Source organism: Abrus precatorius, unplaced genomic scaffold, assembly GCF_003935025.1.
Source record: "Abrus precatorius isolate BTA unplaced genomic scaffold, Abrus_2018 Scaffold5, whole genome shotgun sequence".
NCBI lineage: Eukaryota > Viridiplantae > Streptophyta > Magnoliopsida > Fabales > Fabaceae > Abrus > Abrus precatorius.
The window spans coordinates 10,839,596-10,911,684 of record NW_020874395.1 but is presented as its reverse complement, the minus strand read 5'-3'; the positions used below and the strand labels follow the sequence as shown (position 1 = coordinate 10,911,684).

General features: G+C 32.8%; 2 protein-coding genes and 2 pseudogenes across 2 annotated transcripts; all 4 read left to right on the top strand.

Moving 5' to 3' along the window:
* Nucleotides 1-5,463: 5,463 nt before the first annotated feature.
* Nucleotides 5,464-8,454, top strand: LOC113866655 (receptor-like protein EIX2). Its single transcript, XM_027501464.1, has 2 exons — nucleotides 5,464-6,555; nucleotides 6,712-8,454. The coding sequence occupies exons 1-2, from the start codon at nucleotides 5,464-5,466 to the stop codon at nucleotides 8,452-8,454; spliced, it is 2,835 nt and encodes a 944-aa protein (XP_027357265.1).
* Nucleotides 8,455-14,984: 6,530 nt separating this feature from the next.
* On the top strand, nucleotides 14,985-23,779 carry LOC113866654 (annotated as a pseudogene).
* A 23,279-nt stretch (nucleotides 23,780-47,058) lies between these two features.
* On the top strand, nucleotides 47,059-56,569 carry LOC113866653 (receptor-like protein EIX1). The gene is made up of 6 exons (XM_027501463.1): nucleotides 47,059-49,815; nucleotides 53,930-53,985; nucleotides 55,384-55,564; nucleotides 55,981-56,204; nucleotides 56,344-56,404; nucleotides 56,507-56,569. Exons 1-6 carry the CDS (start codon nucleotides 47,059-47,061, stop codon nucleotides 56,567-56,569), a joined length of 3,342 nt encoding a protein of 1,113 aa, XP_027357264.1.
* A 9,912-nt stretch (nucleotides 56,570-66,481) lies between these two features.
* Nucleotides 66,482-68,801, top strand: LOC113866652 (annotated as a pseudogene).
* The last annotated feature ends 3,288 nt before the right edge of the window (nucleotides 68,802-72,089 follow it).

The following is a 72,089-nucleotide window of genomic DNA, read 5'->3' as shown; positions in this document are numbered from 1 at the left end:
ACACTTGCCCCTCTTCAACTTCACATTATAAAATAGTTAGACTTTACGTAGTACATTTAATATCTATGTGACTTACAACCAGAACTTAAAACCTTTGTAGCAAATACTCTCTGACTCGTACAAAAAATAAGAATAGAAGTTGTTTCTTATTCAAAAGCTGTCAATTGTTTACAAAAGATCATATTATAGGCTAAATAAGTTCTAATATCAAGATGGACAAAAAAAAAAAACCAAATCCAAGAAATTTGTATTACATTGTAAGTGAATAAGACAATGGTGCAAAAATACAGGAATCAACTATTTCAGTAGCTCTAAGAACTAATTATAAAATTTTGTTTATATGCTTTATTTTAGTATTTGGTACAGAAATAATTCAAATAAAGTCAGCAGTTAATCTATTATAGTTATATCATGTTTTCTGGCAAATTGTTTACTTAAGTATTTTAATATGAAACAACTGTCCAAATTTTATACTTAAATTAATTTTGCGCTCATGCACGTGCCATTTCAAAATGTAGGGTTAGAACTTAGACCCTCTTCAATTTTACGTGATAAAAAGGTTATTGTTTTATATCGCATAATTTTGTACTTAATTAATCTATTACAAATATATCATGTTTTCTCTCAAATTCTTTACTTAAATATTAAAATATTAAACAATAGTTCAAATTTGTACTACGATTATGTTGCGCTCATGCACATGCCTATTTAAGTTAATAAGTTTAGTATAATAATTTTAAACAGTAAAAGAGATAAAAATATATATAAAAATTCACACGGTCTAAGAATTTTGGTCAAGAGAATGTTTAGATCAATAATAAAATCAGTTAAAGGAAGAGAGTAAGAAATTAAAAATAGAAAAGGCAAAGCTATTCTATTTAATCTTTTTCCAAAATCATTAGATGAATATTTAATCTTTTTCCAAAATAGTATTTTAATGATAATATTTTTTTGTTTATAAAAATATTGTAAATAATCTAATTGTTACTATATCCTTAAATGAATCATAAATGATAGTTGGAGTAATATTGATGCTTCTCTAATGGAAATTAGTGCTTACTGTATTTTGACTATTAGTGTTAATTTATGAAAACAAAAATTGTATGCACTGTATAGTTGTTACTTAGATATTGTATCTTTTACTATTATATATAATAGTATAACAACTAAATTTGATTTTATATTTTGAAATGCTTTTTTATTTGAATGTTATGATTGGCAATAAAAATTGTACAAACTAGCTATTATATAATAATTTATAAATAATTTCCTACAAAAGAGTGCATAGAAAAATCTATGTTTGTAAATAAACATAGTCCAGCCTATAGTTAGTAAATGTAACCTGTACTTTATTTAGAAATTTGTAACTAAGTCAATAAGCTTGTAGAAATGCATGTTACATACGAGATAAAATGTCGTAACTTTTGAAATTTAGTTTTTCAAAAACTATATAAAATTAGTTTTTAAAAGTTAACTATCAATATTTTTATTTTTTGTAAAATTAAAACTTAAAGTATTCATGTTAATTTTATTTTTTTCTCTTCACGTTCAAAACAATCTCATTTATTTTCTTCTTTTCTCTTTTTTTATATGCTTTTCTATAACTTCTATCCAAATGTATTTGATATTAAAAAAAATATGCCTATAAATATTTTATGTTTAAATATATGAAGAAAAACTTTATTTTTTATATAATTATTTAATTAATTGATTATAAATAAATAAACTAAGTAACAAATTTTAATATTATGTTAATATAATATACTATATATTCTTTTAAGTTATTTAACACTAATTAGCTAGTTACACATCTAGTTTGTTAAATTATTTTAATTTTAAATACACTAGTTTCACAGCTAGCTTGTTTTATCAAACATTAACTTAAATACTTCATTGTATTATTTTATTTTAATGGATAGTATAATTTTGAAAGATAAAAAAATATTAAATTTTAGATAATATATTAACAAATGTCTACATTATATAAAATTTTATATAAATAATTATAAAAGTAATGTAGATGATTCAACAGTTAGATCCGTGAATCTTACCTTACCTGTTTTGTTTAATATGCATTTTCCCCTTCCATCCACGATGCAGGTGCCTAAAATGAAACTAAAATGAAAAATAAAACACCCAATATTGTTTTTTAAAAAAATTAAGATATCTTATCATTTATGACGCAGCGTGTTAGACTCAATAATAAATATTTTACTGTGCGTTAGAACCATTATGCAACTTATCTTTTGTTTTCTCGGTCAGACAGAGAAAAGTTTTAAGAAAAAAAATTATTTTTTAAGAATAAAATATTTAAAAAAAAATAGAAGAGTCATAACCAAAATTTATTAAAATTTTGAAAAAAAAAATTAGAACATTATGATTTTGAAAAAAAAAAAAAAAAGAGTTTGAAAGTCTTTCATGTGTGCAAGAAAAATATTAGTACTACAACATCTGTTTAAACAAAAGTTACTTTAAATTAATTGTGTAAATTTATTAATTTTAAAAATATTTATTTAACCTTTCACCATTAATTTCTACTATTTTTATTTTTAAATAAAATTTATTTATTGAAATGTTAATTAATATTTTAGAAAAGAGAGAAGTTTTTTTTTTAGTAGTGTTTTGACTTGATAAGTTGGTTCTCATACTTCTTCTTTTTTTCATTAAGCAAATTAGAGGAAATTCAAGGGAAACTCAAAATTTATTTACACAAAAAAATAATTAATACTTACTCAGCAAAATAAAAATTAGAAACATACTTATGTAAAGCTAAGATGGATACAATTTGGTGGATTTAAATATTATTCTGCTAACAAAATAGTTTTTCCCTTACTAACAAGCTATAGTCATTTTAAGGACCTCAGAATAATAGAATCTTTGACTTTTTTTTTTATTCAAAACACCATTAAAAAATACTATTCTATTTTTATGTAACCACAAAGATCACAATATACTTACTCAAATAATTAATAAACATATCTCTTCTTTTTTACTGCAACCAACACCAACCTAAAAAAGCAAGTGAGTCAATAAATCTGAAGGAAAAATCAGTGAAAATCTAAGCCAACGCGTCGTAAAATACCAGATTTGATAAGAAACTGAGTACGTTAAAAACAAATGAGTTGGAAGTTTTTTCAAACTATGACAGAAGCAACAAATTATATCATCAATTTGAACACCACAATCAATTAGCAAACTTTTACAAGGAAGTGCATTCAACAACAATTTTCAAGAAAATACTAAACACTTAAGAGGGACCTTCCCTCTCTATAGCCTTTGCAAGGCATCTGCCGTATACTGATCTACACTATTAGGACCACAAAAAAGTTCAAATAATCATGAATACGCATATTACACTAAATAACAACCTAAAGAATCTATTTTCTATACTCATTTATCTTTTTGTTGCACCTGAAGTTGGTTCTCTTACTTCTACATATCTCAAAGTGTATGGAGAACTCAAAGTCATGTGATTTTATCATAAAAATTATGAATTTTGTTGATTAAAAATAAGTTTAGTAAAAGAAATTTAATTTAAAATTAAAATTATTTTGATAAAATTATAATGTTTATAATACAATATAACGCAGTTGTATACACATCATATATAAAAAAAGTATTTTGATAAAACAATATAGAAAGCGAAGGGAAATCATATAGCTATATTGCAAATTATTAAAAAAGTTATTTTTATTTATAAATAAAATATTTGAATTTAAAGATTTATATTGAAAAAAAATTTAAGATAGCATAAATTATACATAAATCTCTTAAAATTTATTTGATAACTAAAAGTAATGTAAATTACATGTCGATGTTAAAAAAATTATATAATAAAATGAACAAATAAAATAAAGTAATTAAGTATTTAGTTATTTAATATATTAAAGTTAGAAATGTGACTTAAAAAATTAAAATATAAAATTAATTATATTTAATGAAAGGAATAAATATATTTGAATTGATTAATAAAGATAATCATTCAATAAAAAGATTAAAATATTATTTGATAAGTTTATAAAAATAATGACGCTGTGTAATAATATTACAAATTGCTATATTAATATGCTAAAAATATTTTAATTTAAGTAGATAAATAAATTATTTATAATAAAGAATAGAAAAATATTTGAGAAGATATATTTTTAATTAATCATAAAAATAAAAATTATAAGAAATATATTTATATTAGTTATATGTATATAATTAATCGAAAATGAATATTAGTGAGTCTTAATAATTTATATTACATTATTATATTACTTAATAACGTAAATAGAAGAATATTTTAGATGATAAATTTTAATTAAATAAAAATAATTATGTAAGATTTATTTTAGAATCATTTAATTTTTTAAATATATTAATAGTGGGTAAAACTTTAAGTAACAGTAGTATATGAGTTTTGATAATTTATAATGCATAAAGATAGAGTTACTATACATTACCATTATAAACAATTGCGTTAACAAAACAAATGTAATTTAAATTAATTAATTATAATTAGTAAGTTAGCAATTAAAAAATAGCACACTTATTGATTCTTATTCCCCATGAATGTGGTTATTTAGGAATTATATATGTATATAGAGAAAAATGGATGAAGTATTTAGACGTGGGAAGATTTCTAGTCCAAAACTTACCAAGCTTCTTAGATTCTTCACTGACACCTCTAATTATGTGGATATTATTAAATGGATTGAACGAAATAGTTCCAAAATTAGACTCTAAATCGTGGTTAATGTGTCAGGCAAATTTTAGGCCTCTATAATTAGTTTTTTAAAAATAAAAATATTTTAATATTCAAATTCAATAAAAATTAAATTGAAAGGTTATAAAGTTATATATGATTATTATTTTGAATTAGAAATAATATATAAATTAAAAAGATAGGAACCAAATAATTTTTAAATTAGCTGATGTATATTAATATTTTTGTTTTCACTTGCTTGACTTGATCGACTCTCAACAATTGTTGTCTATGAAAGACAAAATTAAAGGTTGGTCCCTCTTTAACTTTACGTGATAAAAAAAAGGTTATACTTTTATATGGCATAATTTTGTACTTAATTAACCTATTACAAATATATCATGTTATCTTGTAAATTCTTTACTTAAGGATTAAATATTAAACAATAGTTCAAATTCTGTACTAAAATTATGTTGCGATCATGCACATTCCTATTTAAGTTGATAACTTGTTGCCGTGAGAAATTTTTTATAATTTAGTACAAGAATTTTAAACAGTAAGAGAGATAAATATATATATATAAAAATTCACAGGGTCTAAGAATTTTGTTCAAAAGTATGTTAAAGTCAATAGTAAAATCAGTTAAAGAAAAAGGAGGAAGAAATTAAAATAAAAAAGGCACGGCACCAGCACATATAAATATTAGAAAGAAGGTTTAATCCTCAGAAGCAAGAATCACTTAAATAACATTGTTTGGAATGCATTGTGTGATCATGAATTCCTCCATTGTTAGCCTTATGTGTCTTGCCTTGTTGACGTTTCTTGTAGTAATTTGCAAGGCATCGAGAGATGTAGTGTGCATACCAAACGAGAGTGAAACACTTGTGAAGTTGAAGGATCATCTCATTGATCCTTCAAATAGGCTCTCTTCTTGGAATGCAACTGCTAATACCAATTGCTGTGAGTGGTTAGGAGTTGTGTGCAGTAATATAACTGCCCATGTTGTTGAGCTTCACCTCGGTACTTCACCTCCTTCTGACGAGTACGACGATGTCGAATATGATGCTTTTCTGAAGTCGATGTTTGGTGGGGAGATAAATCCATGTTTGGTTGATTTGAAGCATTTGAATTACTTGGACTTAAGCGGCAATGACTTTGGCGGTATGCAAATTCCTGCTTTCCTTGGAGCAATCACCTCCCTAACTTACCTCAACCTCTCTCATGCCGGATTCAGTGGGAAGATTCCTCCTCAATTTGGGAACCTCACAAAATTGGTTCGTCTTGGCCTTGCAAACAGTGAAACTGTGTTTGCTGAAAATCTTGATTGGCTATCGGGTCTTTCCAATCTTCAGTATGTTGATTTGGGAGGTGCAAACCTATCCCAATCCTTTGATTGGCTACAAACTCTGAGTGCTCTTCCTTCTTTGACGGACCTACACTTGTCATATTGTATTGTCCATCCTTATAATCAACCATCCTCACTCAACTTTTCATCTCTTCTCACTCTCGACCTTTCCTTTACTCATTTTTCTTCTGTTGTCCCAAAGTGGATATTTGGACTGAGGAGACTTGTTTCTCTTCGATTAAGTGGTAATCACTTCGAAGGTCCAATTCCTGATGGCCTTCAAAACCTCACACTTCTTGAAAATCTTGACTTGTATTACAATTCATTCTCAACTTCTTTACCTGAATGGATATATAGTTTTCGTCATCTCAAGTTCTTAGACCTTTCGAACAACAACTTGTGTGGAAATATTTCTGATGCCCTGGGAAATTTGACTTCTCTGGTTGCACTTTATTTCTCTGCAAATCAGATTGAAGGAAGAATTCCAACTTCTTTGGGTAATCTCTGCAACATAAGGGAAGTTGGTTTCTCACGTCTCAAACTCAACCAACGAGTTAGTGAAATCTTGGAAATTCTGGCTCCTTGTATTTCCCATGGACTCACAAGTCTTCAAGTTGGGAGCTCTCATCTTTCAGGCAATCTCACAGATCAAATTGGGATGTTAAAAAATATTGAGATGTTAAACTTTTACAACAATTCAATTCATGGTGCACTCCCTCCATCAGTTAGAAAACTCTCGTCATTAAGGGTTCTTGATCTGTCCAACAATCTATTCAATGGAAATCCATTTGAAAGTCTTGGATCGATCTCTAAATTGTCATATCTTTCTATTGGCGACAATTGTTTTCAAGGAGTTGTGAAGGAAGATGATCTTGCAAATCTTACGAACTTAAAGAGATTTTCTGCGAGAGGGAACAACTTCTCTTTAGAAGTGACTCCTAATTGGAGTCCTAGATTTCAAGTTACTAGATTGACAATGAGCTCATGGAACTTAGGTCCCAAATTTCCGTCGTGGATTCAGTCACAAAAATATCTTAATGCTCTGAGAATCTCTAACACAGGGATTTCAGATTCTATTCCCACTTGGTTTTGGGAAACATTTTCTCAGGCGTCTGATATGGACCTCTCTCATAATAGCATCCATGGTGAGCTTCCAAATACATTGGATCTAAGCTCAAATCGCTCACGTGGCCAACTGCCTCAACTTTTTGATAAAATGATTCACTTAGACCTATCACACAACTTGTTCTCCGGATCCATGACTGAATTCCTTTGCAAAAATCATGACAAGCCAAAGAAATTAGAATTTCTCAACCTTGCATCAAATAATTTATCAAGGGAAATTCCTGATTGTTGGCTAATGTGGCCATATCTTGTGAATGTAAATTTACAAAGCAACCATTTTATTGGGAATTTACCCTCGTCTATGGGCTCTTTATCGTTGCTTCAGTCTTTGCAACTCCGCAACAACACACTTTCTGGAAATTTTCCCCTGATTTTAAGGAACACTACTAAGTTAATATTGTTGGACCTTGGGGAAAATAATTTTTCAGGAAACATTCCAGCATGGATAGGAGAAAGACTTATAGATTTGAAATTTCTTCGGCTTCGATCAAACAAATTTTTGAGTTACATTCCCAATCAAATATGTGCTTTGAAATCTCTTCAGGTTTTGGACCTTGCAAACAATAGTTTATCGGGCAATATCCCAAATTGTTTCAATCACTTGAATGCCATGATGCTGCCAAACAGAAGTACACATCCATTTATCTATTGTTTATCAGTAAACAGTTCTGGAATTAGTGTTGTGAGCATGCTTCTGTGGCTGAAAGGAAGGGGAGACGAGTATAGAAACATTCTTGGTTTGGTAACAAGCATTGATCTCTCAGATAACAAATTAATAGGAGAAATTCCTAGAGAAATCACAAATCTAGATGGATTGAATTTTTTGAACTTGTCTCACAATCAATTAACTGGTCATATTCCACAAAGCATTGGTTGCATGCGTTCATTGCAATCTATTGATTTTTCGAGGAATCAACTTTCTGGTGAAATCCCCACAACCATATCAAATTTGAGCTTTATTAGCTTGCTGAACTTGTCTTATAATCATTTGAAGGGCAAAATACCAACAGGCACTCAGTTGCAATCCCTTGAGGCATCCAACTTTGTTGGCAATAACCTATGTGGCGAGCCGTTGCCCATCAACTGCAGTTCAAATGGGAAAATTCCTAATATTGATCAAAATGGCAATGAGAGTGAAGGACATGAAGTGAATTGGTTTTTAGTGAGTATGACATTTGGATTTATGGTGGGATTCTGGGCTGTGGTTGCTCCTTCATTCATTTATAAATCATGGAGCTCTGTCTATTTTTGTATTATTAATTATGTGTGGTCTAAACTAAAATCTTTTCAGTAATATGGTAATTAGTATTTTATGTTCTGCAAGTTAAAATTATCAAATAATGAAGCTATGAACTCACAGTATTTCGTGGCTGATCAAATTTAATACGGACTTTCCTATCTTTGTCTTGGTAAAATAAGTTACATGGCTTTATATAGTACAATTAATATCTATGTGACTTATAACCAGAATTTAAAATCTCTATAGCAAATACTCTCTGACTCGTACAAAAAATAAGAACAGAAGTTGTTTCTTATTCAAAAGCTGTCAATTATTTACAAAATAGCATATTATAGGCTAAATAAATCCTAATATCAAAAATAATTCAAACAAAGTCAGCAGCTAATCTATTATAGTTATATCATGTTTTCTTGCAAAATTGTTTACTTAAGTATTTTAATATGAAACAATTGTTCAAATTTTGTACTAAAATTAATTTTGCGCTCATGCACATGCCTACTCAAAATGTAAGGTTAGACCCTCTTCAATTTTTAGTGATAAAAAGGTTATTATTTTATATCGCATAATTTTGTACTTAATTAATCTATTACAAATATATCGTGTTTTCTTTCAAATTCTTTACTTAAGTATTAAAATATTAAACAATAGTTCAAATTTGTACTACAATTATATTGCGCTCATGCACATGCCTATTTATGTTGATAACTTGTTCTCGTGACAAATTTTTAATAATTTAGTACAAGAATTTTAAACAGTAAGAGAAATAAAAATATATATAAAAATTCACACGGTCTAAGAATTTTGGTCAAGAGAATGTTTAGATCAATAATAAAATCAGTTAAAGGAAGAGAGTAACAAATTAAAAATAAAAAAAGGCAAAGCTATTCTATTTAATCTTTTCCCAAAATCATTATTGCAAGTCAAAAGTATTTTAATGATAATATTTTTTGTTTATAAAAATATTGTAAATAATCTAATTGTTACTATATTCTTAGATGAATCATAAATGATAGTTGGAGTAATATTGATGCTTCTCTAATAGAAATTAATGCTTACTGTATTTTGACTATTAGTGTTAATTCATGAAAACAAAAATTGTATGCACTGTATAGTTGTTACTTTTGATATTGTATCTTTTACTATTATATATAATAGAATAACAACTAAATTTGATTTTATATTTTGAAATGCTTTTTTATTTGAATGTTATGATTGGCAAAAAAATTCTACAGACTAGCTATTATATAATATGTAATTATTTAGTTTATTTATTTTATTATCGTTACTAAAAAACTTTAAAATTTAAACCAATACTTTTATTTAAATTAAATTGAAAATCAGATTTAAGAGTCACACTAACAAAAGTAAATGTTGAAGGACTATAAATGTACTATACCAAACTAATATATTAAATAAATTTTTTTTTTAAGTTACTATGAATTATTATGTTACGTAAAAGTACTTTTTATAGTTGAAGAAAGCTTTTTTTACTAAAAATGATAAGAAATTAAGAAATAATAATTTTTCAATGTAAGTATAGAACTTAATACTATTAATATATTGAATTCAATAAATTTTTGAATATATATATATATATATATATATATATATATATATGAATTTTTATTATGTATAATTTTGTATACATTAAAAAGTTGATATATTGAATTATTGGATTTCTTCAACTTATATTCTATAATAACATTGGTTCATTAACCTAATTAAAAAAATAAGTCTCCACTAACGTATGCCCGCACAAATCAGAGTTAATTTAATTAAGCTGATTGAATGGACAATTAATTACTTATTTTTTGAGATTATAAGAGAAATCATAAAAAATAAAATTGCATGAATGCAAAATAAACCGTCAATTAAAATTAATTTATTTGAAATAGATTTTGTTTAAAATAAGAAAAATGCCAAAACGTGTCACAGGGAATTAAGATCAGAAGATTTTTTCACTTAATTTCAGTCAATGAAACAACAACACACACACCATTTATGGATGTCAAATCAAGAGCCAAGCTCATAAATGAATTTTTCTACGATGCTACCTTCTTCCAATTGGAATTTGCAAACAAAATACCTGTGCCTACTTAAACTATACGTCGGGCACAAAATACATAATGTCTCGTGCAAAATACTCTTAAAATTATATTTTAAAATCAATTTTTCACGTTAAAGAGCTGTAACATCAGCTAACATGCGTGTAAAATGGTTAAGTTTGTAACCAGGTCATTGGTCAACCCTAGTGTTTACGTTGAAATTTCAGGTAATGGAAAAGTGAATTACCTATACATAACTTCCCAAAACAGTGTTCGACTTGGAAACGGCATTCATCACTATCCATGTAGAATACAATTTGATGTGCAATCACATCATTCTTTCGCACGTTTCATTTATTCAATCTCACAATAAATTTGCAATTTCTGTAGTAACCCAATTCAATTTAACACTTTTTAATGTTCGATCAACAGTTTAGATAATTTTCATGAATTTCAAAGAATTAAAGTTTTTTTTTATTCTTGATAACTGAGTCACGAAAATAAAATATACGAGGAATTTTATAATATTTTGTTTAATTTTAAAAGAAAATGAAATTCAATGATTTGGAACTACACATTAATTATTGCTTGTAAAGAAGAATGATACAATTATTATTTAGATTATAGGGCTGGATACTGCATGCATTTATGTATTAATTATTATTATCTATTGTCAAATTATCAATCTAATGTGCAAGATGGATAACCTTGGTGAATTACAAAATATCATCATATGCATATAGCATTGTTACTACAGTTATTGGTTCAAAATCATATGCAGCATTAAATCATAAACCAAATATAAATCTTCAAGCTAGATTTTTAAAACATTTATTTTACTGCGAACGATTATCTATTAGTTAGTCAACTTTGTTTTTTATCTTTTTAACCTAACAACACTTGACATTATTGTCTATAATTGACTCGAGACTCTTACGAAATAAAAGTTAACTTTTCTAAAGTTTATGTGGCAGATAATATTAGATTTTATATCCCATAATTAATGTTTGTATAATATTGTCCACATCTTTGCATTCTATTACGGAAGATTAACTCATCTTTGTATTGTTATTAGATATGCAACACCACTGTCTCCTTATTTATAAAGTGTTTTACTTACTGATAGCATTTTAAAATTTAAAAATAATTACAGAGATGTCTTATGACTCTTGTATAGTTTTAGGGAACACATATCCGAAGGATTTACGTATTCCACTTCATATGATCATTGGAGAATTCATTAATTGAAGACATTCTAATTTGGCATTTCAACTGCTTACTACTTCATGACTACTAGAATTTAAGTTTTTTCCTGCAAATTGCTTTTGTAAAAATTATTAAAAATTGCATAAAAACATCTTTTTCTTGTGAAGTTTCATACAGATTTATTTTCATAGAAGAAAATCTTCGTAGGTATTTGTTCATGCAAAAAGTAAAATTTGAAAGTTTTCTTTTTGCTAGATTTTGGAAGGGTGAATTCATAGGTAATTTATTGTGAAAAAAACAAGGCAAAAAATCCCAAAAACATTATGAAGATAAATCCAAAAGTAAAATTTTAGGAAAAGTTACAAGTAAATTTATAAATAGTTTCCTGCAAAAGAGTGCATAGAAAAATCTATGTTTGTAAATAAGCATAGTCCAGCTTATATTTAGTAAACGTAACTTGTAATTTATTTAGAAGTTTGTAATTATTAACTAAGTCAATAAGTTTGTAGAGATGCTTGGTACATACAAGATAAAACGAGCTCGTAAATTTTGAAATTTAGTTTTTTAAAAACTATATAAAATTATTTTTTAAAAGTTAACTACCAATATTTTTATTATATTTTTATTTTTTATAAAATCAAAACTTAATATACTCATGTTAATTTTTTTTTCTCCACGTTCAAAACAATCTCATTTTTTTTATGCTCTTCTATCACATCTATCCAAATGTATTTGATATTAAAAAAAAATATGCCTATAAATATTTTATATTTAAATATATATGAAAAAAAAATATTTTTATATATAATTATTTAATTAATTGATTGTAAACAAATAAAATAAGTAATAAATTTTAATATTATGTTAATGTAATATACTATATTTTTTTAAGTTATTTAACACTAATCAGCTAGTTGCACATCTAGTTTGTAAAATAATTTCAATTTTAAGTACACTAATTTCACAGATAGTTTGTTTTATCAAACATTAACTTAAGTACTTTATTGTATTATTTTATTTTAATGGATAGTATAATTTTGAAAGATAAAAAATATTAAATTTTAGATGATATAGTCACAAATGTTTAAATTATATAAAATTTTATATAAATAATTACAGAAATAATGTAGATGATTCAACAATTAGATCCGTGAATCTTACCTTACCTGTTTTGTTTAATATGCTTTTTTCCCTTCCATCCATAATGCAAAAACACCCAATATTATCTTTAAAACAATTAAGATATCTTGTCATTTATTATGCATGATGTTAGACTCAATAATAAACATTTTACTCAGCGTTGGAACCATTATGCAACTCATCTTTCGGCTCGGTGAGTCAGAGAAAAGTTTTAAGAAAAAAATATTTTTTAAAAATTATAAGAGTTATAACCAAAGTTTATTAAAATTTTGAAAAAAAAAATAGAACATCATATTTAAAAAAAAAAAAGTGTTTGAGAGTCTTTTATGTGTGTAAAAAAAATATTAACATCCTCTCATGTCCGTTTAAACAACAATTATATTATATTAATTATGTAAATTTAATTTTAAAATTAAAATTATTTTGATAAAATTATTACGTTTATAATACAAGATAACACAGTTGTATACACATAGTACAATAAACAATATTAAAAATGAAGGAAGATTATAGAGCTATATTATAAATTATTAAAAAATATTTTTATTTATAGATAAAATATTTAAATTTAAATATTTATATTAAAAGAGAATTTAAGATAACATAACCTATACATAAATCTCTTATAATTTATTGAATAACTAAAAATAATATAAATTATAAGTCGATGTTGAAAAAAATTACATAATAAAATAATAAATAAAATAATTAAATATTTAGTTATTAAATTTATTAAAATTAGAAATATGACTTAAAAATAAAATATAAAATTAATTCTATTTAATAAAAGAAATAAATATATTTAAATTAATTAATAAAGACAATCATTTAATAAAAAAATTAAAATATCATTTGATAAATTTATATTGCATGATGAGACTTAAAGTAACGTTATTACATAAAAAATTTTAACGATTTAAAATTTATAAGATAATAATGCTATGCATTACAAATTGTTACATTAATATAATAATAAAAATATTTTAATTTAAGTAAATAAATAAATTATTTATAATAAAGAATAGAGAACTATTTGAGAGAGTATATTTTTAATTAATCATAAAAATAAAAATGATAAGAAATATACTTATATTAGTTATATGTATATAATTAATCAGAGATGAATATTAGTGAGTCTTAATTTATATTATTTAATAATATAAATAGAAGAATATTTTAGATGATAAATTTTAATTAAATAAAAAGATTAATTTAAAAAGATTTAATTTTTTAAATATATTGATGGTGTGTAAAATTGAAGTAATATTAGTATACGTTATTATATATTACTATTATAAACTGTTGGGTTAGGAAAACAACCTTGATTTAAACTAATTAATTAATTAATAAGTTAGCAATTAAAAAACGACACACTTATTGATTCTTATTCCGCATGAATGTGGTTAATTTAGGAATTCCATATGTATACAGAGAAAAATGGATGAAGTATTCAGACGGGGGAAGATTTCTAGTCCAAAACTTATCACGCTTCTAAGATTTTTTGCTGGCACCTCTAATTATGTGGATATTATTAAATGGATTCAAGAAATAGTTCCAAAATTAGACTCTGAATCGTAGTTAATGTGTATTAGTCAGGCAAATTTTAGGCCTCAGTAATTAGTTTTTATTTAAATAAAAATATTTCAATATACAAATTCAATAAAAATTAAAATGAAAAGTTAAAAAGATTATTATTATTATTATTATTGTTATTGTGAATTAAAAATAATATATAAATTAAAAATATAGGAACCAAATAAATTTTAAATTAGCTGATGTATATTAATATTTTTGTTTTCACTTGCTAGACTTGACCGACTTGTATTGAAGACAAAATGAAAGGTCGGTTCCTCTTCAATTTTACGTAAAAAAAAGATATACTTTTATAAGCATTATTTTGTATTAATTAATCTATTACAAATATATATTATGTTTTATTGCAAATTCTTTACTTAACTAATAATATATCAAACAATATTTCAAATTTTGTACTAAAATTAGAGATAAAAATATATATAAAAATTCACGGAGTCTAAGAATATTATTGTTCAAAATGTTTAAGTCAATAGTAAAATCAGTTAAAGAAAAAGGAGGAAGAAATTAAAAATTAAAAAGGCACGGCACCAGCAAATATAAATATTAGAAAGGTTTAATCCACAGAAGGAAGAATCACTTAAATAACATTGTGTGATCATGAATTCTTCTATACTTAGCCTTGTCTGTCTTGCCTTGTTGACGTTTCCTATAGTAATTTGCAAGGCATCGAGAGATGTAGTCTGCATACCAAGTGAGATTGAAACACTTGTGAAGTTGAAAGATCATCTCATTGATCCTTCCAACAGGCTCTCTTCTTGGAATGCAACTGCTAATACCAATTGTTGTGAGTGGTTAGGAGTTGTGTGCAGTAATATAACTGCCCATGGTAGCATTTGAATTACTTGGACTTAAGCGGCAATGACATTGGAGGTATGCAAATTCCTACTTTCATTGGGGCAATCACCTCCTTAACTTACCTCGACCTCTCTAATGCCAGATTCAGTGGGAAGATTCCTCCTCAATTTGGGAACCTCACAAAATTGGTTCATCTTGGCCTTGCAAATTATTACAGTGAAACTCTCTTTGCTGAAAATCTTGATTGGTTATCGGGTCTTTCCAATCTTCAGTATGTTGATTTGGGAGGTGCAAACCTATCCAAATCATTTGATTGGCTACAAACTGTTGGGGAAAACCAAACACAAGAACACAATTATCTAAAGTGAGCAGCGGAAACAAATCCCCAAACTTGCAAGAACCTGTGAGGAGCAACAACAATAACAAATGGCAACATCAAATACAAGGACACAGAGAATTATTTACGTGAGAAAATCCTCTCAATGTGAGAAATAAAAACCCACGGGCTCAAGCCAGTCAATCAAGCTCCACTATAATCAAATGAGGTTACAAGAGAGTCTCAAAATACTACACAAATTTGTGCAAACAACCAGCTAATACAACCAAGCAATAAAGCCTAACCAAAGAGAGAAAATCTCCCAAAACAGAGCTGCTGTTTATACACGATTTCTCTCAGCCAAAACCTTCAATCAACGATCCCAGCGGTCAGAACGAAGAAATATACGTCTGGGAACTTCTGTCAAAGTTTAAGCTCAATCCAACGGTTGAATAAGGAGAAATAACGATTTCTATGCGGCTGGTCTGTGCAGAGTCACCAAAAACTGGGCTTCTGTGCGAAGACAGTATCTCCAACTTCAGACCTCCAATCGACAATCCGAATGGTCAGAACAAAGAGCACCGTGTTACGAATCTACTGTAAAATTTTCAGCCGATCCAACGGTGAACTAATCGGATATCAGAGAAATGGAGCAACTGGTCTGGAGCTTCTTTTCTTCCCTCACTTCCCTTCTCTCTTTTTGATGCCTCTCTATGAAAATACTCACACTAAGCTGCGAAATTGGACTTCCCTCACCCACTCCACTGACTTCTCACTCCCCTCAATTAAGTGTAGAAAATGAGCTTGAAAATTTAGACTTTTGGACACATAGTTGGGAGTCCAACCTAACACAAACTCTGAGTGCTCTTCCTTCTTTGACGGACCTACACTTAGCAGAATGTATTCTTCATCCTTATGATCATGATCAACCATCCTTACTCAACTTTTCATCTCTTCTCACTCTCGACCTTTCCTTTACTCATTTTTCTTCTGTTGTCCCAAAGTGGATATTTGGAATGAGGAGACTTGTTTCTCTTCAACTAAGTGTTAATTACTTCAAAGGTCCAATTCCTGATGGTCTTCAAAACCTCACACTTCTTGAATCACTTGACTTGTCTAAAAATTTATTCTCATCTTTACCTGATTGGATATGTAGTTTTCGTCATCTCAAGTTCTTAAACCTTGCATCCAACTTCTTGTGCGGAAGTATTCCTGATGCCTTGGGAAATTTGACTTCTCTGGTTGCACTTGATTTCTCTGGAAATCGGATTGAAGGAAGAATTCCAACTTCTTTGGGTCATCTCTGCAACATAAGGGAGGTTGATTTCTCAGGTCTCAAACTCAACCAACGAGTTAGTGAAATCTTGGAAATTCTGGCTCCTTGTATTTCCCACAGACTCACAACTCTTCAAGTTCGAAGTTGTCACCTGTCAGGCAATCTCACAGATCAAATTGGGATGTTTAAAAATATTGAGACGTTGGACTTTTCCTACAACTCAATTCATGGTGCACTCCCTCCATCATTTGGAAAACTCTCGTCATTAAGGCATCTTAATCTGTCCAACAATCAATTCAATGGGAATCCATTTGAAAGTATTGGATCGCTCTCTAAATTGTCAAATCTTGATATTGGTCACAATCGTTTTGAAAGAGTTGTGAAGGAAGATGATCTTGCAAATCTTACAAACTTAAAGTACTTTCTTGCACCAAGTAACAATTTCTCTTTAAAAGTGGCTCCTAATTGGCGTCCTAGTTTTCAAGTTATTGCATTGGAAATGTGCTCATGGAATTTAGGTCCCAAATTTCCATCATGGATTCAGTCACAAAAATATCTTAAATATATGGCAATATCTAACGCAGGGATTTCAGATTCTATTCCCACTTGGTTTTGGGAAACATTTTCTCAGGCGTCTGATATGGACCTCTCTCATAATAGCATCCATGGTGAGCTTCCAAATACATTGGATCTAAGCTCAAATCGCTCACGTGGCCAACTGCCTCAACTTTTTGATAAAATGATTCACTTAGACCTATCACACAACTTGTTCTCCGGATCCATGACTGAATTCCTTTGCAAAAATCATGACAAGCCAAAGAAATTAGAATTTCTCAACCTTGCATCAAATAATTTATCAAGGGAAATTCCTGATTGTTGGCAAAGGTGGCCATATCTTGTGGATGTAAATTTACAAAGCAACCATTTTATTGGGAATTTACCCTCGTCTATGGGCTCTTTAGCCTCGCTTCAGTCTTTGCAACTCCGCAACAACACACTTTCTGGAAATTTTCCCCAAATTTTAAAGAACACTACTATGTTAATATCCTTGGACCTTGGTGAAAATAATTTTTCAGGAAGTATTCCAGCATGGTGTTGAGAAAATTACGCCGAACTTTCTTGTAATATCAGATTTGTGAAAGTGAAAAATAAATGCGGAATATTTGCACACACAAAATTGATAACGGAGTTCAGGCAATAATGCCTACGTCTCCGGACTGCTGCAGATATATTACTGAAAAAGGGAATACACTCAGTGTTTACATAACACTTAAAAATACTCACAACCTATAACCCAATTATACCCAAAAGCTAAACTATTTTCTCTCTTTTTCTTTCTCTTATTTGCTCTCTATTTTTCTCTTAGAAATGGATGCGATGAATGGATGGAAGAGCTTCGTATTTATAGGCAACAAAGCATCACAATTTGCTAATTTTTCAACCAAAGTTAGGCACCGAAAACGCTAACATTCAACCGAATGTTAGGTACCGAAAATTGGCACACCATTTTTGACTTTTCAACAATCTCCCACTTGAAGACTGATTTCATTCTGTCTTCACACCTCAATTAATGCAACAGTCTTTTCTGGTCTGTTATTCTAGCAGGCCAACTGAAGTTGAACACAACTTCAGTTTGTCAATGGTTACCACCTTTGTTAGCATGTCTGCTGGGTTCTTGCTTCCTATAATCTTTTTCAATGTCAGCACCTCATCCTCAAGCAGAGATCTGATGAAGTGGTAACGTATGTCAATGTGCTTGGTTCTAGAGTGAAATGCTGAATTTTTTACCAGATGTATTGCACTCTGACTGTCACTGTGCAAAACACTCCTCTCTTGGATGAATCCCAGCTCTGTTAACAAACCTTGAAGCCATATCAACTCTTTACTGGCTTCTGTGACTGCTACATACTCAGCTTCTATAGTGGATAAAGCAACAATCTTCTGTATCCGCGACATCCAACTGACAGCTGTAGTACCAACAGTAAAAATGTAACCGGTGGTACTTCTTCGGTGATCGATTTCACCTCCGAAGTCTGCATCTACATAGCCTTGTACTTTTAATTCTCCTTTTCCAAAGTACAAACACTTCTTTGTTGTGCCTCGTAGATATCTCAAAATCCACTTGACTACTTCCCAATGAGCTTTTCCTAGATTTGCCATAAACCTGCTTACAACTCCCACTGCATGGCCAATGTCTGGCCTAGTACACACCATTGCGTACATCAAGCTTTCAATGGCTGAAGCATATGGAATCTTAGCCATGAAGTTTCTTTCTTTCTCTGTCTGAGGGGACTGATCCTTGGATAGGCGAATGTGACTGGCCAAAGGTGTGCTAACCGGCTTGGCCTTGCCCATGTTGAATCTTTGTAAAACACGATTGATATACTCCTCCTGAGATAACTGCAAAATTTCTCTTTATTTATCTCTCGTGATTTGCATTCCAAGAATCTTCTTTGTTGGACCTAAGTCCTTCATGTCAAATTCTTTTGACAGCTGCATCTTTAGATCTCTAATCTCGTTCATATCTGAACCTGCTACTAACATATCATCAACATAAAGTAGCAAGATAATATAACTGGACTTATATCTTTTGAAGAAACAACAGTGGTCGGCATTGCACTTCTGGAAGTCTTCCTTGTGCATGAAGCTTTCAAACTTCCTATACCACTGTCTTGGGGCTTGTTTCAGGCCATACAAGCTCTTCTTTAATCTGCATACCATATTCTTTTTCCCTTCTTGTGAGAAACCTTCAGGTTGATGCATGTAGATTTCCTCATCTAAGTCTCCATGAAGAAATGCAATCTTCACGTCCAATTGCTCAAGATAGAGCTCTTCACTAGCCACAATACTTAAGACAGACCTGATAGTATTGAGCTTTACAACTGGAGCAAAGATTTCAGTGTAGTCAACTCCTTTTTTTTGCTGAAATCCTTTGACAACTAGTCGGGCTTTGTATTTCTTGGAGCCATCATGATCCTCCTTCACCCGATACACCCATTTGTTGTGAAGTGCCTTCTTTCCTATAGGTAACTTAGTTAGTTCCCATGTCTGGTTGGAGATCAAAGACTTCATCTCGTCTTTCATAGCAAGCTCCCACTTATTGGCATCTATGGTTTGACATGCTTCTACATAATCTTCAGGCTCTCCTCCATCAGTCAACAACATGTAGTCCATGTATCTCCTGTTAGGCACATGAGGTCGAGAAGACCTTCTCAATACAGGAGTTGAAATAGGAGCCTCTGATGTGTCAGACTGCAGCTCACTGTTCTCTTCAGTTGATTCCTCTGACTGATGATTCTCAACTACAGGATTTTCTGGGACATCATCCACTTCTGCATACACTGGCTCAATCTGTTCTGCATTGTTGGCGCTTGTGCTATGCTTGTCCTTGTACATCACTCTTTCATTGAAGATTACATCTCTGCTGCGGATCATCTTTCTGTTTTCGTCATCCCATAGGCGGTAGCCAAACTCATCTTCACCATAACCGATGAAAGTGCACTTCTTTGATTTGGGATCAAGCTTACTCCTGCTTTGATCATTAATGTGCACATATACTACACAGCCAAAAACTCTAAGATGTGAGAGTTTTACTTCTTTTCCACTCCATACCTCTTCTGGTATTTTGTGCTCCAATGATACCGATGGACCTCGGTTGATCAAGTAAGCTGCTGTGTTGACTGCTTCTGCCCAGAACTGCTTTGGTAAGCCTGACTGCACACGCAAGCTTCTGGCTCTTTCAGTCAACGTTCGATTCATACGCTCAGCTATACCATTGTGTTGAGGTATACCTGGCACGGTCCTCTCCATTCTGATCCCGTGCTCATAGCAAAACTTCTTGAATCTGGTGTCTTCATATTCACCACCATTGTCGGTTCTGATCTTTTTAATCTTCAATCCTGTTTCATTTTCAACCATGGCTTTCCACATCTTGAAAGCCTCAAATACTTCAGACTTATATTTCAGAAAGTATACCCATACCTTTCTGGAGTGATCATCGATAAAAGTCACAAAGTATTGCTTCCCACTAATGGATGGAACAGATGTTAGACCCCAAACATCAGAGTGAACAAGCTCGAGTCTTTCCTTCTTTGGGGTTCTTCCACTTGTCTGAAAGCTGACTTGTTTTTGTTTTCCAAGTATACAGTCTTCACACATGTCAATTTTTACTGACTGAAGACCTGGTAGCTTACCGTTTGAGTGCATGATTTTCATCCCTTTCTCACTCATATGGCCTAGTCTCTGGTGCCATAGATTGGGATTTTCATTTGCTGCAACTGCAATCAGATGACATGCTCCTGCTGTCTTATAAAGAGTACCACTCTTTTTGCCACGAGCAATTACCATTGCACCCTTTGAAATCTTCCAGTTATCACCATGGAAGACTATTGTGTAGCCTTCACTGGCCAACTGGCTTACTGAGATTAAGTTCTTTGTCAGGTCGGGAATATGTTTGACATATTTCAATTCCCATACAGACCTGTTCAACTTAACCTTCACTACACCTTTACCCACAATCTCACATGATTGGTTGTTACCAAGGTAAACTTTACCAAGGTTTCCGGGAACATAGTTCTTGAAAAATTCTCTATGCGAAGTGGCATGAAAAGATGCTCTAGAGTCTAACACCCAAGGCTCTTCCTTGCTTTCTAAAGAACATATCAACGCATCATCTCCTCCAAAGGTGGAAGCAACATTTGCCTCGTCTTTCGCCTCCTGATTCTTTCGTGCACTCTTGTACTGATTCTTGTAGTGCCCGGATTTCCCACAATTCCAACACTCGATTGCCTTTGATTTGTGGGAACTATGATGACTTCTAGATTTGGACCTCCTGTCCTTTGATTTACCACGTCCATTTCCTCTGCTTGAATTTCTTCCTCTTGACTCTGTATGCAATACTGAAGAGGTTGATGATTCTCTTGACTCTCTTCGTCGAATTTCTTCATTGAGAATCAGATCACGAACGTCATTGAATTTCAACTTAGTGTCTCCCGTCGAACTACTCACAACTGTGACAGTAGTCTTCCAACTTTCTGGTAGAGAGGACAAAAGTGCCAATGCTCGTACCTGATCATCAAATTCAATCTCAACTGAACTCAATTGGGTTAGGACTGTATTGAGCTCATTTATGTGGCGCGCTACTAATGCGCCTTCTGTCATCCGAAGGTTGAATAACCGCTTCATCAAATAAACTTTATTTGAAGCAGACGGCTTTTCATACATGTCGGAAAGAGCCTTCATAAGATCCGCCGTGGTCTTTTCTTTTGCAATGTTGAAAGCAACATTACGGGATAACGTCAATCGGATGACTCCAAGGGCTTGTCTATCGAGAAGATTCCATTCGTCCTCTTTCATGCCCTCTGGCTTTGTTCCTGTGAGAGGTTGATACAGCTTTTTCTGATACAGATAATCCTCGATCTACATCTTCCAAAAGCCAAAGTCTGTACCATCAAACTTTTCAATTTTCACCTTTCCTTCATCTGCGACCATCACTCCCACTCAAATCTGACTTCTCCTCATAATCGTTTCTGACAATTTCTGTATACCACTGTGTTTAGAACACGTCTGTGAACAAATTTGTAATGCTGACAAATTTTTCACTATTCACTATTCACTACTCACGTGAACAGTACTTGCGAGTTTACTATTCGTGTGAACGGTTGATTGCAGAATTTTACTATTCACATGAACAGTACCTCACAAAAATTGTAGAATTTTGAACCAGCTCTGATACCAGTTGTTGAGAAAATTACGCCGAACTTTCTTGTAATGTCAGATTTGTGGAAGTGAAAAATAAATGCGGAGTATTTGCACACACAAAATTGATAACGGAGTTCAACCAATAATGCCTACGTCTCCGGACTGCTGCAGATATATTACTGAAAAAGGGAATACACTCAGTGTTTACATAACACTTAAAAATACTCACAACCTATAACCCAATTATACCCAAAAGCTAAACTATTTTCTCTCTTTTTCTTTCTCTTATTTGCTCTCTATTTTTCTCTTAGAAATGGATGCGATGAATGGATGGAAGAGCTTCGTATTTATAGGCAACAAAGCATCACAATTTGCTAATTTTTCAACCAAAGTTAGGCACCGAAAACGCTAACATTCAACCGAATGTTAGGTACCGAAAATTGGCACACCATTTTTTACTTTTCAACACATGGATCAGAGAAAGACTCATAAATTTGAAATTTCTTCGTCTTCGATCAAACAAATTTTTGAGTCATATTCCCAGTCAAATATGTGCTTTGAAATCTCTTCAGGTTTTGGACCTTGCAAACAATAGTTTCTCAGGCAATATCCCAAATTTGTTTCAACCACTTGAATGCCATGATGCTGCCAAACAGAACTACTTATCCATTTATCTATTGTTCCTCAGTAAATACTTCTGATTTTAGTGTTTTGAGCATGCTTCTGTGGCTGAAAGGAAGGGGAGATGAGTATCGAAACATTCTTGGTTTGGTAACAAGCATTGATCTCTCAGATAACAAATTAATAGGAGAAATACCCAGAGATATAACAAATCTGGATGGATTGAATTTTTTGAACTTGTCTCACAATCAATTAACTGGTCATATTCCACAAAGCATCGGTAGTATGCGTTCATTGCAATCTATTGATTTTTCGAGGAATCAACTCTCTGGTCAAATCCCCACAACCATATCAAATTTGAGCTTTATTAGCTTGCTGAACTTGTCTTATAATCATTTGAAGGGAAAAATACCAACATGCACTCAGTTGCAATCCCTTGAGGCATTCAGCTTTGTTGGCAATAATCTATGTGGTGAGCCGTTGCCCATCAACTGCAGTTCAAATGGGAAAATTCCTAATATTGATCAAAATGGCAATGAGAGTGATGGACATGAAGTGAATTGGTCTTTTGTGAGTATGGCATTAGGATTTATGGTGGGATTCTGGGCTGTGGTTTCTCCTTCATTCATGTATAAATCATGGAGCTCTGTCTATTTTTATATTATTAATTATGTGTGGTCTTAACTATAATCTTTTCGGTAATACAGTAATTACTATTTTATATTCTGCAAGTTAAAGTTATCAAATAATGATGAAGCTATTGATTCACAATATTACTTAGCTGATCAAATTTAATATGGACTTTCCTATCTTTGTCTTGATAAAATAAGTTATATGGCCCATTTATTCTCTTACTTTTGCACTTTGTTTAATTTTTTTCAATACTATTTTATATTGTGCGAAATAAAACTTCCATCATATTACATTAAGTTACTGTTAGGTTACACAATCTTGTTGGCCTTTCCTATCTTTATTTTGTAAAAATAAGTTAAATGGCCCATTGCCTTCATTCTTTTAATTTCGAGAGCCTGACGCAATTTGTATTGGGATAATAAGTTGTTGTTCTATATATGTTAATGACATTATACATGAATTATAATCGGTTAGTAATCACGTCGGTTTTTTTCTTTTTTCTTTATTATTGTTAGATTTGCTGCGAAAAGTAGGAAATGCACGAAAACTATAGAAGGACAAAATCCCTCAACAAATTTTTGAAATCATTAACTGGGATGATAGTGGGGTTAAAATTGCCATTAGAGATAATAGGTAGTCTCAAACATTAGCAACAATCGACTTTGTGATACAAGTGTAACTTAGTATACATTATAAATTGCTACTATTGACTGTGCCTTACAAGCAGCAATCATCACTATACATCATTGTGCTTACTTTTATTAAAACACAGCTCGATGTATGTTACTCACTATCCTGCATAAATAACCATTACTCTCTTCCTAATTAACATTTCAACGTTAGTAGAGTTAGAAAGGTTGTAACACCTTAAATTTAAATTCAATTAAATAATAATTTCACAAATCGGATAATCAAATTTTTATAAAAGATTTCGAAATAAGTGAAGGGTTACAAATTAATATCACGTAATTGCTACAGGATTAGTTCAATTACAACAAATTTTAAAAACAAAATCTAAATCTTATAGCAATCCATTCGTCCCTTCACTGAGTCCGATGCTGATCATCTTGATTACCTAAAAATGAATATAAGGGTGAGTACTCTACACTACCAAAACATACAATCACATTTTTATTACATTAAACAAATACAGGCATAGGCAACATTATCACATTCACAAATACAAATCATGAACCCATATATACGCACGCCAGCCACACTCATATTGACACTGTGATCACAGATTTACACCATGAATGGTCGCCGGTTACCCCCGCCTCACGGATACCACGTGGGGAGTCACGAGTTGCTCAGCAAAGGTACTGGTCAAAGGTTTAGTCAAGAAGAGAGTGTGTGGCATGTGGTGCACCCGTTCCACAGTCGGTGTCACTACCACTCCATCTTCCCTAAGGTATTTCTACCGTTCTCATCTCCCACACCCCAGTGTATCGCTGAATCATTCACAGCACATCACAACAGCGTTGCACACCCCAATCATACACATATTTCAGTATATGGCACATAGCCCACATTTAACAGTTACGGCACTAGGCCCACATTTCATTTTTCATAGCACACACAGCACATAGCCCACAATTCATTCAAGACACACGGCCCCTAGTCTATTTCCATTCATATTACACGACCCTCGGGCCCACGTTTCACACAATATTCATTCAATTATACGGCACGAGTGCCCAAGCCCATTCACAAAATTCCACAGAATAATAGCAAATTACACATAAAAGAGTAAGGTAGAGTCTCCCCTTACCTTGGATTGAAGACCCACGCCCAAACTCAACCAAGGAAATGCTCCCCACACGGTTTTTGACCTAAACACACGGAAGAATTCCATGAGAATCCCGAAAATCACCAAGAACAGAGAAAGGGAAGGAAAACGAAAACTCTAACTGTTTAAAACTCACCTCCAAGCGTTCTCCACACAAATCTGAATTCCAATCTCGCTTCCGAACGACTTTGAAGGCAATTAATCAGTGGACAAGGATTCTAGGTCGAGAGGATTAACGACATTTGGGAGGGAATTTGAGAAATGAATCTCAAATCCCTAAACCCCCTTTTAAAACCCCTTTGATCGCTGCAGCGAGATACCTCGCTGCAGTGACACGCCCTCTTGCTACAGCGAAAAAATCAGAGAAAACTGCACTCTAGTTTTTGCAGAATCTCACTACAGCGAGACCCTCTCGCTACAGCGAGACTGCACTCAGAAATGCACCTCAGACTGTCGTTCTCTTGCTACAGCGAGATGTCTCTCGCTACACGAAAAGGCGACAATTCTGGTCCTTCCTCCCAGGGCCTTCTCGCTACAGCGAGAGTCCTCTCGCTGCAGCGAGAACAACTTAGTATCTCGCCCTGCACTCAGCCCAACCAGTCATGCTTACATATAAATACATATATACATACATACACACATGAATATACATTTAGGTATATATATATATATATCTATCAAAATTAATATTACAAAATTAGGGGCGTTACAAAGGTCATCTTCATGAATCTAATTTCATTGTTTTTATAATAGACTTCTAAAATATGTCTCTTCAATTCAGACAACAACTAATACAATCAAGCGACAAAATATAGCTATTCCTGCCACAAAACCAAAAATAAAACTAGTAATAATAATTTAATAATTTGGAAATTGAAAAATATCTCAATTGAATGACTTTGCAAATGCTGCACCAAATAGGCGTGTTTTTTTTTTTTAAACTAACACCACATTATACCTTTGATTGGGTGTGATAGGAATATGAAACAGAATGTTAAAGTATGTATTGAATTGGCTCAGTTGAGCAAAGAAACAACAATAGGAAGAGAGCTCTCAAGCGACTCTGCGCCCTAAAACTGAAGTAATTATTCCCGATGCCTATTCCTATATGTAACTTCACTATTTAAACTATTTTGTTTCCTAAAGTCATGCTCCAAACTACTGAAAACAGAAACAATAACAATAACAAGAGATAAATCCTAAACTACTGAAAACAGTAAACAATAACAAATGATAAATCCTAAACTGCTTCTAATAGAATATAACAGCCTATTTCCTAATTCCTCTCCTATAGTTTTGCCGCTTATAGACCTTCAGGCATTTCAAAAACTTGTCTCTAACAATGCTCCCCCTTGAACAATCACCTTGTCCTCAAGGTGGAAATCAGGAAATTCGATTTGGATATCTTTTGCCACCTCTTAAGTGCTCTCATGATCCGGCAAATCCATCCATTTGGTCAGCACTTCTTTATCTCTGTGGTTGGTAGTCCGCACCGCTAAGACTTCAGTGGGTTGAACCATCAATTCCCAATTCTCATTCATGCCAGTTGCTAAAGGTTGACTTTGTACATCTGCTGCCACACATTTCTTGAGCAAGGATACATGAAAAACAGGGTGTATCCTGGCTTTTTCTGGTAGTTTGAGCTTATAGGCGACCTCGCCGATTTTCTCCAATACCTTGTAAGTACCATAATATCTAGGGCTGAGATTTTGATTAGTTTTCGTTACTAAAGACTTCATCCTATAAGGTTGGATTTTCAAGTAAGCCATCTCTTCTACTACTAGATCTAAGTCCCTCCTCTTTTTGTTAGCTTGCACCCTCATTCGGTCTTGTGCTTTGTTCAGCTGCCCCTTTAATTCTCTAAGTATTGGGTCTCTCTCCGCTAATGCAATGTTGACCTCCTCCACTGTTGATGCGCCTTCCTCCCCCCGGATGATGGCTGGTGGGTCTCTCTCATATAATGCTTTGAAAGGAGTGGTTCCTACAACTGTGGAATGTGGTGTTAAACCATAGCTCAGCCCAGCTCAACCACCTGGCCCATTGTTTAGGTTTAATGCTGGAAAAACACCTCAAATACGTTTCTAAACATCTATTAATCACTTCAGTCTGGCCGTCAGTTTGGGGATGGTAGGCTAAACTGAATCTTAGTTGGGTTCCTGCTGTTTTAAATAATTCTTTCCAGAAAGAGCTCATGCATACTCTATCTCTATCAGAGATAATTAAGGCTGAGAACCCATGCAACTTTACAATCTCTCTTATGAAAACTCCAGCCACATCTTTGGCGATGTAAGGTGAGTTAGACCAATGAAATGACTGTACTTGGTTAATCTGTCGACCACCACTAGGATGGTATCCCAGCCCTGTGATTTAGGTAGTCCTCTAATGAAATCCATGGAAATATCATCCAAAACTTGTCAGGAAATTGGTAAAGGTTGTAGTAGTCCTGCCGGGCTTAGGGTCTGGTATTTGTACCGGTTGCAAGTATCACAAGCAGTCACATACTCATGAATAGTCTTCTGCATTCCTTCCCACCAAACTAAGCTTGCAATCCTCTTGTAGGTTCTGAAAAATCCTGAGTGGCCTCCTATGGTTGAATCATGAAACTCTTGGAGTACTAGAGGGATTCGGGAAGAATTCTTAGGAATAACTAGCTTACCTTTATAAAAGAATCATCCATGTCTAAGCTCAGTCGTTTACTGAAGTCTCCCCTTGTATAATTTTCTGTATTACCCCAACTAGCTTCTCATCCTGTTCAACCACCTCTTCTAGTCCCGTCCATTCTGAGAAGGTAACTGCGGAAAACTGCCAACTAAAACTTACGAGAGAGAGCATCTGCGACCCTATTTTCTTTCCCCACCTTGTATTTGATTTCAAATTCAAAACCCATGAGTTTAGATATCCATCTTTACTGCCCTTCTCCCAATACTCGTTGGTCAATTAAGAACTTGAGAGATTTTTGGTCTGTATGCACCATGAATTTCCTCCCAAGTAAGTAATGCCTCCATCTTTGAACTGCCAAGGCAATTGCCATTAATTCCCGTTCATAAACAGATCTCATTTAGTTTCGGTTTGAGAGAGTATGACTCCAAAAGGCAATAGACCTTCCTTCTTGCATCAAAATAGCTCCCAATCCAGTCCTAGAGGCATCACTTTCCAACACAAACTCTTTGTCAAAACTGGGGGTTGCTAGCACTAGCGAAGAAGTCATGGTTTTTTTCAAAATTTCAAAGGCTGTTTGGGCTTCTAAGTTCCAGCAAAACGCTTCTTTCTTCAATAATTGTGTGAGAGGCGACGCTATCTTCCCATAGTCCTTCACAAACCTTCTGTAGTACCCTGTTAACCCTATAAATCCTCTCAATCCTTTAACATCCCGTGGTGCTGGCCAGTTAGTTATCGCTTTAATTTTTTTGAGGTCAGCCTCTACACCCTCCTTCGAGATAATATGCCCCAAATATTCTAACTTGGCAACCATAAAACAATATTTCTTTTTGTTGATGTACAACTAATTTTGCCTCAATAGCTCCAGCACATCCCTCACTTGCCTCACATGCTCTTCCTCCATTTGGCTGTAGATCAAAATTTTCATTGAAGAAAACTAAGGTAAATCTTTTTAAAAAAAGGTCGAACTACTTGATTCACGAGGGATTGAAATATGGAAGGGGCATTAGTTAAGCATTACCAAAAATTCATAATGTCCCTCATGTGTTCGAAATGTTGTTTTCTCGATGTCACCATCCTTCATCCTAATCTGGTGGTAACCAGATTTTAGGTCTAGCTTAGTAAATATCTGGGCTTCACCCAATTCATCTAGCAGCTCCTCAATGATCAGAATGGAAAACTTGTCCGATCTCATGATAGTGTTCAGAACTCGGTAATCTACACAAAACCTCCATCCCCTATCCTTCTTCTTTACTAGTAATACCGGGCTCGAGTATGGGCAATACTAGGCCTTATGATACCAGCTTCCAGCATCTCATCTACTAACTTCTCAATCTTGTTTTTCTGTGAGTGAGGATAGTTGTAGGGCCGACTATTGGGTATAGAAGCTCCTTCCTTAATAATTATAGCGTGGTCGCATTCTCTCACGGGGGGAAGCCCCCTTGGTACTGTGCCTATGTCACCAAACTCCTCCAATAGTTTACCCATGGCCTTTGGTATCTTTTGCGAGACCTCCTCTTTAGGTTGAGCTTCCACTGCAGTCACCAAAATACCTTTTCCTTCCTCTTTCAGTGCCTTCAACGTTATTTTGAATGTAGCCCCCTTTCTTCCTAAGGATGGGTCAGCTCGTAGTACCTAGATTTTACCCCCTCATTCCATTTAATATACAGTTGAGAGAAGTTGGTAGTGATTGTTCCCAAACCTTGCAGCCAATCCATACCAAGGACGACATCCACATTGCCCAAATGGATAAGGTAGAATGTTTGTATAATAGTCTCCTTGTTAGATTCATGTAATTATAAGTTTAATTGTTGTTAACCCTGTCGATTTAGGCGTTGTAAAACTCGTATAATGTTGTATTATGAAATGTAAAAGTCGTACAATTTTGGTATGTTAGGCTGTGAATAAATTGAAATGTTGTGTTTGAGCTTAGCCTATGTTAGAAAGCATTTGGATGTGAAATTGGTTGAATTTGGGAGGTTGTAGGTGCAAAGCAATTTCGCCCAGGCGAGGGAATTCTCGCCTAAGCGAGCATGCACAGGGTGAACATCATGCTCTCTTGACACCATCTCGCTCAAGCAAGATGAAGCTCACTCAAGCGAACTTATTAGAAAAGAAGGTTTGAGATTTGTATGCATATCTCCCTTAGGCAAGATATCTGTCGCTTAAGCGAAATGCGTGGCGGTTGAGGGTATTTATGGGATTTCCAACATGAAAAACTCATTCAAAACTTATCACACATCTCTCCCATCCATTTTCTCTTAACTCTCTCTTTCTATTACCTAGATTAAAGCCTCAGAAACTCCAGTTACTTGATGAATCAAAGTTTGGACCTTGAATTTGAATGATTTCAAGTAAGTTTCTACGGTTCAAATCTAGTTTTTCCCAATTGTTTTCTTGTTTATGGGTTCTGAGAGATCTTTCTATGTACACGTTGAACCTTTGTGAGATCTCTCTGAGGATTCATATCTTCAAGGTAAGGGGAGCTTTCTCTGGTTAAGTTTTAGATATTTCTATAATATTGAACTGTATGAGCACCTTTAGGGAGCTGTGTATTGGTCAAAACTATGTTGAGCATTAAGTAAAAAGTTAGAGTAGAATGTTGTGGTTGTGATTGACGTGTTTTGTAAATCTGATATGGGAAGTGAAATTTTATGCTATTTTGCCATGAGTTTATATATATGAGGTTGAAATGGACTGAGAAATGAGATGAATGAGATGTTTTATAATTGTTATGTGGTAGAGTTGAAACTGTATGAACATGTGGTAGGCCGATGTGCCGAGTTGGTAGGTCGATGTGCTGAGTTGGTAGGCTAATATGCTGAGTTGGTAGGCCAAAGTGTCGAGTTGGAAGGCCCGTGGGCTGAGTTGAAAACAAAGGCGCCAAATTGTTTCTACTGTTGATGTTGTGATAATTATGGATGTGAATGAGAATGTGGATATGAAAACTTCTGTGAATGAATGATACAAGGAACATGTGGTGGAAAGAGATGAATGTCTTTATTGATTATTTTTACATGTTTTCCTCGTTTAATTATGTTTGTATTATGTAAGCTCACCCTTGTACTTGTTGTTGTTGCCTGTGTATTGTGTGTCTGGCGATGATCGTACGATGGTACGGGAGCAGATGTGACAGGTTCTGCAGCTACCTCTCAGGCTGGTTGGTCCGACTGAGGAAAACTTGAAGTTTGATAGCTGTAAAGATTGTTCTTTTATTAAGATAGGCTCGGTTGTTTTGGAAGTCCTAGATTAGTAGTTATAATCTTCAATAGTATAAACATTGTTGTAAATATGTATTATGTACTCTGAGCTCTTGCAGAGCAATTTTGTAAATGAATGATATATTGGGAAAATTATATACATGAATGGTTTTTGAAATATCTCTATTTTATGTATATTATTTGTAAACTGAAGGGGATTGATTAAGTAATAAAGAGTGGGCAGAATGTTAATGGTTCCTTATAAAAAGGGGTTGTGACATTTTAGTGGTATCAGAGCAATGGTCTAGGTAAACTTACGGGGTAAGGTTACTAGACTTTAGTTGTGTTTTGAATAGGCAGTCTTAGCTGTGAATCATAAGCCAAAGTCTTCTAGTCAGTTGATTATACAAGGGAACGAGATTGATCACCTTTGTTCTCTAGTATATAAACGTGAGAAAGTTTTGGCATATGAGGTTAGGGTGAGCTATAGTAATGGTGATGGAATGTGGAGTTAGTTGTGTTAGTTGGTTATATGATTGGTAAATGAGTTGAATTGCTGGGATGAAGTGTTGAATGGGTGGTGTTTGTGCATTGTGTGATTGATGGATGTTAGATACATGTTGAATGAATCGAACTGCTGTTATATGTTTTGTTTGAGGTGTTATCATATGGTGAATGATTAGTTATAAGACTAAATTGTTGATTAGTGGTCTAAAATAGTTTTGTTTGTGTTAAGATGGCAAGACTGCCAAGAAGGCTTGCACAAAACCCTCCTTCACTTGACGTGAACCAGATGGCTCACGCAATGGAGGCTATGGCAGCAGCCGTGAGACAAAGCTTAGATGTAGTTCAGCAGCAACAAGTTGCTCATCAAGCAGCCGTTGCAGCTCAAGCAGCTGCCCAACCCGCTGAATATTAGGGGCTATTTGAATTTAGGAAAAGTGACCCTCTGTAGTTTATCTGGATCCGAGAGATTAAGAAGATTTTCCTTACCATTGGTTGTGCTGAGGAGAAGAAGGTGGTATACGCGGCATACTTGTTGGTTGGGGATGCCAAAATGTGGTGGAATGAGGCTCATGCTATGCTGGAGGCCAAAAGGGAAGTTATCACCTGGGAAGTGTTTAAAACTAGTTTCCTGGGAAAGTTCTTTCCTCCTCACGTCCGAGCTGCAAGAGAAAGGGAATTTCTAAGTCTGGTGCAAGGAAATTCCTCTGTATATGAGTACGTCATCCAATTTGAAAGACTTTATTGATTATACTCTCACCCGACTTCTGAAGAATGGAGGTGTTAGAGGTTCTCTGATGGGTTGAGAACAGATATTAAGAGGATCCTGATTCCTCTGAGAATTACTGAGTTTGCTGATCTGGTGGATCAAGCCACCATCATAGAAGGCCTGAATCAAGAGGATGTTGGTGGAGTGGGAAAGGCTTCAGTGAATAGGCAGAGCAGTGGGTTTGGTGGGAATAGGGGTGCTAGGAAAGCCCCTATAATAGACCGTATCGCCCACAGTCGTTTCGACCTTCTCATTCTAGGGGAGCGACTTCTTCAGCCTCTAGGCCATTGGGAACTGCTACTTCCACTTTTCAGCTGAGAATGGCGAGTGCTCCAATCTTTAGACCCCCAGCACCTACTGTATTTAAGTGCTTCAGATGTGGAGGACCACATTACATGAGTAAATGCCTGCAAGCTGAGAGCAGAATTTTTTACGCATGTCAGGAACTGGGGCATATTGTGAAGGACTGTCCTCTCACCCGAAGTAGGGCAACATCATCTTCGGCCAGTTCTCTTCATGCGGTACGCTCTCGAATGATGATAAGGAATCCGCAGATGGTGAGACCTCGAGCTGAGGCACGAGTGTTTGCCACTTCTGGGACGAAAGCGGCCCAAGTTGAGAATCTTGTACAAGGAACGGGAGAAGTTGCAGGTACCTCTCTTTCTGTGCTCTTTGATTCCAGAGCCACGCATTCCTTCATTGCGGATGCATGTGTGAAAATGTTAGGATTACCTGTGAGTGAGTTAGGGTGTGAGTTGATAGTGTCAACACCCCCTCAGAGCTCGTTGATGACTTCGACAGTTTGTGTCGGGTGTCCGATATCTATTGAAGGAAGATGTTATAAGGTGAATCTTACAAGTATTCCCATGACGGGTTTGGACATCATTTTAGGCATAGATTGGTTGACTTCCAATCATGTTTTGATTGATTGTGAACAACGATGTTTGATTTTCCCTGAATAGCAAAAGTTGATAGAAGCGATTTCTATGCCTTAAGTAGAGACCCTTATTGGTGAAGGAGCTTCCTGTTTCATTCTCTTACCTGTTATGGGGGTAGAGCGGGATCAAGAACTTCAGTTGATACCTGTGGTGCGGGATTTTCCCGAATCCAAACGATGTTCCTGGTATACCTCCAACCAGAGAAGTAGAGTTTGGTAAAGACTTACTTCCCAAAGCTGAACCCGTATCAGTAGCACCTTATAGGATGGCACCAAAGGAATTGATGGAGTTGAAAAGACAAATTGAGGATTTGATGCAGAAAAGGATGATAAGGCTGAGTGTATCACCATGGGGAGCACCAGTTCTTTTGGTGAAGAAGAAAGATGGAAGTTCAAGACTCTGTGTTAATTATCGCCGATTGAACAAGTTGACCATTAAGAATAAGTAGCCATTGCCATAGATTGATGATTTGATGGATCAGCTGAAAGGTGCAAAGGTATTCTCCAAGATAGATCTAAAGGCTGGATATCATCAGATTAGAGTTAAGGATGAGGATATCTCAAATACAACCTTTTGTACTAGGTATGGGCATTATGAATATGTAGTGATGCCTTTTGGAGTTACGAATGCCCCAACCATATTTATGGACTATATGAACCGTATCTTTAGACCTTTTCTGGATCAGTTCGTGATAGTGTTTATTGATGATATCCTTATATATTCTAGCTCAAGAGAGGAGCATGCTGATCACTTAAGAGTTGTATTGGAGATTTTGAAGGAAAAACAATTGTATGCTAAACTGTCCAAATGTGAATTTTGGCTGTAAGAGGTAAATTTTCTTGGCCATGTGATCTCATCTAAAGGGATTGTAGTTGATCCTTCTAAAGTAGAGTCTGTGTTGAAATGGGAAAGGCCAAAGACAGCCACAGAGATCCGTAGCTTTGTGGGTTTAGCGGGTTATTTTCGAAGGTTTATAGAGGGGTTTGCAAAGATTGCTTCACCTTTAACTCGACTTACTCGCAAAGATCAAGCCTTTGTTTGGATAGAGGACTGTGAACAAAGCTTCAATGAGCTGAAACAGAGATTGACCTCCTCTCCAGTATTAATTCTTCCTGATACTGGTAAATTCTTTGAGGTATTCTTCGGTATGAACATCGAGTTTGTATTCCAAGAGGTGCTAAGTTAAGAAGGAAGATCTTAGAAGAAAAGGGTAACCTTAGTCTTCATCCTGAAGTGACAAAGATGTACCAAGATTTAAAACAACTGTTTTGGTGGCCGGGCATGAGAAAGGAAATTGCTAGATTTGTCAAGTCTTGTTTGACTTGTCAAAAGACAAAAGCTGAACATCGTTGTCCACTAGGAGAGTTACAAACCATGGAGATTCTTGAGTGGAAGTGGGATGGGGTGACCATGGACTTTGTGTCCCACCTGCCAAGGACTATTAGGAATCATGATGCTGTATGGGTCATAGTTGACTGATTGATGAAATGTGCTCATTTTTTACCTGTTAATATGACCTATTCCATGGAAAGACTTGCTGAGCTGTACATCAAAGAGATCGTTAGATTACATAGAATACCCTCCAGTATCATCTCTGATAAGGACCCTCACTTCACTTCTCAATTCTGGTAGAGTTTTCAAGAAATTTTGGGTACCCAGTTGAAGCTGAGTTCAACTTATCACCCCCAAACTGATGGCCAGTTAGAACGGACTATTCAGAGCCTAGAGGATTTACTGCGAGCTTGTACTATTGACAAGAAAGGTGATTGGGAGGATATGTTTCCTCTGGTATTATTTACTTATAATAATAGCTACCCATTCGACCATTGGCATGGCACCTTTCGAAGCTTTGTATGGCAGAAAGTGTCAAACTCTGATTTGCTAGTTCCAAGATGGAGTTCATTTGATGGTTGGACCTAAGATGCTTCACAAAACTTCAGAGCCAGTGGAATTGATTCGGAATAAACTGAGAGCAATTCAGAGTCGCCAGAAATCGTATGCTGATAGACATAGGAGACCTCTGGAGTTTGAGGTGGATGATCATGTGTTCTTGAAAGTGTCAAGGACTACGGGTATAAGACGAGCCTTAAAAGCAAAGAAGCTGATGCCTAAATTTATTGGGCCGTATCAGATATTGTATCGCCGAGGACCCGTGGCCTATGAGTTGGCATTACCTCCTCAGTTGGCAGGGGTACACAACGTTTTTCACGTATCCCAGCTGAGAAAATATATTCTTGATCCAACTCACGTGATAGAGCTAGATGTTGTACAAATACGAGATGACTTGTCAGTTGAACTTCCAGTTGCATGTATTGAGGATACTAAAGTGAAGGAGCTCAGGGGCAAGTCAATTCGACTAGTGAAGGTCGTTTGGGATCCTATTACTAGTGAAGCTACATGTGAATTAGAAGAACGAATGAAAGAGCAGTACCCTCATCTATTTTCATGATGAATAAATTTTTTAGGATGAAAATTTATTTTCGGGGGGAGAATTATTAGATTCATGTAATTATAAGTTTAATTTTTGCTAACCCTGTTGATTTAGGTGTTGTAAAACTCATATAATGTTGTATTATGAAATGTAAAGGCCGTACGACTTCGGTATGTTGGGCTGTGAATAAATTGAAATGTTGTGTTTGAGTTTAGCCTATGTTAAAAAGCATTTGGATGTGAAATTGGTTGAATTTGGGAGATTGTAGGTGCAAAGCAATCTCGCCCAGGCGAGGAGATTCTCGCCTAGGCGAGCATGCACAAGGTGAACATCATGCTCTCTGGACACCATCTTGCTCAAGCGAGATGGAGCTCGCTCAAGCGAGCTTATCAGAAAAGAAGGTTCGAAATTTGTCTACATATCTCGCCCAGGAAACAAATGCTATTTTGCCAAAAGAACAAATTAAAAATTTATTCATCGATTAAGTTGAGTTGATACGAACTATTCAAAACTTTTCCTTTTTCTTTTATTATGGTCTAACTAGTGCATTTCTCTTTCAGATTCATGGTCAGGTCCAATTTCCATTAAATGGCTAAGGTTTTGATGGAAGATAACAGGTTTTAAGAGTTTTTTTTAAATATTAAAAATATATTTAGAACTTGTATGTAAATATTAATTTAAATAATATAATATTAAAAATTAAATAATTTGATAGTGATAAGCTCAATCTCTGTTATTTCATTCATCATTTGGCAAATAATAGAGACTAAAATCTAACATTTTAAATAAACTATCAGAAACTGAATTCTAATAAAAAATTTCTAAAAATTTATCAAATATGATACTATTTTTACAGATAATAAAAATATAATTAAATCTATTCTATACAATAATGCAACAGTTAAACCAAATTTTATATTTTAGAATGGTTTTGTAACTATATGTAATAGTTTCTAATATAAATTTGACAAACTAATTGGGCATAATATTAATAATGTGGATATATATTTATTGATGTATTGAATGGTTTTATTAATGTATTGAATTTTATATATTTATTAAAAATTATATATAAATTCTTTATTTATAATTCAAATTTGTCGATATCTATTTCCTCATTAACGTGGTTTTGTCAATTACAAATTCGAAGCTTATTTAAACTGAAAATGGAAATGAGATTACTCACAAATCCATGCAAAAATAATACAAAGGATCCCCTGCAGTTGGAAAAATAACCGAAGGGGCAGTTTCATCTTTAATCATTCATCCTTTCTTAATCATATTCTTCTATCAATATTTTAGTTAAATAAAAAATTATATTGATTGTTGAAATTTATGCAGTTGGGAAAGGAACTGCTAAGAGATGTAAAATATAATCTTTAAGGAAAAATATTTGTTAATTAATATGAGTTTAAAAATTCTTACACTTAATCTGAATCTTTCATTTAACTTATATTTAATATGTTATAATTTATTAAGCTTTTATAATATAACTTGATTTACCTTTTTCCTGAGATGGTTTTCATCATTCAATCTAACCAAAACTTTGAAATTTTAATAAACGACCCAATTGGATTCAACATCTTTACATTTTCATTCATGCCTCCAATCAAACTCGATTCAAAATCACAAGGATTGTGCTTCTCTTGGAAACTTGGCGCAACACTTCCTTTGAGTTTCAGAACCAAAACCATCAATCATTAATAAATAAATACATAAACTAATTAATCACTTACATCTCTATATTCCAAAGGTGCGATTGTTGGGAAATTGATTTGCGTTCTATATGGCAAAAATCTTAGTAAAGAAATCAAAAAAGGTCCAAGACTTTGAAAGTAAATGATATATCGTCAATGAAGTTGTAACTGGAAAAGTAAGCTTAGCTAAATTGGGTACTTCTTGACCCATGATTGAACCTGTTATGTTATTTTGTATTTTCGCTTAAGTCCACACATTTTTGTTTAAATAAAAATGTAAAATTTTACTTAGCTGCACGGTGAAGTTCCGCGTCAAATGCACTGAATCTGGATCCAGGAATAAGGTAGAGTGCCTACAATGAGTATCTGGGAATCCTATGTCCTAACTCCTAAGGTTGCTTTGTATGACAAGAAGAAAATAGTGGCATAACTTTTACTTTAGCATTGAACTATTGTTGCTTATAATGGCCAAGAACTAGGTACATGACCTGCGAAAAGTGAACGACTTTGAAAAAATGTGAATTTTAAAGGGATTGGAGCAAAAATTCTTGCTTTATGAGATGAGTCAGTCATAAGTGTGAGTGGAGGCCAAGACTTTTAAAAGATTCTTTATTATACCAATTCATGAGTATGAGTGGAAGGACCAATACTTTGAAAGTAAATGATATGTCGACAATGAAGTTGTAACTGCTTATTACTTCATGACTTCTAGACTTTAAGTTTTTTCCAGCAAATTGTTTTTGTAAAAATTATTAAAAAATTACATAAAAACATGTTTTTCTTGTGAAGTTTCCTACGTATTTCTTTTCATAGAAGAAAAACTTCGTAGGTAATTGTTTATGCAAAAAGTAAAATTTGAAGTTTTTTTTTTTCCCAGATTTTGGAATGGAAAATTCATAGGTAATTTATTGTGAATAAAAAGGTAAAAAATCCCAAAAACATTTTGAAGATAAATCCACAAGTAAAATTTTAGGAAAAGTTACAAGTAAATTTATAAATAATTTCCTACAAAAGAGTGCATAGAAAAATCTATGTTATTAAATAAACATAGTCCAGCCTATAGTTAGTAAATATAACTTGTAATTTATTTAGAAGTTTGTAACTAAGTGAATAAGCTTGTAGAAATGCTTGGGAAATACGAGATAAAATGTCGTAAGTTTTGAAATTTAGTTTTTCAAAAACTATATAAAATTAGTTTTTAAAAGTTAACTATCAATATTTTTATTATATTTTTGTTTTTTGTAAAATTAAAACTTAAAGTATTCATGTTAATTTTATTTTTTTCTCTTCACGTTCAAAACAATCTCATTTATTTTCTTCTTTTCTCTTTTTTTATATGCTCTTCTATAACTTCTATCCAAATGTATTTGATATTAAAAAAATATATGCTTATAAAATTTTATGTTTAAATATATGAAGAAAAACTTTATTTTTATATAATTATTTAATTAATTGATTATAAATAAATAAAATAAGTAAAAAATTTTAATATTATGTTAATAGAATATACTATATTCTTTCAAGTTATTTAACACTAATAAGCTAGTTACACATCTAGTTTGTTAAATAATTTTAATTTTAAGTACACTTGTTTCACAACTAGCTTGTTTTATCAAACATTAACTTAAACACTTCATTGTATTATTTTATTTTAATGAATAATATAATTTTGAAAGATAAAAAATATTAAACTTTAGATAATATATTAACAAATGTCTACATTACATAAAATTTTATATAAATAATTATAAAAGTAATGTAGATGATTCAACAGTTAGATCCGTGAATCTTATGTTACCTGTTTTGTTTAATATGCATTTTTCCCTTCCATCCACCTCCACGATGCAGGTGCCTAAAATGAAACTAAAATGAAAAATAAAACACCTAATATTATCTTCAAAAAAATTAAGATATCTTATCATTTATGACACAGCGTGTTAGACTCAATAATAAATATTTTACTGTGCGTTGGAACCATTATGCAACTTATCTTTCGCCTTTCCGGTGAGACGGAAAAGTTTTAAGAAAAAACAAATTTTAAGAACAAAATATTTAAAAAAAAAAGAAGAGTCATAACCAAAATTTATTAAAATTTTGAAAAAAAAATTAGAATATTATGATTTAAAAAAAAAAGAGTTTGAAAGTCTTTATGTATGCAAGAAAAATATTAGCACTGCAATGTCTGTTTAAACAAAAGTTACCTTAAATTAATTGTATAAATTTTTTTAATTTTAAAAATATTTATTTAACTTTTAAACATTAATTTCTATTATTTTTATTTTTTAAATAAAATTTATTTATTAAAATATTAATTAATATTTTAGAAAAGAGAAAAGTTATTTTTAATAGTATTTTGACTTGACAAGTTGGTTCTCTTACTTCTACATATCTCCAAGTGTATGGAGAACTCAAAGTCATGTAATTTTATCATAAAAATTATGAATTTTGTTGATTAAAATTGAGTTTAGTAAAAAAAATTAATTTTGAAATTAAAATTATTTTAATAAAATTATAATGTTTATGATACAAGATAATGCAGTTGTATACACATCATATATAAAAAAAGTATTTTGATAAAACGATATAGAAAGCGAACAAAGATTATATAACTATATTGCATATTGTTAAAAAAAAGTATTTTTATTTATAAATGAAATATTTAAATTTAAAGATTCATATTGAAAGAAAATTTAAAATAGTGTAAACTATACATAAATTATAACATCTCCAATATTGATATATATATATATATATATATATATATATATATATATTTAGGGTTGCTCGAGTTAATCAACGTTTAGTTACTTTATAATTGCGAAGTGATTGTCTAAGTTGTTAGGGTCCCTGCTGCTCAATAGAACAATTATTATATGCAATGATGTTCGATATTTTTTTTTTTTATGCATATTTGTGTTTTAGTGAACATGTGATGAAAATACCTTAAACAACCCCAGGTTAGTAAGATTAACCCTAGGACGAGATTGTCTTTTGGTCGATTAGGTGGACCCTATTTTATTTCATGATTCTTGTTAATATTTATATTATCTTCCTAAATTATTTTATTCAAATGTAATCTATTCTCTTAAATTCAAGAGAGTTACACGTGTGACTTTCTATCTCTCTAGTCATTAGTAAACATACTAAGAGACAGTTATTTAATGAAAGCTACCATCCCTTGCCATAGGTTCCACGTGCAACACAAGGAACTCAAGAGACACTTTACAAATCCTTCTTCCTTTAAACTTGGTGGCCGAATTTCATTAAGTGCACATGAGAGAGACAGAGAAACCGGCTATAATGGCCTAGATACTAAGCCTAGGTAATTACACTTAAATGCAATTATTGATTTCCTAGTTAACCTATTTAATGCAGCCGTTTTTCCTTCCATGAACCATTATGCCCTGCGTGATAATCATTTGAGATTTTCTCATTAATGGTGCAACCGAAAATTAGAAATTTTCCCTTCCCAAAGTATAAAAATCTCCCTATTCTCGTGCCCTTAATTAGAGTTTAGCATTCATTCCCATGACCATTCATTGAGGAGTCCCTCACGCATAATCACACTCCGAAAAACCCTTCACCTAGCCGTTAGAGACATCATAATTACCTTATTTGCCTTCCACTCATTTTCAACCTCTTGAGAAGATGAATAGGGTCACGCTCCAATTCCCTCTCCCAAATGATTGGAGCCGCTGACTGCATTAGAAAGCCACCATATAATGCATTTAAAACCACCAAAACCGTGCATGATATTAAATGCATATTCCTTCCTTAATTGCATTACATTTATTGCTGTTCATTGTGAGTATTATGTGTGCGCACAGCCCTTTCAAATTCGTGGAACACAAAGGGTTTGAACCCATTTTCCCTCCACAATAAAACCCTAGCCGCCCACCTGCATTAATTGTTCGTTCTTGCCTAGGCTGACCCACCTCTCGGTTATTCCACCATGATGACTAATCAAGGAAAATGTGTGAGCACATTTAATGGTTGCTTCTTTTCTCACCTTGCACATTTATTGCTTGTTATGGTCATACACCAAGACTCCAAGAGACGTGACCATTGGAAGCCACAAGCCATGTCCCTTCGAGTGCTCAAGACCAAACCCTTAATGAGCAGCCCTCAACCGTCACGCCCTATTGAAGATGAAGAGATGGCCTGCTCCACTTCCCCCTCAAGTTGACCTAGCCGCCGTTATTATGAATTATGGAGACCTTTCACACGCTCATGACTAAGAGAGAGAGAGATGCCACTTTCCCCGGGAACAAAAAAAAAGGGCACAGCCATTAAAATTGCAAAAAAGAATATGGAGAGATTACGCCATTTCTTACCTTCGATTCAAACTGCCAGCCCCATCATCAATGCTAATTAAAAATTTTTGAAACATACATGTATGACCCTTGCCTTTCCCTCTTACTGCCATAATGGCTCATGATGCAAGCTTTCCACATTTTCAGAAGCTTCAGAAGAGGCGTGACCTTTCAGGGGTAGATCAAGAGTCACGTCATTTTGAGTACTCCAACCCTAGCACTCGTGTGCATTCAACCGTCACTTCCATTAGGGGAAAAAGGAACACAAACACTACACCCTATATAATAACCTTTTCATTCTCGAGTGCCCTTTTCCTTCCGCTTCCAAAAAGGCTCTCTCAAACCCACTGTGACCTAACACGTCTGAAACTATTCTCTCTCACCATTTCGCCTCCATTTCTTTCTCTCTCTTGACATCTCTTCACACTCACACTAAACTTTCTACTCTCTTTCTCTCGTGAGCAACACGTTCCACCACCACCCTCTCAAGAAGACAACGAACACCAAGGAGCTTTCAACACCCCCTGCACCCCCTCTTCCAAACGGTTGTGCCGCCACTAAGGACTCAAGCTGTAACCAAATTTTGGCAAGCGTGAAGGTCAAGTCTTCCATTCCCTTCCTCATTTTTCAAACCGAACAAGGTTAAGGAAGCTCTTAACTATGTGTGAATGTGTATGTGGTCGAGTGTGATGTATTGCTTTTCTCTTTCTTTCTTCATCTTCGTCTCCTATATTGTAAAAGGTCACATGCAAACAATTTCCTCTTTATCTCCTAACTTCTTTATCCGACAATACCTAAAAATAGTACTTTGTAACTTGGATGAGTGTGAATAAGTGAAAATATTGTTTGCATGTCATTGATGCCGTGAACCTTGCATGATCCTTGCTTGTTCGTACTTGTTATTGAATAAAAATGATGACTTTAGATAGTTTTGTTCTTGCATGACAAATTTTCGTTATAAAATGTTTCATCTTTTCTCAATTCTTATTGTCCATCTTGCTTTTGAATCTTCTATCATAAAATCATTCTTTTCTTCCCATATACATTTTTTTTCCTTTTTTTTTTATGAAGAGAGAAAAGAACCTACCTTTTCGTTGATTTCCATTTAGCCGAGAGCCAAAGAACTCTCTTTCGATTGTAAATAAAATTTGTTCCACTGATAACCCATGGATGTTGCTGGTTTCTAACTTAAAAAAAATCTGATTTTTGCATGTGGGGTTAAGCCACGGTTATTTTGTAAAATTTCGTAATGTTTGCGCAGACAATGTATTTTTGGATTTTTGGATATCTTGTTGAAGTTGTTATATTTATCTCCATCTTCCTCCATTTTCTCTTGCTTTTTCCCGAGTGTATATGCACACTCCTCTTTCTGAATGCGTGAATCCTTTTGAGTATGCTCTGATTTCACATTATCATTATTATTATGCGGGTATTCACATACATGGTGTGGGAGATGGAGAGTCAAGGACACAGTTTGGCACAGCTGGAGAATGTGAGTTCGAGGGGAGAACCTTAGGGGTAGTGGAGGGGGGTTGCCCCAATGGCGCGGAATAGCTCACCGCAACCGGGACACGTCGCCATTGAAACCTCTACTAATCCTGACGTGAGCAAGCATTGCCGAGGATCATGGCAGAACTCATTCTTGAGGAACCGAAATGGTAATACAAGAAAAATATCCCTGGTGTATTATGGTCAATGTGTGCTTGTAGGGAATAAGGGTCTCCGATCACCTTGACTAGAGGAATGCTGGAAATTAGGGAAGTAGTGGTGTTCTAAGTTATATTGTTTGAATTGCATTATTAATGAATTTCTGTGAATTCACTTGTGCTTCGTGTCTGTCTGGTGGATATCAATTTGAGACTATGTGTTTATTGGGAATCTGATTTCGTTAATATTATCATGTCATTTTAATTATCTTTTTGTTTTGATTCCTGAGGGATACTTGTTTTGGAGCTCACCCTTCCTACTTTTGTTTTGGTGTTGCGTTTTGTTTTTGCTGTTGTTGTTGTGTTGCATGACTGTGTGACAGATGGACCAGCTCCAAGCGAGGATTTGGGGAGAGGACTCCGGAGGGAAGGAGGCCTGGACATACGATCCAGCGACGCGCCGCCTCATGTACCAAGGAATGATCTCTATGACCATGGGGCCTTTCGCTGAAGACAGATGGAAGCCCACTTGGAACGACCACATTTTTGCCGACATCTCCGTGCCTTTGCCGCGTGAGAGAAGTATCATTATTCACTCATCCTCTCCTTCTCTATCATCTCAAGAACCCCCTACCAAACGACTTAAAACTTTTGTTGAAAAAGGTAAGACCATTATTGACCTTGACCCCGAACCTACCCCTTGTCCCAGCCCTGCTCCTGCACCTGAATGGAAAGACATCAGAGTTGTTGAGTCTTCCGTCAGGCCAGTACCCCGTCACTCTCTTAGTATTCAGGCACGCCCTTCTAATGAAGCTGGACCTTCCACCCGACGCCCTTCACCACCACCTACTTCACGATCACCACCGCCTGCCATTGGTTGGATCGATAGCGACCCGGATGACTTGCCATCCTCTCCTCGCCCTTATCTCGAGGATGATTCATCTAATTCTGATGGTACGAAATCCGATCCTAGTGAGGATTCCCTTCCATTAAAGTTTTATTTGTAGATTGTTATTTCACTTTGTCATGGATGAACACTGCTCATAGGTTTTTGGGTTGTTTTTGTTACTTTTTGAAGTATTGAACCTTGGGGTTTTTGTTTTAAGGTAGTTTTACCTTGGATCGTTTGGATGGAGGACTTATATAAATATACTTTCCTTTTTATCTACATGCTTCTCGTTATGATTCTAGAATTTTATTCCAAATGATATGTGATGTTAAGCGCTTATCTCCACTATTTATATAAGATCATTCTGGGAAAATTTAGGGTGAATAACGAAAATTATTAGCATATTGATAAAATGCGGGACTAATTTAATATATATATATGTTTTGTGATGAACAAACTCAAATGAAGGTACTTGTCGTGGTTATTATCTTCTCGATTTATTTGAGTCGCGCAATAAACTGGATTATGGTTAAATTGAGAACATTGTAGGTTAATACAGTTGTGTTGAGTAGTATGAGAAGGGGTTTTTATTATGTATAACCATGATTACGTCTTGGAGTGAACAGTGAGGATCGAAAGATGATGTTTACTTTCCTGTGAGATAAATTGTAAATCATTATGTAGCTTCGCTATAATATTGATTGAATGATCTCTTGTTCACGTTTATTTTGGGTGCACCATTTTATTAAAAGTCTTAAATTATATTATTATGAGATAGGATCTTAGTAGAAATTAAGGTGTTATATAAATCTCTTATAATTTATTGGAAAACTAAAAGTAATGTAAATTATATGTCGATATTGAAAAAAATTATATAATAAAATAAATAAATAAAATAAAGTAATTAAGTATTTAGTTATTTAATATATCAAAGTTAGAAATATGATTTAAAAAATTAAAATATGAAATTAAATCTATTTAATGAAAAAAATAAATATATTTGAATTGATTAATGAAGAAAATCATTCAATAAAAGGATTAAAATATCATTTGATAAGTTTATAAAGATAGTAACGCTATGCAATAACATTACAAATTGCTATATTAATATGGTAAAAATATTTTAATTTAAGTATATAAATAAATTATTTATAATAAAGAACAGAGCAATATTTGAGAGGGTATATTTTTAATTAATCATAAAAATAAAAATTATAAGAAATATATTTATATTAGTTATAGGTATATAATTAATTAAAGATGAATATTAGTGAGTCTTAATAATTTATATTACTTAATAATGTGAATAGAAGAATATTTTAGATGATAAATTTTAATTAAATAAAAATAATTATGTAAGATTTATTTTAGAATGATTTAATTTTTTAAATATATTAATAGTGTGTAAAACTTGAAATAATATTAGTATACATGATTTTTGATAATTTACAATGTATAAAGATAGAGTTACTATATATTACCATTATAAATTATTGTGTTAGTAAAATAAATTTAATTTAAATTAATTGATTATAATTAGTAAGTTAGCAATTAAAAAATAACACACTTATTGATTCTTATTACTCATGAACGTGGTTAATTAGGAATTCCATATGTATACAGAGAAAAATGGATGAAGTATTTAGACGTGGAAAGATTTCTAGTCCAAAACTTACCAAGCCTCTTAGATTCTTCACTGACACCTCTAATTATGTGGATATTATTAAATGGATTGAACGAAATAGTTTCAAAATTAGACTCTAAATCGTGGTTAATGTGTCAGGCAAATTTTAGGCCTCTATAATTAGTTTTTTTAAAATAAAAATGTTTTAATATTCAAATTCAATAAAAATTAAATTGAAAAGTTATAAAGTTATATAAGATTATTATTATGAATTAAAAATAATATATAAATTAAAAAGATAGGAACCAAATAATTTTTAAATTAGCTGATGCATATTAATATTTTTGTTTTCACTTGCTTGACTTGATCGACTCTCAACAATTGTTGTCTATGAAAGACAAAATTAAAGGTTGGTCCCTCTTTAACTTTACGTGATAAAAAAAAGGTTATACTTTTATATGGCATAATTTTGTACTTAATTAACCTATTACAAATATATCATGTTATCTTGTAAATTCTTTACTTAAGGATTAAATATTAAACAATAGTTCAAATTCTGTACTAAAATTATGTTGCGATCATGCACATTCCTATTTAAGTTGATAACTTGTTGCCGTGAGAAATTTTTTATAATTTAGTACAAGAATTTTAAACAGTAAGAGAGATAAATATATATATATAAAAATTCACAGGGTCTAAGAATTTTGTTCAAAAGTATGTTAAAGTCAATAGTAAAATCAGTTAAAGAAAAAGGAGGAAGAAATTAAAATAAAAAAGGCACGGCACCAGCACATATAAATATTAGAAAGAAGGTTTAATCCTCAGAAGCAAGAATCACTTAAATAACATTGTTTGGAATGCATTGTGTGATCATGAATTCCTCCATTGTTAGCCTTATGTGTCTTGCCTTGTTGACGTTTCTTGTAGTAATTTGCAAGGCATCAAGAGATGTAGTGTGCATACCAAGCGAGAGTGAAACACTTGTGAAGTTGAAGGATCATCTCATTGATCCTTCAAACAGGCTCTCTTCTTGGAATGCAACTGCTAATACCAATTGCTGTGAGTGGTTAGGAGTTGTGTGCAGTAATATAACTGCCCATGTTGTTGAGCTTCACCTCGGTACTTCACCTCCTTCTGACGAGTACGACGATGTCGAATATGATGCTTTTCTGAAGTCGATGTTTGGTGGGGAGATAAATCCATGTTTGGTTGATTTGAAGCATTTGAATTACTTGGACTTAAGCGGCAATGACTTTGGCGGTATGCAAATTCCTGCTTTCCTTGGAGCAATCACCTCCCTAACTTACCTCAACCTCTCTCATGCCGGATTCAGTGGGAAGATTCCTCCTCAATTTGGGAACCTCACAAATTTGGTACATCTTGGCCTTGCATATTATTACCCTGGAACTGTGTTTGCTGACAATCTTCGTTGGCTATCGGGTCTTTCCAATCTTCAATATGTTGATTTGGACGGTGCAAACCTATCCAAATCATTTGATTGGCTACAAGCTCTGAATGCTCTTCCTTCTTTGACGGAGCTTCATTTATCAGACTGTATTCTCCATCCTTATGATCAATCATCCTTACTCAACTTTTCATCTCTTCTCACTCTCGACCTTTCCCTTATTTCTTCTTCTGTTGTCCCAAAGTGGATATTTGGACTGAGGAGACTTGTTTATCTTCGATTAAGACTTAATTCATTCCAAGGTCCAATTCCTGATGGCCTTCAAAACCTCACACTTCTTGAAACTCTTGACTTGAATTACAATTCATTCTCCTCATCTTTACCTGATTGGATATATAGTTTTCGTCATCTCAGGTTCTTAGACCTTTCATGCAACAACTTGTGTGGAAATATTTCTGATGCTATGGGAAATTTGACTTCTCTGGTTGCACTTGATTTCTCTCACAACTCAATTCATGGTGCACTCCCTCCATCATTTGGAAAACTCTCGTCATTAAGACATCTTGATCTGTCCAACAATCAATTCAACGGAAATCCATTTGAAAGTCTTGGATCGCTCTCTAAATTGTCATATCTTGAAATTGGTGACAATCGTTTTCAAGGAGTTGTGAAGGAAGATGATCTAGCAAATCTTACGAACTTAAAGATATTTTATGCAAGAGGGAACAACTTCTCTTTAAAAGTGACTCCTAATTGGAGTCCTAGATTTCAAGTTACTAGATTGACAATGAGCTCATGGAATTTAGGCCCCAAATTTCCATCGTGGATTCAGTCACAAAAATATCTTAAATATCTGGAAATCTCTAACACAGGGATTTCAGATTCTATTCCCACTTGGTTTTGGGAAACGTTTTCTCAGGATTCTTATTTGAACCTCTCACATAATAGCATCCATGGTGAGCTTGCAAATACATTAAAGAATCCAATATCTGCTCAAATTTTAGATCTAAGCTCAAATCGCTTGAGTGGCCAACTGCCTCAACTTTTTGAAAAAATGATCAGATTAGACCTGTCAAACAACTTGTTCTCCGGATCCATGACTGAATTGCTTTGCAAAAATCATGACAAGCCAAAGAAATTAGAATTTCTCAACGTTGCATCAAATAGTTTATCAAGGGAAATTCCTGATTGTTGGCTAATGTGGCCATATCTTGTGGATGTAAATTTACAAAGCAACCATTTTATTGGGAACTTACCCTCGTCCATGGGCTCTTTAGTGTCGCTTCAGTCTTTGCAACTCCGTAACAACACACTTTCTGGAAATTTTCCTCCTATTTTAAAGAACACTCGTGAATTGATATCGTTGGACCTTGGGGAAAATAATTTTTCAGGAAACATTCCAGCATGGATCGGAGAAAGACTTGTCAATTTGAAAATTCTTCGGCTTCGATCAAACAAATTTATGAGTCACATTCCCAGTCAAATATGTGCTTTGAAATCTCTCCAGGTTTTGGACCTTGCAAACAATAGTTTCTCGGGCAATATCCCAAATTGTTTCAATCTCTTGAATGCCATGATGCTGCCAAACAGAAGTACTGATCCACTTATCTATTGTTCCTCAAATACTTTTTACAGTGTTCTGAGCATGCTTCTGTGGTTGAAAGGAAGGGGAGACGAGTATCGAAACATTCTTGGTTTGGTAACGAGCATTGATCTCTCAGATAACAAATTAACAGGAGAAATACCCAGAGATATAACAAATCTGGATGGATTGAATTTTTTGAACTTGTCTCACAATCAATTAACTGGTCATATTCCACAAAGCATCGGTAGTATGCGTTCATTGCAATCTATTGATTTTTCGAGGAATCAACTCTCTGGTCAAATCCCCACAACCATATCAAATTTGAGCTTTATTAGCTTGCTGAACCTGTCTTATAATCATTTGAAGGGGAAAATACCAACATGCACTCAGTTGCAATCCCTTGAGGCATTCAGCTTTGTTGGCAATAATCTATGTGGCGAGCCGTTGCCCATCAACTGCAGTTCAAATGGGAAAATTCCTAATATTGATCAAAATGGCAATGAGAGTGATGGACATGAAGTGAATTGGTCTTTTGTGAGTATGGCATTAGGATTTATGGTGGGATTCTGGGCTGTGGTTGCTCCTTCATTCATGTATAAATCATGGAGCTCTGTCTATTTTTATATTAATTATGTGTGGTCTTAACTATAATCTTTTCGGTAATACGGTAATTACTATTTTATATTCTGCAAGTTAAAGTTATCAAATAATGATGAAGCTATTGATTCACAATATTACTTAGCTGATCAAATTTAATATGGACTTTCCTATCTTTGTCTTGATAAAATAAGTTATATGGCCCATTTATTCTCTTACTTTTGCACTTTGTTTAATTTTTTTCAATACTATTTTATATTGTGCAAAATAAAACTTCCATCATATTACATTAAGTTACTGTTAGGTTACACAATCTTGTTGGCCTTTCCTATCTTTATTTTGTAAAAATAAGTTAAATGGCCCATTGCCTTCATTCTTTTAATTTCGAGAGCCTGACGCAATTTGTATTGGGATAACAAGTTGTTGTTGGGTGTTGCTCAACGCATTAGTTTTTATGAAAGAATTCTGATTAATAATTGTTGTTGTCATTGTTTTGATCACAGTAGAACATATGACATGTGACAATCATGTGTACTCTCATAGCATATACAGTATTTTGCATTTAAGAAAGAGATCTTGAGACATGTTAATATCTGTTTGTTAGGTAAAAAACTTTTCTGGATAATAAAGTAATTATTTTCATGCCAATCAATATAGGTTTATTGATAAACATTGCAATTGAACCTATGTCCTACAAGTGAACTGTTTGATCCTTAACAGATAACGAACTATTCAATTTTTATGCAAATGCTAATTTTAAAAATAGTGCTATATGTTAAATTTATAAAGTTTATTAAATTAATTTTAAGGTTGCTTGAATATTTTGAAAAACTATAACATAATAAAATAAAACAAATCGTATATTGAATGATAGTTTTTTTATTAAGTTTTAATCAAAACTTATTTATTTTACACAAATAATATTTATTTATGCATAATCATATTACCTAATTTATTTCCATTCATGTATATATTCATCATTGTAACTGGTTTTTGCTCATCTTATAATGTAAGATTAGTATTCCATATACCAACTTTCCTAACCTTCAAGAGTACAGCTAGGAAGCAATGAAGTTAATTGAAATGATATTTCACATGTTTTTCTTAATGCAAGAGTGAAAATCAGGGTTAGCATTTCTTTCCAGACTCTGGCACAGTCAAATATTTGAGCAATCCAATCTTTGAAAGCAATCCCAAATAGATGCCGATGAAACACATTCACATGCAATGAAATAACTTAAATAACTTTACGGGGCATTAAAAACATTCACGGAAATTATTGATATTCAATAATTTATTAAAATAAAGTAAAAAATTATAAAAATTATAAACTAATTTTAAAAACTCTTCTAAACTAAACTCATGTTATTTAGAAAATTTTGTTACATATTACTTAAAATTTAATTTAATTCATCTCATATTAAATCATCATATCAATAGTTAATTTTATAATAATTAATATAAAAATCCTAGTAAAAAATATTATAATTGAGATACTAAATTAAAAATCTTTTATCATATTTATCTATTGTTATTCTCGTGTCTATCACTCTCCTCTGCTAACCTCAAAGTCAATTCCTATTCTTTCTATGTTACTAAAACAGAGAGAAGCAGTCAAGCAGAGGCGTGTCTACGGTGGTTCGTTCATCCACCAATCCATAGAAACCTTTAAAAGTCTAGACCAATTCTTTCACTTTTAATTTCAATCTTGTAAAAGACGGAAGGTCTTGTCCCAAGGTTAAGGTACGCTCTCTCACTCACTATTGCCGAGTTTTTCCCTTGTTCTAATTGTTACTCTGCAAAGCTTCACACCCAATCTTTGTCCCCGTTTATTCACAATGTTGATGATGCTGTTGCTTCATTCAATGCATGCTCACTATGCTTCCGTCCATCATTCAATTTACCATGATTCTGGGGTCCTTGTTAAGAATAAGCACTTCCACGCCGCTATTTCTCCTGTTCAACAACTGGTATTCAAGGGAATTATGCCAGACCTTTTTACTTTCAATATACTCATCAATTGTTTCTGACAACTGCGTCACACGACATTAGCTTTTTTCGAATTGGCCAAGATCTTCAGATTGGGTTATCGCCCAGGTACCATAACCTTCAATACACCGATGAACGGTCTCCGTCTTAACGGTAATGTCAGAAATTCATGATAAGGTAATTTTGACTATTTCTTTAAATCTAGATAATCTCAACGAGTTGGTTATTAGTTTTTTTTAATTAATTTATATTATGAGTTAGATTTTTATTTTTTTTTTAAATTTTAAGCATTTTAAAAAAACTAACGAGTAACACGTTAAGTATAGCAATTATATCAATATAAAATAATTAATTAAATTTTTTATTCAATTCAATCTTATAAAATTTATCATTTTTTTTGTTTTGAAATAAAATAAAATAGTTTATAATTATTTTTTTATCGAAATATAAAACCTTAAAGATAAAAAAAAATTTGTTATTCTTTAGTTTATAAATATCCAAACTTTGATACCTTAAAAATTTGTTATTCCATCGATACGTCCCGCAATTTTTACTTGCACTCTTTTTATACTTGCTTGTTTAATTAATTCAATAACTTTTTTCATTGCTTTACAAAACGAATTGTCCAGCTATAAATTTTGCAAGAATATTAGGATGTTTATAAGCACCTGCAATTCTTGTAATAGCAATATTAAGTTTTTGTTTACACAGTTCAGTTTTTTTTTTGCATATAATTATGAATTGAATCAGATCGATTCTTTTTTGAATCTTTATCTGTTCAATTCCTTTAACACTAGAAGATATTCTAATATTTCTTTTGTATATACAAGGATTTCAGATGAACCGGGTTAGGTACGGGAAGTTAATCAATAGATTACTTGAGAGAAACAAGAGCTGTCATCCAGTTGCTGAGACAGGTTGAAGGGCAACCGATTCAGCCTGGTAATGTATAATACAATCATTGATAGTCTTTGTGTAAAGATAAATATTTGACTAAAGCATGTGATTTTCTTAAGAAATGGTTGTCAAGGAAATCCAATGTAGTCACCTACAATAGTCTCATCTATCGCTTTTGTTCAATGAGATGGTATTGAAAAGCACCAAGCCAAGTGTTTATACTTCATACCTACAACATGTTGATTGATGTCTTGCGTAAGGATGGAAAAGTGAGAGAATCTAAAAATGTGTTGGCTAAACATGTAGTTCCAATTACAGTAACTAATAAGGGTCAGCGTGCTGATATAATTACCTACAATTCCTTAATTGATGCTCTATTAAAAAATTATCATTTAGATTGTGCAATTGCATTACTCAGTAAAGTTATAGACAAGGGCATTTATCCCAACAAGTACACTTACACCATACTTATCAATGGCCACGTGCTCTACACTCCTTGGAAGAAGGTTGAGTTTTTGGATGATTCTTTGTGGGTAGTTTAGTATTTTTCTAGGTTTTTCTTAGATTTTTTCTCTTTGAGCTAGTGAGGAATATTGCTTGAATTGATGGAGTGAGAATTCTATTTTGAGTAGCATTTACTATCAAGCGATTTAGGAAGGTTCAACTCTGCTGAATTTAGAAAATCTTAGTCTCTTTGGTTTCCAAAGTTGAGGTGAAAATAGCCTTGAGTTTGTACGGACTTTTCAATTTTTATCTTTGCTTCTTGTTATCATAGAAAAAGAATTATTTTAAAATAAATTTTTCATGGTGATTTAGCCAAAGAAAAAAAAAAGCAGAAAAGAAGTGAAGAGTATGAAAAAGAAATGTTTAAAATATGTTTTTCATGGTGATTTTGGTTTGTTTTGAAATAATTAAGATGTAATATTTGGTGGCCCAAAGCATATGTATTAAAACAACATCTTTGTTTCCAATTCTCTGTTACTCATTAAAACTTAAATAAGTTTAAGTCTTAAATAGAAATGAGTTTAACTCAACTAAAAATTGTACTTTTAATGTTAAGGAATCTTTATTTATTTTTTATGATTTTTTACAATATATTTATTCCTTGTTTTTGCCAAATTCTAATTAAAACTGGCACTTTTTAAAAAATTAAAAATAGAATATTTTTGTTAAAAAGTATGATGATACATTTCTTCATACAGTTATACTCAATAATTTACTAAAATAAGCTTAAAATATTATAAGAATTATAAATAATTTTAAAAAATCTTTTAAACTAAACTCGTGTTATTTAGAATTTTTTTTGTTAAGACCAAGCATTGTCAGGTTTGTCTGCCATTATTGATCATGCATGGAGTGGCTGATATAATAACTAATCCATCAGCTAGCAAGACTTTGTACAGAAAGCTAAAATTGCTGACAAGAAATTATACTTCTATAAGGATGCTTTCCTATGTATTCATGTTTTATTAGGAGAACTTATATGAATGATATTAGTATATAAAGTTAAATAACCAATAATATTTCTAATTTAATGTTCAATGCTTGAATAGAAATTTATAAGTTTTTGGCTGCCTGTATTATTTTTAAATAAAAAGTAGAAGCTTCCACAAAAATTGGTTCCTCCCTTCTTCCTTAGTTTTAACTTAATTAATTTAAAGTTTTATTATTTTAAACATAAAACTGTGATTGATCACTTTCACTAATAAAAACTTTTGCTTTCTAAGTAGTTCAGGTTAAAATTAGTTATTTATTTATTTTTAAAAATAGAAAATTATTTTCTTCTTATATTATTTGGTTATATATGAAAATTTAACTTAATTAAATGTTAATTTAATAAATGTTAAATATACATAATTTATGAGATTATAATTTATCATATTTTTTAAATGCAAACTTAATAGCATATTATTAACAATTTTTCTAAACACATACATAATCAAATGTTTAAACTATTCAATCTTTGATAATAAGCACAAGTAGAATGAACAATTCAACTGTATTGGTTAAGATTTGAAATATTTCTCAACCTAAAAACAGAATATGAGATCTCAGTTTTAAAAATTGTTAATATTTACGATTAAATATTAATTGTATAAAAATCCTATCAATAATATATTATAATTGAGATATTAAATTAAAAATCTTTTACTTATGATATTTATCTGTTCTTGTTATTGTCTACCACTCTCCTCTATAACCTTGTATAAAGTTCAAACCGTTCTTTTATCTCGCTAAAACAAATAGGCAGCTGCGTATACAGTACACGTGCACGCAGTTCCTTCATCCATCCATTGAAACCTCTAAAAGTCTAAACTCATTCTTTCACTTTTGATTTTAATTTTGGGATTAGAGGAAGATGTCGTTCTCAAGGTTAAAGTATGCTCTTTCACTCACTCTTCTCAAGTTTACCCCTTTTCGTCTCTCTTATTCTGTAAAGCTTCACTCTCTCTCTTCACCACCGTTTATTCACAATTTTGATGACAGCTGTCGCCTCATTCAATCGCATGCTCATTATGCGTCCTTCTCCACCCATCATTCAATTTAACAAGATTTTGGGGTCCCTTGTTAAGATTAAGCACCCTTATCCGCTATTTCTCTTTTTGGACAGTTGGGACTCAAGGGAATTACGCCGGACTTTTTTACTTTCAATATGCTCATGAATTGTTGCTGCAACTGCGTCACATGACCTTAAGCTTTTTCGGTATTGGCCAAGATTCACAGGTTGGGTTATCACCCAAATATCATAACCTTCGGTGCACTCATGAATGGTCCATGTCTTAGCGGTAATGTCAGAAAAGAAAAGCATTGCATTTTCAGTTGGACACAATTAGTTATGGGACGCTGGTCAATGGATTGTGTAAAATGGGAGATACAAGAGCTGCAATCTGAAAAAAAACCGGAGGTTATTTGTATTCCTCGGAACCCCCTACATCACCATTCAATATTTCTTGGTCCACTACTGGCCAAACCACCTGGACACTAGAACTAATGTGAGTAGGATCGCTTAACCATGCCTCATAATTAGAAAAACGAGCACCATAGAAATACATGCCACTCAGCCAAAGAAAGATGACGTAGAGTTGGCCGAAATGGGGACTAAAAACTTTTCGATAAATCTATTAGACTGATTGAAGGGCAATTGATTCAGTCTGATGTGCCAATCTATAATATAATCATTGATAGTCTATGCAAAGATAAATTTGTGACAGAGACATGCGATTTTTTATTTTTTTTTTCAGAAATGGTTTGCAATAGAATTTATCCCAATGATATCACTTACAACAGTCTAATCCATTGCTTTTGTCTTTTGGGTTGAAGGAAGCAGTTGGTTTGCTCAATGAAACGGTATTGAAAAGCATCAACCCAGATGTTTATGTTTATACCTACAGCACATTGATTGATAGATTATGTAAAGATGGAAAAGTGAGAGAAGTTAAAAATGTGTTGGCTGTGATGATAAGACAAGGTGTGAAACCAAATGTTGTTATTTATAATACTTTACTGGGTGGCTATTGCCTCCTTGGTGAAGTAAAGAATGGAAAGTATGTATTCAACACCATGATCCGAAGTGGTGTGGTGTAATGCGTGATGTACATAGCTACAGCAGATTGATTAATGGATTATGCAAGATTAAAGAAGTGCATGAAGCATGAATCTCTTTGAAGAAATGGTTTGCAAAAGTATGGTTCGAATTGCAGTAACTTACACTTCTCTTACAGGTGGTTTCTGCAACACTGGAAAGGTGAATGAAGCCATGAATCTCTTCAGAGAAATGCATTCCAAACATGTAGTTCCAGATATATTTATGTTATTGACAGAGGCTTATTGTATGTTATTGCTTTAGATCAACGACACTCCATTTGAAGCCTATTGCTGTCAGACTCTGGCGAAGACTCCTAGCTTGTAACTGTGGGTTGGCCTTACTAGCTTAGTAAGTGTTTTATTCCTAGATGATTGCTACATTCTCATTCTTCAAAAATATATAGTAATGATTGGTTTTGATGGTAAACCTTATGCAATATTGGAACCGGTCGCCGTTTGATTGATCTGAAACATGCAAAATTTAAATAATCTTCAAAAATAAATTTTGTAAATCTTTCTGTTAATTACTTAAATCAGTAATTTTAGGAAGTATAAATTTAAATAACCTTCAAAAATTACCTTGTTCTTTTCAAATCCCTAACTAAAACACAACGTAATTTGGTTTTTTAGATAAACAGAAAAGAAATTATTCACGTAGTTATACTCAATATATAAGTTTTTAAAATAAACAAAAAAAAATTATAAAAATTATAAACAAATTTAGAAACTCTTTTAAACTGAACTCATGTTATTTAGAAATTTTTTTCTTACGTATTAATTGAAATTTAATTTAATATCTAATATTGAATTATCATATCAATAGTTAATTTTTATAATAATTAATATAAAAATTCTATGAATAATATATCATAATTGAGATACAAAATTAAAAATATTTTATTTATGATATTTTTATTCTTATTCTTATGTCGACCATTCTTTCTCTATGTTACTAAAACAAAGAGAGACAGCGGCTATGCAATACACGGATCTGATTGCGCTGGACATTATTTTTGTTTAAACGAAATGAAAATAAAAATTTTTGCAAAATTTATAAGGAATGAGAAAGGGAGTGCGTGAGGATGTGTGTGGTTGAGAGAGTGAAAGGGAAAGGGGAGACTGATGGGAGAGGGGAAGGAGGGCTGCCCAGAGAGATGCTGCAGATAGAGAAGCTGAGAGAGAGAGAGAGAAAATTTGAAAGATAAAGATCGGTTGTTAAGTGAAAATGAATCAACTTTTGAAGAAATTTTTGTTTTCACTGTTTTAGTGATTTTCTTAATTTTTTTTCATGGTAATTTAGCCAAAGGAAAAAAGAACAAAAAAGAAGTGAAAAATATGAAAAAAAATGTTTAAAATATGTTTTTCATGGTGATTTTGGTTTTGTTTTAAAATAATTTAGATGTATATTTAGTGGCCCAAAGCATATGTATTAAAATAACATCTTTGTTTTCAATTCTCAGTTACTACTCATTAAAATTTAAATAAGTTTAAGTTGTTAAATAAAAATGAGTTTAACTCAACTAAAAATATGTACTTTTAATGTTCAGGAATCTTATTTATTTTTTAATGATTTTTTACAATACATTTAGTCCTTTTTTGCCAAATTCTAATGAAAACTGGCACTTTTTAAGAAATTAAAAATAGAATATTTTTGTTGAAAAATATGATGATACATTTCTCCATACAGTTATACTCAATAATTTATTAAAATAAGCTTAAAATATTATAAGAATTATAAACTAATTTTAAAAAATCTTTTAAACTAAACTCATGTTATTTAGAAATTTTTTTGTTAAGACTAAGCGTTGTCAGGTTTGTCTTCCATTATTGATCATGCACGGAGAAGCTGATATAATGACTGCTCCATCAGCTAGCAAGGCTTTGTACGAGAAAGCTAAAATTGATGATAAGAAACTATGTTTCTATAAGGATGCTTTCCTATTAGGAGAACTGGTATGAATGGTATTAGTATATGAAGTTAGATAACTAATCTTATTACTAATTTAATGTTCAAAATAGGTGGATTCTAATATCCTCCCTTCTTTTGTAAAAAGTGTATTTTTTTGGAAAGCATAACTTTTGCATAAGTGATTAATAATTGAAAGTGAGCCGTTGATTGTTGCAGTTTAAAATTGGATGGCTAAGATTAAATATTGAAAAGGTAAACAAATGCGGATAGGAATGAATAGTGAGCAGGATGAAAAGGGTTAATAACGTAAATGTGACAAGTTGTGTACATAAAATTTGATTAACATGATATGCCCCATACAGCCATGTAGATATGGTTAACACGACATAGTAAGGAAGTAATTGTCAATAAGAGACATGACCTTAGAACCTAATTAATATAAATACAGTAGATGCGCAATGTAAAAAAGGTTGTGGTGAAATGACATCAGTTTTAACATAGAACCGATACAAATAGAGTGCATGCGTAATATGTAAAAGGTGCATCTGAAATGACATCAATTGTAGCACACAACCATGCAAAAAGAGGGCATGCACAATATATAAAAGGTGGCCACATAATGACATCATTTTGACTACACAGCCGATGCAAATGTAGACAACGTAGAATATATAGAAGGTGCTTCTGTTATGACATCAGTTATAGCATGAAGTCGAAATGATAAAAAAGAAAGCGAGCATGAGGAGGGGAACAGACGTATAAATAGAACAACCAGATAGCAGGAAGAAAAGAGACAATGGACATTAGAATAAAAATACGCGGCCTGCTTGAACTGATAGCTATTGCGAATCAAGCTTGAGAAAAGATAGTGCCTTGTTCACTCAGAGTTCTTTCTGAAACAGAAGAGAATGCCCCTACTAAAGCATAAAGCACCAACTTATTCCACCAAGAGCGGAAAGAGCATCGGTTATTTCTTCAATACATAATCTCTCGATCACTGACCTACCAGAGTATAAGAAAGAATGGAAAGAAGCAAAAATCGCACCAATCACAGCTTCTTCACCAAGACGTGTGAACAACGCCTTGAGTAGCCTATATGAAGTAGCGAAATCGGCCTTACTTATAATCGGGAATCAGAACAGGCAACTATGAGACAGCTTTCCCATTGTCCCGAGCAAGTTACTGCATACCTGAGAATGATTTAAACACAACGGGAGTGGATGGGGAAATCTATAAGGAAGTCATTGAAATATGGGTAAAGTAGAGGGTGGTTAGATAATGACATCTGTTATGTCATTATTTCAAATTTTAAAATGGGTTGTCACTTCTACATCTGTTGAATTGGATGACCAATGCAATATTCTTTCACAAAGTATATTTATATGGGTTCTATCACATAACAGATGTAAAAAGTGGCCATATCAAGTCAACACAAGTGGTTGCCTAATGACATCGGACTTGCCATAAAACCGATGCAAATGGAGTCCTTCACAAAGTATATCTACATGGGTTCTCTCATATAACCGATACAAATACAGTCCATGAACATAATTTATAACGTAGTTGCCACAAAACTGATGCAAATTAATTACGATCGTCACCTAATGATATTAGTTTTATAACAACCGATGCAAATCCCGCTCCTATTTCTTTCACGTATATATTCTACCCTTTCATTTTCACAACAAAAATGGTACATAGATTCTTCATATCACACTAATAAATATAGGTTCTTCTATATGTGGGTTATTGCACAAACTGATATTCACGTTTAATTTTTTGTAATATTGCCTACAATTCCAAATTGAATTATTTTATAACTTCCATCATTCTATCTACAATCTGTATCTTAAAGGTTGATATAGTAGAAAATGTGTCTGTGTTTCACCACAAATACCGTCAAATATTATATGTCTTTCACAGATGAAAGATAAAAATGCAACTAAAATAAAACATATCACTATTAAATGTAAGTCTTAAGAGATAATTCTGATACAGTTTCACGTTTGTCAAGAAATGAAATGGGACATAATGCAACCCAGTTCCATAATTATCTTGTGATGCGAAAAATTAAAATAACAACATGAGCAACAACAAGAAGACGTACAAAACACGAAGAAAGAATAAAACCACGAAATTATCAATGTATCCTTTTAGAAATCTAACTTGAATAATCGGTATCCTGTAATTCATTCGTAACCATTCGATTAAAATTAACGGTCCATAATACATGATAGCTTTTGCAAAAGATTTCTTCTCTTTATTTTTTACAAAAGAAGGGAGGATATTAGAAGCCGCCGCATGAATAGAAATTTAAGTTTTTGGCTGTATGTATTATTTTTAAATAAAAAGTAGAAGCTTCCACAAAAATTTGTTGCTCCCTTCTTCCTTGCTTTTAATTTAATTAATTTACAGTTTTATTATTTTGAACGTAAAACTGTGGTGGATCACTTTCACTTAAAACTTTTGCTTTCTAAGTAGTTCAAGTTAAAATTAATTATTTATTTATTTTAAGAAGTAGTAAATTATTTTCTTCTTATATTATTGGGTTATATATGAAAATTCAACTTAATTAAATGTTTATTTAATCAAATCTTAAGTATACATAATTTATGAGAATATAATTTATTATTTTTTAAAATGCAAGTTAGTAACGTAATATTAACATTTTCTGAACACTTGCATAATCAAATACTTAAACAATTCAATCTTTGATAATAAGCACAAGTAGAATGCATTGTCTAACTATATTGGTTAAGATTTGAAATGTTTCTCAACCTGAAGGCAGATGATGAGATTTCAGTTTTAAAAATTGGCAAAGCACCAACCAATATAAATATTAGAAAGACGGTTAATCTGCACAAGGAAGAATCACTTAAATAACATGGTATGGAATGCATTGTGTGATCATGAATTCCTCTATATTTAGCCTTATCTGTCTTGCGTTGTTGACGTTTCCCGTAGTAATTTGCGAAGTAGTGTGCATCCCAAGTGAGAGTGAAACACATGTTAAGTTGAAAGATCATCTCATTGATCCTTCGAATAGGCTTTCTTCTTGGAAAGCAACTGCTCATACCAATTGCTGCCAGTGGGTAGGATTTTGTGTGCAGTAATATAACTGCCCATGTACGACGATGTCGAATAAGATGCTTTTCTGAAGTCGAGGTTTGGTGGAGAGATAAATCCATGTTTGGTTGATTTGAAGCATTTGAATTACTTAGACTTAAGCGACAATGACTTTGGAGGTATGCAAATTCCTACTTTCCTTGGAGCAATCACCTCCTTAACTTACCTCGACCTCTCTTATGCGGAATTTAGTGGGAAGATTCCTCCTCAATTTGGGAACCTCACAAATTTGGTACATCTTGGCCTTGCAAGTCATTCCTCTAAACTTATGTTCGTTGAAAATCTTTGTTGGCTATTGGGTCTTGATAGTTTTTGGTATAGGTGAGATGAGTAAGATAGTTGAAATGTTAGTAGGAATAGTTAAATATGGTAGTTGAAGAAGTTTTAGTAAGAGACTCAAGAGATGAAGAATTGATATCTTGATTACTTCTTCTTCATTTCATTTACAATAGGATGGCTTGCCTATTTATAGGCATCCTCCTCCATTAAGTTTGAGTGATCCAATATTCTAGAACTTTCTTCTAGAAGTATCTTGAAATTTGAAGATTTACAATGTTCTAGAACACTCTCTAGAAGTGTCTACAAAATAGAAGATCTAAATAGTTTTTCCTAGATTTTTTCTAGTATTTTTCTAAACTATTCTAGAAATTTGTATCAATTTCTAATACTCCTCCTTGATGCAAATTTCTGTAACTCCAAGCTTCGTGCATAACTGTTCAAATTTTGGTCTTGCTAGTGCTTTAGTAAAAATGTCTGCAACTTGATCTTCAGTTGTGCAATACTCGAGCTTGATTTCTTTAGTTCCTTCTACTTCCCTGATAAAGTGATATTTGATTGCTATGTATTTTATTCTACTATGCTGCACTGGATTCTTTGTCATTGCTATAGCTGATTTGTTGTCGCAGTAGATTGTAGTAGGCTCATTTTATTTTTCTCCCATTTCTTCAAGTATTCTTCGTAACCATATTGCTTAACTTGTAGTCTCAGCAGCTGCTACATATTCTGCTTTTGCTGTTGATTGTGTAACTGTTGCTTGCTTCTTTGAAGCCCATGAGATTATTCCTGATCCTAGTGAAAAGGCATAACCAGATGCGCTTTTCATGTCGTCGATCGATCCTGCCGAGTCACTGTCGGTGTAGCCAAGTAGCTTTGAGTTGCTCCTAGTTTGGTACCATATACCATACTCTTTTGTGCCTTGTAGATATTTTAGGATTTTTTTTGCTGTTCCAAAATGAATTTGGCTTGGACTTTGCATGAATCTTGAAAGAAGACTTACAGCATACATTATGTCTGGTCGTGTGGCTGTGAGATATAGTAAGCTTCCAAGCAAACTTCTGTAAAGTGATGCATCAGCTTCTGGTGCACCATCATTTTTCTTCAATTTCTCATTTGTCACCAATGGAGTGCTAACCGTCTTACATCCATTCATCTTAAATTTCTTGAATAGTGCTTCAACATATTTCTTCTGTGAGATAAATATTCTTTCTTTCTTTTGTTTTACCTCTATTCCGAAGAAGTAGTTCATTAATCCAAGGTCGGTCATTTCGAAAGTCTTCATCATATCTTCTTTGAACTTAGCTATCATCTCCACATTGTTTCCTATGCAGATAAGATCATCTACATACAAGGAGACAATGAGTATATCATACTGACCTTGGATCTTGGTGTATAAAGTTGCCTCACTTTTGCTCCTCCTAAATCCATTATCTGTAAAGTATTGATTGATTTTACTGTACCATGCTCGTGCAACTTGCTTCAATCCATATAGAGCTTTTTTCAGTCTTAGTACTTTGCCTTCATTGCCTTTGCTGACGAAGCCTTGTGGTTGCTCCACATAAATTTCTTCTTGAAGAATGTCATTGAGAAAGGCTGATTTTACATCTAGTTGGTAAATGTTCCATCCTTTTTGTGCAGTAAGAGCAATTAGAGTTCTTATAGTATCCAGGCGGGCTACTGGAGCAAATGTCTCGTTGTAATCAACTCCAGGTTGTTGTGAGTATTCTTTAGCTACCAACCTTGCCTTGTACTTTTGTATTGTGCCATCAGGATTAAGCTTGGTCTTATAGACCATTTTACCCCAATGATATCTTTCTCTGTGGGGCAATCTACTAGCCCCCATATGTTATTTTTCTCAATCATTTTTATCTCTTCTTCCATTGTCTTGACCCATACTTCTTGTTTTACGCTGCTTCAAAGCTCTCAGGTTCAATTATGGCCAGGTTACAGGTCTCGTATATATCCACCAAAGATCTAACTCGTCTTGGAGTAGACTCTGGTGAGGAAATTTGTTGCTGTAGAGGTGAAAAACTCTCACCTGAGACTTCTTCAATTTCTTGAGGTTGCTGCATTGGTATGCAAACATTTTTCTGAACCTTTTCATCTTTCCAATTCCAAGCAGCATTTTCATCAACTTCAACATCTTGACTAATGGTGAGCTTCTTGGTTTGCAAGTTGTAGACTCGATATCCTTTTGACTGTGAGCTATATCCCAAGAAGATACCTCGTACGGTTTTGTTTTCTAGTTTGAGTCTCTTCTCTTCTGGAATGTGTATGTAGCAAATTGATCCAAAAAACCTTAGATGTTTTGCTGATGGTTTTTGCCCACTCTAAGCTTCAATTGGAGTTTTATCTTGGAAAGCCTTAGTTGGACATCTGTTAAGTATGTAGACAGCAGTATAAACTGCTTCAGCCCAGAAAGTATTTGGCAATTCTTTCTCCTTCAACATGGATCTAGCCATCTCCATTACCGTGCGGTTTTTCCTCTCAGTTACTCCATTTTGTTGTGGAGTATATGCAACAGTAAGTTGTCGCTGAATGCCTTCATCCTCACAGAATTTATTAAACTCTTGAGAGGTATACTCTTTGCCACGATCGCTTCTTAATACTTTTATTTGTTTACCATTTTGCTTCTCGACAAGGGCCTTAAACTTCTTGAATATTCCAAAGACTTCTGACTTTGCTTTGATGAAGTAGACCCAAGTCATTCTAGAAAAATCATCGATGAAAAGGATAAAATACATGTTGCTATGAAGTGATGGTGTCTGCATTGGTCCACAAATATCTGTATGAACAAGCTCCAATAAGTCTTTTGCTCTCCAAGCTTTTCCAGTAGGAAATGGGAGTCGATATTGCTTGCCAAGGAGACATCCTTCACAAGCTTCATTATTTTCTTCAAGACATGGAAGACTCTTCATTATATTCTTTTGATGTAGCAGTTTTAAGGCATAAGTATTGAAGTGACCAAATCTTCGATGCCAAAGTCTTGAAGTATCAACTTTTGCTTTCATGGCAATATTAGCGCCTTGTTGAAAACTTATTGGAAAACTTCGATTTCTTTTCTCCATCTTTACTTGACCAATCTCTTGCTTTTTGCTGTCATATATCTTACATGTGTCCCCTTTGAAGTGGAGAGAATAACCTTTCTCCATCATTTGGCCAATACTCAAGAGATTTTCCTTGAGGTTGGGGACTAATAAGACATCAGTAATAAGTTTCATACCTTTCTTTGTCTCCACCATAACAGTGCCTTTACCTTTTGACTCAGCGATAGTACTGTTCCCTATTCGAACTTTCACTTTGATGGATTTGTCGATATCCTTGAAGATGTTTATATTTTTGGCCATGTGATTGCTGCAGCCACTATCCAAGTACCAATTTTCACTCGTTTCAGTATTGGAATCTTGGGTAGCATAGAAGAAATATGGTTCTCGATCATACTCTTCAGCGAGATTTGCTTGATACTTGTTTTTATTGCGTCAATACTTTTTCACGTGTCCAAACTTCTTGCAGTGTCGACATTGTGGTTTGCCACGATATCGACATTCTTCTTAAGCATGATTTGTCCTTTTACAGATGCCACATGGAGGATATTTATCTTGATTGTTTCTAGAGAAATTTTTAGAATTCTCTTTGTTTCTAGAAGTTTCTCTATTATTCTTTCTTGCTTCATTCCCTTTATTCTGAGACCGTAATTTGAGCTTTGATTAAAAGGCATTTTCTATTGAGTCCTCATCATGCCTTCTCAACCTTTGCTCATAAGCTTCAAGGGACCCTACCAACTCTGTCACTGATAGAATAGATAGGTCCTTTATTTGCTCAATAGTGGTGACAATTAGATCATACTTACGAGGAACTGTAATCAGTAATTTCTCAACAACTTTTTTGTAAAGAATATTTTCTCCGTAACCTCTCATTTGATTAACCATTTCTTTTATTTTAGAATAGTAATCCTTGATAGTCTCAGACTCTTTCATTTTTAATAATTCAAACTCTCGCTGTAGAGTTTGGAGTTTTATAGCGCATACCTTTTCGCTTTCTTCAAACTCCTCCTGCAGCGTACTCCATGCTTCTTTGACTATTGTAGCACCCATTATTCTTAAAAAAATTGCATCAGTCACAGCTTGTTGTAGAGTAAACAAGGCCTTTGAATCCTTTTATTTATTCTCCTTCAATTCTTTTCTTTGAGCTGCAGTAAGGGATGATATGTCTAAGGGAGTAGTGAATCCTTCTTCCACAACATCCCACAAATCTTGGAAAGTAAAATATGTTTTCATTTTTGTGCTCCAAAAATCATAATTTTCGCCATTGAAAATGAGGACGGGAAGAGATGATGGTTGAGTAGTGCTAGCCATGGGTTAGGAAATTTTTGGAAGTGGTTTATTTTAATTTTGAAGTAGTATGGTAATATTTCTACGCCCAGTAGATGACCGAACGTAGCTCTGATGCCACTGATAGTTTTTGGTATAGGTGAGATGAGTAAAATAGTTGAAATGTTAGTAGGAATAGTTGAAAATAGTAGTTGAAGAAGTTTTAGTAAGAGACTCAAGAAATGGAGATTTGATATCTTATTACTTCTTCTTTATTTCATTTACAATGGGATGGCTTGCCTATTTATAGGCATCCTCCATCATTAAGTTTGAGTGATCTAATATTCTAGAACTTTCTTCTAGAAGTATCTTGGAATTTGAAGATTTACAATGTTCTAAAGCACTCTAAAAATATCTACAAAATAGAAGATCTAAATAATTTTTCCTAGATTTTTCCTAATATTTTTCTAGATTATTTTAGAAATTTGTATCAATTTCTAACAGGTCTTTCCAATTTTCAGTATGTTGGTTTGGAAGGTGCAGACCTATTCAAATAATTTGATTGGCTACTAACTCTGAGTGCTCTTCCAGCTTTGTTGGACCTACACTTAGCAGAATGTATTCTCCATCCTCACTTAACTTTTCATCTCTTCTCACTCTCGACCTTTCCTTTACTCATTTTTCTTCTGTTGTCCCAAAGTGGATATTTGGACTGAGGAGACTTGTTTCTCTTCAATTAAGAATTAATTCGTTCCAAGGTCCAGTTCCTGATGGTCTTCAAAACCTCACACTTCTTCAAACTCTTGACTTGTCTGGTAATTCATTTTCATCATCTTTACCTGGATACATAGTTTTCGTCATCTCATGTTCTTAGACCTTTCACACATCAACTTGTGTGGAAATATTTCTGGTGCCTTGGGAAATTTGACTTCTCTGGTTGCACTTCGTTTCTCTGGAAATCAGATTGAATGAAGAATTCCAACTTCTTTGGGTAATCTCTGCAACATAAGGGAGGTTGAGTTCTCACGTCTCAAACTCAACCAACGAGTTAGTGAAATCTTGGAAATTCTGGCTCCTTGTATTTCCCATGGACCCACAACTCTTCATGTTCAGCGTTCTCACCTGTCAGGCAATCTCACAGATCAAATTGGGATGTTTAAAAATATTGAGACGTTGGACTTATCCCACAACTCAATTCATGGTGCACTCCCTCCATCATTTGGAAAACTCTCGTCATTAAGGCATCTTGATCTATCCAACAATCAATTGAATGGAAATCCATTTGAAAGTCTTGGATCGCTCTCTAAATTGTCATATCTTGATATTGGTGACAATCATTTTCAAGGAGTTGTGAAGGAAGATGATCTTGCAAATCTTACAAGCTTAAAACAATTTTATGCGGGAGGAACAACTTCTCTTTAAAAGTGGCTCCAAGTTGGCGTCCTACATTTCAAGTTGCTGAATTGACATTGAGCTCATGGAATTTAGGTCCCAAATTTTCATCGTGGTTTCAATCACAAAAATATTTTTATGACCTGGAAATCTCCCCAGGGATTTCAGAGTCTATTCCCACTTGGTTTTGGGAAACGTTTTTTCAGGCTTTTTTATGTTTTTTTTTTTTTTAACCTCTCTCATAATAGCATCCATGGTGAGCATGCAAATACATTAAAGAATCCAATATCTACTCAACTTTTAGATCTAAGCTCAAATCGCTTAAGTGGCCAACTGCCTCAACTTTTTGAAAAAATGATTAAATTAGACCTGTCAAACAACTTGTTCTCCGGGTCCATGACTGAATTGCTTTGCAAAAATCATGAAAAACCAAAGAAATTAGTATTTCTCAACCTTGCATCAAATAATTTATCAAGGGAAATTCCTGATTGTTGACTAGTGTGGTCATATATTGTAGATGTAAATTTAGGAAGAAACCATTTTATTGGGAACTTACCCTCGTCTCTGGGCTCTTTAGCGTCGCTTCAGTCTTTGCAACTCCGTAACAACACACTTCCTGGAAAATTTCCCCCGATTTTAAAGAACACTACTATGTTAATATTGAGTCACATTCCCAGCATAGATCGGGTACAGACATACAAATTTGAAATTTCTTCGGCTTCTATCAAACAAATTTTTGAGTTACATTCCCAGTCAAATATGTGCTTTGAAATCTCTCCAGGTTTTGGACCTTGCAAACAATAGTTTTTCAGGCAATATCCCAAATTGTTTCAACCACTTGAATGTCATGATGCTACCAAACAAAAGTACCGATCCATTTATCTATTGTTTATCAGTAAATAGTTATAGAATGTGTGTTTTGAGCATGCTTCTGTGGCTGAATGGAAGGGGAGATGAGTATCGAAACATTCTTAGTTTGGTAACAAGCATTGATCTCTCAGATAACAAATTAATAGGAGAAATGCCTAGAGAAATCACAAATTTAGATGGATTGAATTTTTTGAACTTGTCTCAATCAATTAACTGGTCATATTCCACAAAGCATTGGTAGTATGCGTTCATTGCAATCTATTGATTTTTCGAGGAATCAACTTTTTGGTGAAATCCCCACAACCATATCGAATTTAAGCTTTATTGGCTTGCTGAACTTGTCTTATAATCATTTGAAGGGGAAAATACCAACACGCACTCAGTTGCAATCCCTTGAGGCATCCAACTTTGTTGGCAATAATCTATGTGGCGAGCCGTTGCCCATCAACTGCAGTTCAAATGGGAAAATTCCGAACATTGATCAAAATGGCAATGAGAGTGATGAACATGAAGTGAATTGGTTTTTTGTGAGTATGGCATTTGGATTCATGGTGGGATTGTGGGCTGGGGTTGCTCCTTCATTCTTATATAAATCATGGAGAGCTCTGTCTATTTTTGTATTATTAATAATGTGTAGGTCTAAACAAGAGTACTTTTTTGTGGGTATTGGATGATTTGTTAATCCCCTTTTCTCGCCACCTTCCAAGTACAAATTGAAGCAAATTTTTTAGTAGGGTAAAATTTTGACATGGGCATTAAATAAACTAAAAGCTAATTTAAAAGTGTTTGTTTAAGTTTGTTTAGAAAATATTGCACTTGATAGAGAAGATTTTGTAAGTGAAGAAAATCATAATTTGTAGAAAGATTAACATTATATAATTTTAACAAACAAAGTGAGATGAATAAAAAAATTAGAGTTTGATGCTATAAATTTTAAACTTTGGTGCATAAGAGGTTAAATTAGCTTGACAACTTATTAATCACAATTATTCCAGATATGAAAGATTAAAGAAAAAACAATGCAACATATGCAAAATTTTATTTTATTTTATTTATTTGTTTATAGTTGCATCTATAATTTTCTTTCACTAAATATCTTAGATTTATATATATATATATATATATATATATATATATATACTCTCGTATGATTATTGAAATTATAGAAGTATTATGGTGGTCCTTTTGAAAAATTTATTATGGTATTTCTTATAAGATCTCTTATAAATTGTTATTTAATTTGCATTAATTTGTTTGCAAAAATATTCTTAATGGAGCCTAGAGATACGGTAGTTGTATAATTAAGTGAAAATTGATTAATATAATATATTTCAATAATTAAAAAATAATATAACTGATTAAAAAACTTAATATCATTAAATAAATTAAGCATATTTTTTTAATTCTTATAAAATAATTAAAAGAATCTTATATAAACTAAGAAAAAATATACATCTATTATGTAAAAATAACAATAGTAAGTTATGAAATTCATAGTGTATAATAGAATTGTTTTAGTTGTTTTTAAGACATAAGCTCCTAATAAAAATAAAATCTTCACGAGCTACACATTTTACAATTTATACATATATTTTTGCCTAAATATTTTTGAAAAAAGACCTACAGATAGAAGTTTGTGGTCAAGCAATAAGATATATATATATATATCACCATAAATATATAATTTTAAAAGCATTCTTTCAATTGCTTTCATTTGTTTTCTAGTAAAATTCCTTTGCCATGAAAGACAAACACCCTTTGCTAAGTTGTTTATCGAGGTTTAATTTTATTATTGGATTCTTATTCATATTTCATAAGGATCATAAGGGATACCTTTATTTTACCAAAAAAATTATTTAGAAATTTATTCATCAATTAAGTTGAGTTGATGCAAACAATCCAAAGCTTCTCCTTTTTCTTTTGTTATGGTCTAACTAGTGCATTTCTCTTTCAGCTTCATGGTCAAGTCCAATTTCCATCGAATGACTAGAGTTTTGATGGAAGATGATAAGTTTTAAGAGATTTTTTTTAAAATATTAAAAATGTATTTAGGACTTGTGTGTAAATATTAATTTAAATAATAAAATATTAAAATTAAAAAATTTAACAGTTATAAACTTAATCTCTTTTATCTCACTTTGCTTCGTAGAAACGACTCTGGAGTACTTATTATAAATGCTGGAAGCGTTCACTTTCAGCCGGCCTTTGGGGAATGTTTGCTAGAACAGTTATTTTGGGTGTTAGAAGTGATTATTTCTATCCAGTTTTCTCTTGAAAGCTCAAATTTCATAGATCATTGTTCAACATTTCTTGCAATTTTATTCTAATAAGCATATTTACAAAAGATGATTATAAAACTATGTAAATTGAACCAAATTAGAGAAATTGGAATTAATAATAGAAATGACATTTTTAAAGTATTTACATTTTCTAACTTTAACTTTTTATAAAAAAATCTATCAAAAGATAAGTAAAATATCAATAAAATGTGGATTCATCACAACCCTAAACTTAAACTTTTGCTTATTTTCAAACAAATTAAAACACAAGAAGGTTAGATTCATCCAAAAATCATTCAGAAGTCTTTTATTCCAATGCACATACCCTAATTATCCTTTTTAGCATTTCAAAGCATGAACTGAATCAAAGAAAAATCACAGTAAATAATTAGATTTTCCCTGAAGCAGAGAATATAAAGAAAAAGGCAATGAAACAATTTGGAGAAGGATTCCCTCCCCTAACTGTAGGATTATATTTTTGTATTTTTATTTAAGTAAAAATACAAAAAAAACACTAACATAACCCTGCAGTTTGTGCTGAAACATTAAGATCCGGATCCGAACAACTTTTGCTTGAGATGTAACACTTGTTTTGCTTCACATACAATTCCTTGAAGTAACCAATTTGAGAAAGCATAACGTAATTATGTGGCCAAAAGGGGCACTCTTGATTTTACATTTGTTGATATCGATTTCCTCATTACTGTAGTTTTGTCAATTAAGAATTCAAAGCTTATTTAAACTGAAAGTGGAAATGATATTACTCATAAATCCATGCAAAATAATACAAGGGATCCCCCGCATTTGGAAAAATAAATGAAGGGGCAATTTCATCTTTAACCATTCATCCTTTCTTAATCATATTCTTCTATCAATATTTTAGTTAAGTAAAAAATTATATTGATTGTTAAAATTTATGCTGGTGGAAAAGGAACTACAAGAGATGTAAAATATATCTTTTTACTTGAGAAAGTCTAAAAAATTTTACACTAAATTTAAACATTTCATTTATCTTAAATTTAATAAATTATAATTTATTAGGCTCCTATAATATAACTTGATTTGCCTGATATGGTTTTCATCATTCAATCTTACCAAAACTTTGAAATTATAATAAATGACCCAATTGGATTCAACATCTTTACATTTTCATTCATGCCTCCAATCAAACTCGATTCAAAAATAACAAGGATTGTGCTTCTCTTGGAAACTTGGCGCAACACTTCCTTTGAGTTTCAGAACCGAAACCATCAATCACTAATAAATAAATACATAAAACAATTAATCACTCACATTGTTCTATATTCCAAAGGTGCGATCGTTGAAAAATTGATTTTCTTTTAGCTGCTACATGCCAAAAATCTTAGCAAAGAAATAAAAAAAGGTGAGATGAGTCGGTCATAAGTGTGGGCGGAAGACCAATACTTCTAAAAGATTCTTTATTATACCAATTCATGAGTAAGGCTTTGAAAGTAAATGATATATAGTCAATGAAGTTGAAACTGGAAAAGTATTGACATCCAAGAAAATTTTACATATTTTTTTTAAAATATATTTTTATAATATCATAAAGATTTATTATACATTCCTTTTATTATTATTATTATTATTATTATTTGATAATTTGTAGAGTATTCTAGTTATTGAATAACACAGTATAAAAACATCATAAGTGAATATTGA

What these genes read in the sequence shown, in the direction of transcription:
- LOC113866655 (XM_027501464.1), top strand. Translation starts at nt 5,464, where the DNA reads ATGAATTCCTCCATTGTTAGCCTTATGTGTCTTGCCTTGTTGACGTTT. An exon ending in ATCTCTGCAACATAAGGGAA is followed by an intron (nt 6,556 to 6,711) that starts GTTGGTTTCTCA and finishes AAAAATATTGAG; the next exon opens with ATGTTAAACTTTTACAACAA.
- LOC113866653 (XM_027501463.1), top strand. Translation starts at nt 47,059, where the DNA reads ATGAATTCCTCCATTGTTAGCCTTATGTGTCTTGCCTTGTTGACGTTT. An exon ending in TTTATATTAATTATGTGTGG is followed by an intron (nt 49,816 to 53,929) that starts TCTTAACTATAA and finishes TTTAAAAAATCT; the next exon opens with TTTAAACTAAACTCGTGTTA. An exon ending in GTTTCTGCAACACTGGAAAG is followed by an intron (nt 56,405 to 56,506) that starts GTGAATGAAGCC and finishes TTATTGCTTTAG; the next exon opens with ATCAACGACACTCCATTTGA.